Source organism: Suncus etruscus, chromosome X, assembly GCF_024139225.1.
Source record: "Suncus etruscus isolate mSunEtr1 chromosome X, mSunEtr1.pri.cur, whole genome shotgun sequence".
NCBI lineage: Eukaryota > Metazoa > Chordata > Mammalia > Eulipotyphla > Soricidae > Suncus > Suncus etruscus.
The window spans coordinates 1538593-1610681 of NC_064868.1; the positions used below are offsets into that span (position 1 = coordinate 1538593).

General features: G+C 39.3%; 2 protein-coding genes across 2 annotated transcripts in view; both read right to left on the reverse strand.

Moving 5' to 3' along the window:
• Positions 1-7115: 7115 nt before the first annotated feature.
• On the reverse strand, positions 7116-52042 carry LOC125999385 (dual specificity tyrosine-phosphorylation-regulated kinase 3-like). Its single transcript, XM_049767441.1, has 2 exons — positions 51944-52042; positions 7116-8930 (listed from the first exon to the last, which is right to left on the reverse strand). Exons 1-2 carry the CDS (start codon positions 52040-52042, stop codon positions 7116-7118), a joined length of 1914 nt encoding a protein of 637 aa, XP_049623398.1.
• Positions 52043-61950: 9908 nt separating this feature from the next.
• PTCHD1 (patched domain containing 1) overlaps positions 61951-72089 on the reverse strand; it is a 57743-nt gene continuing 47604 nt past the window's right edge. The window contains exon 5 of the mRNA XM_049767421.1: positions 61951-63686. Coding sequence (XP_049623378.1) covers positions 62032-63686 — 1655 coding nt within the window. The 3' untranslated portion in view covers positions 61951-62031. The remainder of the gene's footprint in view (positions 63687-72089) is intronic.

Genomic DNA, 72089 nt, shown 5'->3' on the forward strand with positions numbered 1-72089 from the left:
TCAGAAATCAATTACAAAACCCAAACACCAAATTGTAACAACAACAGCAACAACAACCCTACACAATATAACAGGACAACAACCCTCTGTGTCATAATCTTAAATTTCAGTGGACTAAGCTTCCCCATCAAAAGGCACAGAGTAGAGGGTTGTATCAGAAAACATAAACCAGATATCTGCTGCCTGCAGCATGCACCGAATCAAGTGCAGGTAGTCTCCAGTCATCTTCTGCCATCTGCTGGAGGGGGCAGTGATTCAGCTCGGTCCACAAGTCATGGCTGAGCTGAAGAGGTAGGAGGCTGAACTGAACTGTATGCTAATTAACGATTTAACAACAATATTCAATGGCACATTTAATAAAGTGAAAACCCCACTTAAGGCAGTAAAGTCATGTATGTTTATGAATTCTGAATCCTTATAATCAGGGGTTTTGGAGTATAAGGATTCAGGAATTTTAACCACTTATTTGCAATGCTTTACTGTCTGAAATGGTTTATTCACTTTATTAAAGTTGCCATTGAATACTGTGGGTTAAGGTGGTATGTTAATGGTATACAATATATCAATCACGTATTATAAAAGTAGTCATATATTTATTTATTTACTTATACCTCAATTACTTTAATTGTTTTGGTTATATATTTTTATTTTTGAAATTTAACAGTGGCTGCTGCATTCTCCACCTCAGGTTATACTCGAGACACTAAGTTTTCCCAGTGTTTAGGGTAAAATTAGGGGGTTTGGCTTATACTCGAGTATATATGGAACATCAGATAAAATTGCATTCATCCTCAAAAATATTGCTCAGACAAATATGGACACACCTTATTGATCAGGGAAACATTAGACCAAGAATATTAACTCTAATGAACATTTATGAACCAAATGTTGAACCAGCAAAATATATAAGGCAATTGCTCACACACTTGGAGAAAGAAATGTGATAGTAGTGGGAGATTTTAACATAACAATGCAACAGGGATCAAGATTGATTGTAAAAAAAGATATAAAGAAAATCTAACACCTGGAGACAAAACAACATGTTGCTTAACAGCAGCTGGAGCAGAGAACAAACCAAGGAAGAAATAAAAAGATTCCTTGAGATGAATGACAATGAAGAAACAAATTGCCAAAATCTTATGACACAGCAAAAGTAGTAATTAGGGGAAACACATAGTGATCCAGGCCTGCATTAGGAAAGTAGAAAATGACAAAATCAACAACTTGAAAGAATACCTTAAGTATTTGGAAAACCAGCAGTAACAACAACAACAACAACAACAACAAAAACTGTGGCCAGAGCAGTTGCACCATTAGTAAACCATCTGCCTTGCACACTAGCCAAAATTGGACCGTCGTTCAAGCCCTCATAGTCCCATATGGTCCTCTAAGCCAGGAGCAATTACTGAGCGCACAGCCAGGAGTAACCCCTAAGCATCACTGGGTGTGCCCCCCAAAATAAACAAACTCTAAACACGGGTAAAATAAAAGAAATAATAAAAATCAGAGCAGAAACAAAGAAAACAAGACAAAGAATAAATGACACCAAGAGCTGGTTTTTTTTTAATAATAATTAACAAGATAAACAAACCACTGGTAAGACTCACATCTAAGGAAATTCAAACAATTATTAAGATACTCTCCAAGAAAAAAGTTATATGTCCAGATTATGTAACAGGTGAATTCTATCAAACATTCAAAGAAGAATTATATACATATATATATTCAGGATGTTCAAAAGACATTGAAAAGACAGAAGTCCTCCCCAATTTATTTTATAAGGCTAATCTTACACTCATTTCCAAATCTCACAAAGATAACACCAAGAAAGAAAACTACAGACCAATCTCACTCATGAAAGTGGAAGCAAAAATTCTTAGCAAAATATAAGCAAACAATCCAACAACATATCAAAAAGATTATTCACCATGACCAAGTGGGTTTCATCCCAGAATGCAAAGATGGTTCAACATATGCAAATTAATCAACATCATACACTACATCAACAAAAAGAAATATAATAGCCACATGATCATATCAATTGACACAGAGAAGGCATTTTACAAAATCCAACATTCATGATGAAAACACTCAGCAAAATAGGGTTGAAAAGAACTTTCCTCAAGATTGTTACATCCATAAAAAAGCCCACAGCCAACATTACCCATAACATCAAAAAACTGAAAGCATTTCCACTAAGATCAGGCACTATCTCCACTCTTATTCAACATAGTACTAGAGTCCTAGCAATAGCAATCAGACAAGAAAAGAAAATCAAAAGAATTCAAATCGGGAAAGGGGAAGTCAGATTATCTCTGTTTGCAGATGAAATGATGATATACATCAAAAACCTTAAATAGTCCTCAGAAAGGCTCCTAGAAACAAGAAACCAATACATCAAATTGCTGCTACAAGTGAATACACAAAAATATTAGCATTCCTTTATATAGTTAATGAAGCAGAGGAAAAGGAGATTAAGAAGTCCATCCCATTTAAAATAGTATCTAAAATTTTCTTTATATATATACATATATATATATATATATATTTAAGCAGCTTGATTACAGATATGATTGTAGTTGGGTTTCGGTCATGCAAAGAACATCACCCTTCACCAGTGCAACATTCCCATCACCAATGTCACAGATCTCCCTCTTCCCCACCCCACCCCCACCTGTACTATAGATAGGCTTCTACTTCCCTCCTTCATTCACATTGTTATGATAGTTCTCAATGTACTTATTTATTTAACAACACTCATCACTCTTTGTGGTGAGCTTCATGTAATGAGATGGATCTTCCAGCCCTCTTCTTTTTTGTCTCTGGGAATTACTGCAAAAATGTCTTTTATTTTTCTTCAAACCCATAGCTGAGTGAGACTGTTCTGCTTTTTTCTCTCTCCCTCTGACTTATTTCACTCAGCATAATATATTCCATGTACATCCATGTATAGGGAAATTTCATGACTTTAAATTAACTAGGAATCAACATAAAACAAGAGGTGAAAGACATATGTCATGAAAACTTCAAAATGCTTTGAAAAGAAATTGGACCTACAAAATTGGAAGTAAATCCCATGGTTATGGGTAGGATAAATCAACATTACTAAAATGACCATCTTACCTATACTACTATACAGATTCAATACAATCTCTATCGAAATTCAGACTTCATGTCTTAAGGATTTAGAACAATAAATTATAAAGTTCATGTGGAAACACTAAAGACCTAAGTTAGTCAAATCCATATTAAAACAAAACAAAACAAACAAACAAACAAAACCCAAGAAACTGGGTGGCATCTCTTTACCTAACCTGAAACTCTACTATAAAGCCATAGTGACCAAAACATCAATAGACTATCCAGTAACATGCCCCCCAAATATATTGTCAACTAATATTTGACAAAGCAGCCAAGAATTTGAAATGGAACAAAAACAGTCTTTTCAACAAAGTGTTGTAACAACTTTAGAATCACCTGTAAGATATTAAAGATTGATCCATAACTCACACCTTATAGAAAGTTCAACTCAAAATGGATTAAAAACCTTAAAATCAGACACAAAGCTATAAATTCCATTAGGGTAAACATGGCAGAAGACTCCAAAACTTATACCTTTAAAAAGTCTTTGATGAAAAAATAACAATACAAAAATAATCAAATGGAAAAAAAAACGAAAAGTGCCACAGCACTAAAGACAACAACCAAACAATAACCATGGTCCCAAGATAAAAACAAAACAAAGAAACAAAAAGCAACAATAATAAAAGCATTAAGTTGTGCTTTTTGCATAGGCACAGTAAAATTGGGGAGATTAGAAAGGGAATTCCATTGCCCTAAGAGATACAGGATTTCTCCACCCTTGAAATATACTGTCATGGGAATAACTACAGTCTCCGTACATGCTCTTATTCTTTCCCCTAGGTTCCTTTGTGATATCTGGAAACTTTTCGCTCAGTCCTAGATGATAAAATCAGGCCTCTGTAAATAGAGATCATTTTTAATCTTTATTTAAGCACCATGGTTACAAGCATGATTATAGTTGAGTTTCAGTCATAAAAAGAAAACTCCCCCTTCACCAGTGCAACATTCCCACCACCAATGCCCCCGTCCCTCCTTCCCGACCCTTGCCTGTATTTGAAATAGGAATTCTACTTCTCTCACTCATTAAGATTGTCATGACAGTTGTAGTGTAATTATTTCCCTCACTGCACCACTACTCTTTGTGGTGAGCTTCATATTGTGAGCCGGTCCTTCTGGCTCTCATCTCTGTTGTTTCTGGGCATTATTACAATACTGTTCTTAATTTTTATTAAAAACGATAGATGAGACTATTCTGTGTTTACCTCTAACCCACTGACTTATTTCAGTCAGCATAATACACCATGTACATTCACATATAGGAAAATTTCATGACTTCATCTCTCTTGATGGCTGCATAATATTCCATTGTGTATACGTACTACAGTTTCTTTAGCCATTCATCTGTTGAAGGGCATCTTGGTTGTTCCCAGAGTCTGGGTATTGTAAACTGAGCTCCCATATGATCCAGTTATACCACTCCTAGGGATATACCTAGGAGTATATGACGAACCTATGGCACACATGCCAGTGGTGGCAAGTGAAGGCCTTGCAGCTGGCACACAGGAAAGTCCGCAATTAAGATATGCGGCACAGTGGGAGGCGATGTCTGATGTGTGCTGATGTCTGCTTTGCAGCTCACCTGGCAACAGGGCCAAACTGGCCATTGGGAGGACCGGGCATTGTGCAGCAGTTTGGGCACTTGGGCTCAAAAAGGTTAGCCATCACTACCCTAAGGACACAAAAATACAATTCAAAAATCCTTTCCTCACACCTATATTCATTGCAGCACCACTTACAAAAGCCACACTCTATAATAAAAAATATTAAGTAAATATTTTATACATGACATAGGGACATGCATGGAGGAAGGTGCAAAACTAGGGACAATGGTTGAGGGACTGTTACACAGGTGCTGGGAAATATATTGGAACATTTAATGACAGAAATAAGTGTATTATGAGCAACTTTGTAAACCATGGTGTTTAAAGAAACTGAACAATAAAAAGGAAAGGCATTGGCTTAATATGAAAGAAGGGGTGCCAGCAAGGTGGCGCTAGAGGTAAGGTGTCTGCCTTGCAAGCACTATCTAAGGAAGGACCACGGTTCGATCCCCCGGCATCCCATATGGTCCCCAAGCCAGGGAAATTTCTGAGCGCTTAGCCAGGAGTAACCCCTGAGTATCAAAAGGGTGTGTCCCCCCCAAAAAACCCAAAAAATATGAAAGAAGGGAAAATATGACACATTAACATGGTAAGCAGTTGAAGGAAAAATACAGACTTTGGTTAATAGCAATCACTGTTACAAGAATCCATGAAAATGTGGCAAGTAGAATTAGGGACCTGGATGCAACCCCCGGCCGACACTACATGACTATCTAAGGAAGGACCGCGGTTCGATCCCCCGGCATCCCATATGGTCCCCAAGCCAGGGAAATTTCTGAGCGCTTAGCCAGGAGTAACTCCTGAGTATCAAAAGGGTGTGTCCCCCCCCAAAAAAACCCAAAAAATATGAAAGAAGGGAAAATATGACACATTAACATGGTAAGCAGCTGAAGGAAAAATACAGACTTTGGTTAATAGCAATCACTGTTACAAGAATCCATGAAAATGTGGCAAGTAGAATTAGGGACCTGGATGCAACCCCCGGCCGGCACTACATGATCATTGCTAGATATGACACTGGAGGCCTTAGCACCACTAAGGTTTCCCTGGTGATCCCTGAGCAGCACATTTTGAGCCCTAGCATTTAACCAATGTCCTAGTTGACCAAGTATTGCCAAGAGTAGCCCATTAAGAATATGGAAAGAGGAAGAAAGTCAATAAATGTCACAAGTGGACTCGTTTTCAGATTCCAAGAAATCAAGAAATTTACAGTTTGGATTTTATTTGCACCTTTAACATTATGGTTCATCTGGTGCAACTCCTCTTGGTAAAGGGAAGAAGAGTGGGATAGGAAAAAAAATGCTGACTAAATTTTAAAATCACTACTTGGTAAGGTAAGATGATGTCTGTAAAAGGCTGTTTTTCAAAGAAACAAACCAGAGACAAACTTAAAAATAAAAACACGTATCATAAAACTGAAAGGAAATGAGTCACTGAAAAGTAGTGACATCATTTTATCAAGTGAGCATCAGCTAGAGTGTCCTTAACTCTATATTCTCCTCTAAGCCGTTCACTTAGAACAAGCCCTCAGCATGGCCTTCAGAGACAAGAACACTAATCTCATCTATAATAGCCAAGCATGAAATTATTTCTCTGGAGCAGATGCCAAAGAACATTGAAAATGAGAAAAGATAATGTTATATTTTTTGTTTATTTCTGGGACATACCCAGTCGTGCTCAAGGGTTACTCCTAGCCCTGTACTCAGGAATTTCTTCTGGAAGCTCTGGGGGTCCTTATCAGATGTCAAGGATTGAACCTGGGTCAACAGCATGTAAAGGCAAACACCCTACCTGATGTACTATATACATGTATATAAATTGTTTGTTTTTTGGGGGGTCACACCAGGGAGCGCTCGGGTTACTCCTGGCTCTGCACTCAGAAATCACCCCTGGCAGGCTCATGGGACCACATGGGATACCAGGATTCAAACCACCATCTGTCTGTGTGTAAGGCAAACGCCCTACTGCTGTGCTCTCAGGCCCCCATAATATATTTTTTAACTTGAGAGAAAGAATGGGTTTATACCAATAGAATACATAGGCTTACATACATTATTATATATAATAATGTTATATTATTATATATATTATAATATTATATATAATATAATAATAATAATAAAAATAGAATGACCTGTAAAATGGTATTTAATATATATTCCAGGATGGTCAAACAGCCTGGTTAGGTAATTAGCCCTTAAAAGAGTTCTTTTACAGTCAGATAAAAATGTCTTTCCTAGTTAAAAAAGAAGTTTACGATAAAAAAAAAATATCCACCAACGGGCTTATTTTTTTCTCCATTTGCAAAAAATCAAAAGTTTTCAAGATAATTAAAATATGAATATGCATCTCTGGACACATTGCTGTCCATTAGTTAATCAGTTTTGGCAGTACATTGCACAGAAGTAGCCCACTCGGGCTTTCTGATATTAAGTTAGCTTTAAACTTATTGGTTATTCCAACAACTAGAGGCAACCTAGAACCCAAACCCTGAAAAGCATTAGGAGAATTTACCACTCTTTTCCTTGATGTTTTTTCAATGGTGAGAGGTTTAGGAACTGACTTGCTAATCCAAGGATGTCTTAATGCTTGAGCTGGGGTCAGGCGGGCAGAGGGGTCCCAACGAAGACACCTTTCCAAAAACTCTATAAACAAGTTGTCATCGCAGCCTTTCAGTGCTGTGGCCCAGTCTTTGCTGCCTGGGGGACCCCGCTGTTTACCCCTAAAGGAGCAACTTCCCAAAAGCACAGTTGTTCCATCTGCCTGAGTAGTCATGGTACAGTAGCGAGGTAGGCCTTTGGAGTTAATAAAGTACTTGGTGCGTTTGGATTGTTCCAGGAGTTTTGATGGTGGCATCCCTAGAAGTTCCATTATACAGGCCAACTGGTCTCCTTCGTCCTCTCCTGAGAAGAGAGGCTGTCCTGTTAAAAGTTCTGCAAGGATGCAGCCAAAGCTCCAAATGTCAATTGATGTGCTGTAACTATTTCCTAAGATGATCTCTGGGGCTCTGTAGAATCTAGACTGGATATATGTATAAAGCTTCTGGTACTCAAAACAGCTAGACCCAAAGTCAATGACCTTGATTGCACTGCTGCCATGGTGTTTCAGGAGAATGTTTTCTGGCTTCAGATCGCAGTGGATGATCTTATTTTTATGGAGAGCATCCAAAGACTGCAAGATGGATTGAGCAAAGTTATGTACTAATTGCATGCTGAAGCCCTGAAATTTATTTTTTTTAATTAGCTCATAAAGGTCCAGGCTCAGCAATTCAAAGGCCATGCAGACATGGTTCCGGAATGTGAAACTTTCCAGCATGTGGATAACATTCATGCTACCAGTTTTATCTTGTTTTTTAAGATGTTCCAAAATCCGGATCTCCACAGTTGCTTGATGATGTAAACATTCTTTATTACGCACCATCTTTACAGCCACATATTGTTGGAGTTTGTGATCATACACCTGGGCTACCTGCCCAAAACTCCCCTTGCCAATTATTTTCAGCACCTCATATCGATAAGCTAGGTGGTCTCGAGGTACATGAATATAAGCCCCATCTGCATCATCATACCCCGCATTATTGGGACCACCAACAACTCCATGCCTTTTTTTGGCACATGGGCCCACAAAATAAATTTCTGGATAATTGAAAATTTCAAGTTTCTCATAAGCAGTGAGAAGGTGCTTATATTGCTTCAGTGTTTTTTCTGGAGTAAGAGGAACCACTTTGGATGCTTCGGATGAGCTGCTGGATTTTACTGTATTCAGACTATCTGAACTTTTGGTGGGAGAACATTTTTCAGAGTCATTTATTCCCTCTGACTGTAAAGTATCAGCTCTTGTGTTTTCAAATTCTTGAAACAGCTGCTCTATTTTCACCTCACCTCCATTAGGACAGTCCTGAGTAGGCGCTCCTGTTAACATTTCAGTAGTGATCTCCGCTGCTGCTGTGGAGGTGCGGCCCCCGGTGGCTCCGCATTCTTCAGCCAGGTTTGTGAGCTGTGCCCCCGTTGTTTGGCTTGAGGGCTGCGGTGGGCGCCTGCCTTCCTCCCACTGGAGCGAGAATGAAGGGATGACCCACGACCAGGCGCCCCTTGGAGCCACTGGGTCTGGCTGATCTTGCGGCTCTGGCCTGGCCCGCCTCAGAGACCCAGAGTGGCTACAGGGCGGGCCTAGCAACGAGGTCGCCTGGCAACCACAGTACTTCCCAGTAACTAGAGTTCTTGATATTTGCACAGGACATAATATGGAGCCTAGGATGGAGTCTTTCTTTACAGTTCCATCACTGTTTTTTAAATCAGTCTTCTGTAGTTGATGGTCTTGGATTTTGCACAGATCCTAGGGTGAAGCCTAGAATAGAGTCTTTCATTATGTTTCCAGAAGTTCTACTCAGTTGCAGTTGTCTCAGTCAGACCTCTGGAGTTAGAGATCTTGGTTGTTGTACAGGTTGTAGACCAAAGCCTAGGCTAGGGTCTTTTTTATTGGTACTGGGATAGGTTCTGCCCAGTCATGGTTGTCAAGTCACTCTTCTGTAGTTAGCAATCTTGATTTTTGCACAGATCAAAGGATGACATGTCTTCTGATTTCATCTTGTCGTTAGGTGGTGAGGTAAGACAACATGCTCTTAGATCAAGTTGTTGTCATTTCCTCATTGTCAGGTCAGGATGTCATATCAAAACTGGGACTTGTTGGTGTCAGAGCAGTATTAAGAATATCCCAGAGGGAGTTTGGTTCCTAGAGCTACTGTGGAGAACTCTGTCAGTTCTATGTCTGAGATCTAGGGTTCTGGGTTGGACAGTCACTGTCTAATCACATGGAGTCTAAGTTGCAACCACATGACATATGTTCAAGGTGGGAGGTGCCCCTGCATTGTAAAATGTATGAGTTCTTATCCTTAGTGGATAAGAGCTTGTTTCTATACATAAAATTTCCCCTTTCTCACTATGCCTGTGCAAAAAGAAATTGTGCTATATTATATTGCTGGTGCATTTGGGGGTGAGAGTGTCAGGCTCCATCATCACTGTGCCCTGGTTTTGACCTGAGCTTTAATCCCAGGCAAGACTTTTTCTTATATTTTTTGTACCAAGCAGAACCAAAAAAAATGAAGTTAAGGAGGAGATTTTTGTTTTATTTTTATTGTATTCTTGTTATATTTTTCTTTTTCCCATTCTTCTTTTAAATTGATATTTATAGCCTCTATAAGAACTCCTCTAGTTTGTTTGCTTGTTTAATTTTTCCCTCCCTTTTTTATTTCCTTATAACAGAACCACATAACTTGAACCATCTTGTTCTTCCTCACAAATTGAGGGAGAAATAATGGAGAGTACCAAGACCAAACAGTCGTATGAACATCTAGTAGAAATAAAAAAAATGATTAGACTTAAACAGCAAATCCAAAGCCAACGAGAACAGATTCGATACCCAATCTACAATAAACTAGACACAGAGGGGACCACTTATACTAGCAGCCTGGGGGGGAGCAAAGGAGAGGGATATGGGATGCATGCTTGGAACAGGGGTGGAAGGAGGACAATATTGGTGGTGTGAATTCCCCTGATTCAATGTCACTATGTACCTAAAATATTACTGTAAAAAATTTGTAATCCACTGTGGTCAATATGAAAATTAGTTTTAGAAAAGGTCTTTGATGATAGAATACCAAGGTCAAGAGCTATATCATCAAACCGAAATCAATGGGACTAGATCAAACTAAAAAGTTTCTGTATGGCAAAAGTAACATGGGCTAAAACTAGAAGACAGCTAACAGAATGGGAAATTTTTTTCACTCAATACATTAGATAAAGGTTTGTTATCTAGGATATACAAAGCAATCCAAATGTTAGCTTCACAAAACCTAAAGAAAATAATCGAAAATGGGGAAATGAACAGATTGGGGCCAGAACAGTAGCACAGTGGTAGGGTGTTTGCCTTGCACGGGGCTGACCCTGGACCACAGGTTTGATCCCTGGCATCCCATATGGTCCCCCTAGCCAGGACCAATTTCTGAATGCAAAGCTCGGAGTAACTTCTGAGTACTGCCGGGTGTGGCCAAAAAAAAAAAGATAATAGAAAAAGAAAGAAATGAACAGATATTTCCCTAAAGACCAACAGATGGCCAACAGACACATGAAAACATGTTCGTTATCACTTATCTTTAGGGAAATTCAAATCACGACTACAATGAGGAACAATTTTACACCAGTGAAGATGGCACATATCAAAAAGAATGGGAACAATTTCTGTAAACTCAAAATTGAGCTCCCATATGTTCCAGCAATCCTGCTCCTGTGTATCTATCCCCAAGATAGAAAGACATTTATCTAAATGTGTGCACACCACTATTCATTGCACTACCCAGTACAAAAGGTAAGAATTAGAATCAACCTAGATGTCAAAAACAGATTATTGGATCATTAAGATATGGTACATATACACAATGGAATACCACATAGCAGTAAGAATTTATACAATCATGCAATATTCAGCAACATGAATGGAACTAGAAAATATTTTGTTAAATGAAGTAATCCAGAAGAAGAATAAATACAGAGTATCACTTATATGTGACATTTAGTATAACTGCATGAAGAAACACAATGGTCTAATTGGTAGATACTTCTAACATCGAAGACACCAGGGAATAGCAAGGAAATGTGACCAAATAAAGCCAAAGAGGAGAAATGCAGAGTCTGTACTCTTATACTACAAAGAAACCTGCAACAGCTGTTTAGTTAGAACAGGTGTTAAATCAACCACTCACTATAAAGGCCTATAAATGATGTTATATTGTTTTTATCCACAGTGCTGAATATGATTGGAAGCCAGAAACTCTCACTGCAGTGCTCACTGTCAGTATGTTTTATTGCCTTAATTGTACTATGTATAAAATAACTCTTCAACTTCTTTGTCCATAGAGGTTCTTGGAGATATAGGTTGAACACCCTAATTTTGCATTTCTGTGCTCTATCATATAAGACTCCATATACAGTATTCATTATGACAATATCTTGACAAAATACTTCGATTTACCCATTTTCTTTTGATTATTACTGCTACTATGACCTAAAGCTCATGTCCATAGAAACCACAGAAATAGGCAACTGCTCACCATAGACAAACTACAGGTCCCACTCATTGAGTATGATTTGAAAATTAATATTATCCCTTTTCTTTATTTTCTTTTTTCCTTTTTTTCTTCTTTTTCGATTCAAGTTATGTGATTATTATATCACAATGCCCATACTGTCAGTTTCCTTTCAGAAAAGGAACCTTGATGCACAAGACATGGTGGATGATACTACATAGGGTAGAATCCTCTTATAGTGCTCTCCATGATATTCCAAAGTACTCTAGACTTGAAAATTATGTTTATCCTAAAATTCTCCATGAACAATCTAATCCTGGATGTTTCATTTAGTAAAGTTTACTCCTGCCACTGAAGTGCCTAAAATTCGAAAACCTTTTTCATCTGCGATGCCAGCCAATTTGTTTTTTATTCTTATTTTTCATTTTTTAATCTTTTTTTTAAATTTTATTAATTCAATAATTTTAAGCACTCTGGCCCACATCATAAGGGTAAAACCTCCAACTTCAACCTATAACTAACCAGATTTCCAATGTTTGTCTATAAGTGAGCATGAGTTTGTATGCAATGAACTACTTTATGTTTGCCTAATCTATATTGTAAATAAATCTATGCCTATAATGTGTATGGCCCCTGTTGTATATTATCCCTCCTCCGCCTCCCCTTTCAGAACTCCTTCTATCCTCCCATCACTCATCGTAATCTGTTATCTCTCCCTATTTTTTCTTCCATTTTTTATTTATTATTCTTTTTTTAAATATCTTTATTTAAACACCTTGATTACAAACAAGATTTTGGTTGGGTTTCAGTCATGTAAAGAACACCTCCCTTCCTCAGTGCAACATTCCCATCAGCAATGTCCCAAATCTCCCTCCTCCCTTCCCAACCCCCGCATTTGCTCTAGACAGGATTTCTACTTCTTTCATTAATTCACATTGTTATGATAGTTCTCAATGTAGTTATTTCTCTAACTGCACTCACCACTTTTTGTGGTGAGCTTCATGTAGTGGGCTAGAACTTCTAGCCCTCCTCTCTTTTGTCTCTGAAAATTATTGCAAGAATATCTTTTATTTAAAAAAAAAACTCATAGATGAGTGAGACTATTCTGCCTCTATCTCTCTTCCTCCGACTTATTACACTCAGCAAAAGAGATTCCATGTACATCCATGTATAGGAAAATTTCATGACTTCATCTCTCCTGACACCTGCATAATATTCCATTGTGCATATGTACCACATTTTCTTTAGCCATTCATCTGTTGAAGGGCATCTTGGTTGTTTCCAGAGTCTGGCTATTGTAAATAGTGCTGCAATGAATACAGGAATGAGAAAGGGATTTTTGATTTGTATTTTTGTGTTCCTAGGGTATATCCCTAGGAGAGGGATAGCTGGATCGTATGGGAGCTCAATTTTCAGTTTTTGGAAGAATCTCCATATTGCTTTCCATAAAGGTTGAACTAGATGGCATTCCCACCAACAGTAGATAAGAGTTTCTTTCTCTCTACACCATGCCAGCACTGCTTGTTCTCATTCTGTTGCATGAGATGGTACCTCATAGTTGTTTTAATTTGCATCTTCCTAATGATTAGTGATGTGGAGCATTTTTTCATGTGCATTTTGGCCATTTATATTTCTTTTTTGTCAAAGTGTCTGTTCATTTCTTCTCCCCATATTTTGATGGGATTAAATGTTATTTTTCTTGTAAAGTTCTGTCAGTGCCTTGCATATTTTGGATATTAGCCCCTTATCTGATGGGTATTGGGTGAACAACTTCTTCCAATCAGTGGGTGTCTCTTGTATCCTTGGCACTATTTCCTTTGAGGTGCAAAAGCTTGTGAGCTTGATACATTCCCATCTTTTTATCACTGCTTCTACTTGATTGTAGAGTGCAGTTTCCTCCTTGAAGATGCCTTTAGTCTCAATGTCATGGAGTGCATAGAGTTTTTAGAGTTTTCTAAGTAGAGTATCATGTAATCTGCAAACAGTAAGAGCTTGATTTCTTACTTTCTTATCTGGATTCCTTTGATATCTTTTTCCTGCCTAATCGCTATAGCAAGTACTTCCAGTACTATGTTGAAGAGTAGTGGTGAGAGTTTACAGCCTTGTCTTGTACCAGAATTTAGAGGGAAAGATTTTAGTTTTTTCCATTGAGGATAATATTTGCCATTGGCTTGTGGTAGATGGCTTTAACTATATTGAGAAAGGTTACTTTCATTTTCATCTTGCTGAGAGTTTTTGCCAAGAATGGGTGTTGGACCTTATCAAATGCTTTCTCTGCGTCTACTGATATGTCCATGTGCTTTTTATTTTTCTTATTGTTGGTGTCGTGTATTATGTTGATAGATTTACAGATGTTAAGCCATCCTTGCATTTCTGGAATAAACCTGCTTGAGCATAGTGAATGATCTTCTTGATGAGGCATTGGATCCTATTTGCCAGGATTTTGTTGAGGATCTTTGCATCTATGTTCATCAGGTATTTTTGGTCTGTAATTTTATTTTTGGCAGCATCTCTGTCTGGTTTTGATATCAAGGTGATGATGGCTTCATAAAACCTGTTTGAAAGTGTTCCTGCTTTTTAAATTTCATGAAAGAGCCTGACCAGAATTGGTAGTAGTTCCTCTTGAAAGGTTTGAAAGAATTCATTAGTAAACCCATCTGGGCTGGGGCTTTTCTTTTTTAGACAGACATTTGATTACCGTTTTAATTTCCTCAATAGTGATGGGGGTGTTTAGATATGCTACATCCTCCTTACTCAACCATGAAAGGTTATAAGGGTCCAAAACTTTATCCATTTCTTCCAGGTTCACATACTAAGTGGCATAGAGTTCCTCAAGGTAGTCTCTGATTACCCTTTGAATCTCTGCAGTATCTGTAGTGATCTCCCCCTTTTGATTTCTAATACAGGTTATCAATTTTCTCTCTTTTTCTTTGTGAGTTTTGCTAATGGTCTATCAATCTTGTTTATTTTTTTCAAAAAACCAACTTCTACTTTCATTGATCTTTCAGATTGTTTTTTGGGTTTCTACTTCATTGATTTCTGCTCTAAGCTTTGTTATTTCTTTCTGTCTCCCTATTTTTTGGTTCCTTTTGTTGATCATTTTCTAATTTAAAAGCTGTGTCATTAAGCTGCACAGATATGCCCCTTCTTCCTTCTTGATGTGTGCTTGCAAAGCTATAAATTTTCCTCTCAGTACCACTTTTGCTGTGTCCCAAAGATTCTGATTGTGTCTTCATTGGCATTTGTTTCCCAAAAAGTTTGGTTTCCTCTTTGATTTCATCTTGAACCCACTGGTTGTTCAGTAGCAGGCTGTTTTATTTTCAGTTGTTATATTATTTCTTCTGTGTCCCTTTGTAGTTCACATCTAATTTCAGAGCCTTGTGGTTAGCAAAGGTGGCCTGCAAAATTTCTATCCTCTTGATTTTATTAAGGTATGTTTTATGTGCCAGCATGTGGTCTATCCTGGAGAATGACCCACATACATTGGAGAAGAATGTATATCTAGTTGTCTGGGGATGGAGTGTCCTATATATCTACTAGTCCTCTTTCTTTCATTTCTCTTTCCAGGGCTAGTATATTTTTGTTGGTTTTCAGTCTGGTTCACCTCTCAAGTGTTGACAGGGACATGTTGAGGTCTCCCAAAATTATTGTGTTATTATTGCTGTCCTCTTTCAAATTGGTCAATAATTGTATTAGATAATTTGATGGTCTCTCATTAAGTGTGTATATGTTTAGTAGTCTGATTTCTTCCTGTTGCACATATGCCTTGATTAGTATGAAGTGTCCATATTTGTCCCTTACAACTTTTCTGAGTCTAAAGTTGGTGTCATTAGATATGGCCACCCCATCTTTTTTAAGTTTGTTGTTTGCTTGGCTGGTTTTCTTCCAGCCTTTGATTTTGAGTCTATGTTTTTCTAACTATTCATGTTTGTTTTTTGTGGACAGCAGAAAGTTGGGTTCATCTTTTTGATCCATTTAGCCACTCTGTGTTGCATTTAGTGTTGCATTTATTCCATTGACATTGATGGAGACGATTGTCATAGGATTTAATGTCATCTTTGTGTATAAGTTTGGTGTGTTTTTTGGTTTCTCTTGTCTTAGAGTAGACGTTTCAGTTTTTCCATTAAGGCTGGTTTTGCATCTGTGAAGTTTCTGAGCTGTTGCTTATCCACGAACCTATGTATCCTTCCTTCAGACCTGAACGTGATTTGGGCTGGGTGCAGTATTTTAGGTGAAGCCTCCATTTTGTTCAGTCTTATCACAATATCTTACCACGGTTTTTTGGCCTTGAGAGTTTCTTGTGACATGTCTGCTGTAAGTCTTAAGGATGCTACTTTGTAATTTCACTTTTTGATCTTGCTGCTTTCAGTATTCTATATCTACCTGTGGGATTCGTCATTGTAGCAAGGATGTATCTTGGGGTGTTTTTCTTTGTGTTTCTTCTAGCTGGTACTCTTCAGGCATGCAGGATTTGATTGCATTCAGTCTTTAGCTCTGGAAGTTTCTCTGTGATGATGTCTTTGACTGTTGATTCTTCCTGGAGATCTCCTTCCTGGGCCTCTGGGACTCCAATGATTCTTATGTTGTTTCTGTTGAGTTTATCAGAGACTTTTATTTTCATCTGTTCACATTCCTTGAGTACTTTTCCCATTGTCTGATCGTTTGCCTTAAGGTTTTTTCCCAATCTCTTCTGCTGTATGGAGTTGCTTTGCATTTGATCTTCCAGTTCACCGATTCTGTCCTTAGCTGCTGTTACCCTGCTGTAGAGGCTGTCCACTGAGTTTTTCAATTGTGCTACCGTGTTTCTCAAATCTGTTATTGTAATATGGAGTTTTCTGATTTCTGTCTTTGTGTTCTGTTCAGCTAGAGCTATGTTTTCTTTTATTTCCATGAGGATCTTCCATATTTCTATTCTAAACTCCTAATCTGAGAGGTTACTCAGATAGTTGGTATTTTTTTGGGTCATCAGAGCTATCATTTTCATGTTCTGAGCATGGTATTTGCCTACAAGTTTTCCCCATTGTCAAGCTTGTAGTGTGATTTTTCCTGCGTGTTGTGGTGAGGTTCATTAATTAGAAAGAGCGTGCTGCTATGAAGCAGAGCGGGGCTGCTCTTCTGGGGCCCCCAGGAGAGATTTTCTGGCCCTTTCTAGCCCTCTGAGGAGAGCTTCAGGAGATCAGAGAAGAGAAACACACAAAGCCAACAGGTCCCCTTAGGTTCTCCTAGTCAGCAATCACATAGCAGGGCAGACTTCTCCAAAGACAAAGGAGTGCAGTCCCTGCCTGCATACCTGATCACTGGTTTTCACTCTGTCTTTCTTGGCCTTTAGGCCTTAATGGCTCCAGGAGACAGATTTTTTTGGCCCTTTCTAGCCCTCTTAGGAGAGCTTCAGGAGATCAGAGAAGAGAAACACACAAAGCCAACAGGGCCCCTCAGCTTCTCCCAGTCAGCAATCACACAGCAGGGCAGACTTCTCCCTGTCTCTCCCTATTTAATTCTCTTTACCCTCAGTTCTTAACTCCTAAGGAATCGAAACCATCCCTTGTCCTGTAAGCTGCCATCTGGCTCCTAAACTAAAAGGACACCTTCTCAGACTACATCTCTTGCCCCTGCAAGAAGCTGCAACCACCACTCCTGCTGAATCATTCTATGGGGCCCTTTTTCTCCCAACACCCAATGTAGACTGTTGAATGCTACCAGATTCAGATTCAGAGGGACGCCCAGCTCTAAGACACTGCCTGATCCCTTACTGCAGCAAAGCATTTCTCAGACTCAATAAAACAGTGTGGGACAAAAAAAAATGCCCTGGATTTCATCCCCCAAGACTATCTCAAAAGACTTATTGGGGATATCTATGTTTTTCATATGTTTAATTCCTTAATAGCTATTCTTCTTAGTGTACTTATTTCCAAATGTAAAGGTAGCCTCCTCCACCACCCCTCTTTTTTTTTGCTTGATTTGGTTCTTCTTAGTACAAAATTCTAGTAGAAAGTTCTTGCTCAGTATAAAAGCTCTTGTCAAAACCAGGGCACAAATATTTTATAGCTTGTCATTTTTACCCACTCAAAGCACTAATAATATAATATGGAAATTTTTCTTTTTTCATTGGCACACTAAAATGGGGAAATATTCATTATATATACAAGCTCTTATCTACTAGGGATAAGAACCCATAAAATTTATAATACAGGTGTGCCTTCCACACTGAACATTTGTTATGGGGACATGACTTAGTACTCATGTGATGAAACATCGATCACCCAACCTGAACCCTGGATCCCAACCTTAGAACTGGCATAGTTCCCTGAAGCAGCACTAGAAATCAAACTCCCCCAGGGGAGTCACTAATACCTCTCTGGCACCAACTTATACCAGTGTAGTTCAAATGGCATGCCGAAGAGGATAAAACAACAACAACTTGATATAAGAGCAGGTTGCCTTACCTCCTCACCTAACAGTGAGCTGGAATCAGCAGACACTCCATCCTTTGATCTGTGCAGAAACCAAGATCACTATTTACAGACAACTTACTACAACCACCATGACTGAGTAGAACTTCTGGAAGCACAAATAAAAACTCTATCCTAGACTTCGTCCTAGGATCTGTGAAAAACCTAAGATCTATAATTACAGAGGACTGACTAATGAGCTAATTAGTTTCATGGCATCATAATGGAAGACCTTGGGATTTGACAATGAACATGTCCAGAGGCTGTAGATGGTCTCATGACAGTATGCTTCAAGGTTGGAGAAACCCTGTATCTCTCTCTCTCTCTCTCTCTCTCTCTCTCTCTCTCTCTCTCTCTCTCTCTCTCTCTCTCTCTCTCTCTCTCTCTCTCTCTCTCTCTCTTTTGGTTTTTGGGTCACACCCAGCAGCGGTCAGGTATCACACCCAGCAGCTCTCAGGGGTTACTCCTGGCTCTATGCTCAGAAATTGCTCCTGGCAGGCTCGGGGGACTATATGGGATGTTGGGATTTGAACACTGACCTTCTGCATGGGAGGCAAATGCCTTACCTCCATGCTATCTTTCCGGCCCCAACCCTGTATCTCTTAAGCCAAGGGAATTTCCTTTCTAATTTCCCCCAATACTTACCATGCCTATACAAAAACTCCTTACTACACCAGCCCCCCCTTTTTCATTTTCTTTCATTTTCTTTTTTCCTTATTTTAAATTTATATTTATAGCTTCTAGAGAGGGGATCCTGCCTGGCTTTCTTTTATGTTAGCATAAAAGAACCATAGAACATGAATCATCTTGTTCTGCTTCATATTTCTATGTCTATGAGAAAAAGTAGATGATACCAGGGGCAAAGCACTCTCATGAACATTGAATGGAAATAGAAATGATCAGATCTAAATACCCAACCCAAAGTCAATGACAATAGAGTCAAGAGACCCAAACCACAACAAGCTATATACAAAAGGGACCTGTTACACTAGCAGTCTAAAGAGCTAAGAGTGGATGTATGAGATGCAAGCTGGGAACAGTGGCAGAAGGAGGTCAACATTGGTAGTGGAGAATTTCCCTAATTCACTGTCACGATATACCTGAAATATAACTGTAAGACTTGTAATTCAAGTTGGTCTCAATACAAATTTTATATAAAAATATGAGTATTTCTGTATTTTGACCTACATGTGCCATGTCCTTATATGTTTGCCTTTCAAATTCAAACATCTAGTTAGTGTTCTCTTCATATTCAATGAGCTGAGCAATGAGGAAAAATGGAATGTAGATGCTAAGAAAGTATGTCTCTATGTTCTTATTTCTCCAGCCTAATAATTACAGTATATTTTCCATAGCTTTTCCTCAAAATTGAGATTTTTTAATCTTGTTTTCCCAGTTGTTTTTGGGCAAACTAAGCATAACCTGGGATATTTCAGTGAGATCTGTCATTTTAGGCTGAGAGCCTCCGAAAAGTCCCTTTTTTGATGACAAATATTGGTTTAGGAGTGGAATTGTGACATAGTATTTGGGTATTCTGAAATAAGAATATTTTAAGACTCTTTAGAACTACATTGATTTTATTCTGATCTTGAACAAAATATAACTCTTAACATCACTAGAGCTATCTATCTTGACATTGAAATGGGGGAAAAGTATGAGGATAAGGTCACATGGAAGAAAGACCTGAGACATTCTATTCATTGTTGATCAGCCCTGCAACCTGCATGTTGAACACTGTACTTTTTAACTGACTCTTCATTTACTTCTAACCCAAAACCACCCTAATACAATGAGTGGAAGAGTGATTTGAGTGATGTGATTAAATTAAGACAGCATTCCACTATTGCTTCCTTATTAACAAGAGGAGTCGTCTTCAATGTAATATTCAGAGGTGGATAGAAGATACTGCAGACATAATGATTTTCTTGAATCCTAATATTCTGATGTGCCTATCTATTTTCTGTTAAAGTATTTTTTGGGGGGTGCCACACGTTGTGATGCTCAGCAGTTACTCCTGGCTATGCACTCAGAAATCACTCCTGGCACAGGGGACCCTATGGGACAGTGGGAATTGAACCAAGGTCCATCCCGGATCAGACACATGCAAGGCAAACACCGTACCACTGTGCTATCGCTCCAACCCCTGTTATAGTATCTGTAGGTTGACTTCTCTATAGTTGCCTGTTATTTTAGTAAGACACTTAATGTCCTTTGTATATAATTAAGTGAAACCATTGAGAAATCATACATTCTTCCTCCCAATTATTTCTTGATTAGTTTAATAGTAACAAGAGGCCATATTTCCAATATTTGTTAGTTTATGAGCCTGTGTGTGTGTGTGTGTGTGTGTTTTTGTAAATGGTTGATTCTTGGAGCAATGCGTTTTGACTCATCATAGGACTTTGGAAAAAGTGTCATATAGCAGGACAGATGGCACAAATTAAGTCTTCATTTCTTTTTTAAATGTTTGGGCCACACCACATGGTGTTCAGTATTTATTTATTTCTGTGTCTGCTCGGGGATCACTTTTGCCAAGGTTTGGGGACTTTATGTGATGCTGGTCATTGAACCTGGTCAGCTGGATGCAAAGCTAGCTCCCTACCCACTGTATTACTACTCTGACTCAAAATCTTCATTCTTGATGAAGTTACATTCAAAATGTTTATTGGTACTTTGACCTCTTTAGTTCATTTCTAAGCTATATTGGGTTCTGTATCATCACTGTCACTTGTACCATAAGCTCATAATTCTTGAATGACTTTTTGATGTACACTTTTTTAAAAACAAATAAATAATAAGCAAAACAATAATCAGTTTTTTAAACTTCATTATTATTATTATTATTTTGGGAGATTTTGGGTCACACCCGGCAGCACTCAGAAGTTACTTGGCTCTACATTCAGAAATCGTTCCTGACAGGCTCAGGGGACCATATGGGATGCTGGAATTCAAACCACCATCTTTCTGCATGCAAGGCAAATGCCCTACCTTCATGCTATCTCTCCAGCCCCCTACACTAATCAGTTTTATAGAATGCTGAAAATACATACTTACTGAAGTAAGATAACTGATGCATTTTGTTGGAGAAGGGATATCTGAATAGGTTTTTCTTTTATTTTAACTTTTTGGTTTTTGGATCACACATGATAATATTCAGGATTTTACTCCTGACTCTTAACTCAAGGATCATTCCTGGCAAGCCCCAGGGGTCCAGGTGAAGTGCTGGGGATCAAACCAGACATCGCAGTGTGCAAAGAGCAGACATGTGCTCTTTGCCCATTATATATCTCTTTGGCCCCTGGACTTGGTTTTTCAAATTTAAAATCATCCTCTTAGTATGTATTGTTTGAAAAATATGCTATAGTAGGCCTACAAGTTAATTCTGCAATGAATATTATCTATTTTATAGAATCATCATGTAAGTGAAAGTATCTAAGATATAAAATACCCAAGAAATCTCTGTGTGGGTTGAAGTTTGAATATTTACTACTTTGTAAACAATTTACAAAACACAACAAAGTATTTTACAATAGTTACATAAAATTGTTAGATTAATTACTATAACTTTAAAATGTTTATATTATATTCTAGAGCTATATACAAATGTATCAAAATTACACACAAAAGAGCTAAATTACTGCAATTGAATGAGCTAAATATAAAATATTCCAGCCAGCAATGGCAAAAATTTACAAAACTCCTTTTCTGTAAAATAGCAAATTTCCTTTGATTTAAGATAATTTTTATTTTTCACCATCTGAGACAGTTTATTGCTGAGGATCTAGTTCAATAGGAGAGTACTGCTTCATATATAATGCCCTGGACTCAATCTTGATGCTACTCCCTCCAATTACCTTAGTGCATTAGAAGGCAGTATGGGTGGAGAAATATTTCACTCTCATCCAGCATTACACTGCATTTGTACAATCATCTCAGTGATTCTGAGTAGACTCTGTGTGTTTATTTGGTAAATGATGTGAATTAAATTTTCTTAACATTTTTTTCAAGGGAGGAGCTTCCCAAGCAAGCCATCCAGAAGCCATTCCTGGTGATACTTGGTCAATTGGACCAGAGCATAATGTCTGAGGATGCTGTGCTTCTTGGGTCCTATAGTGCTGGTTACTACAAAGGCTACCAGTAGCAGTGCTTGGTGAGGGAATACAATGCCAAGGATCCACCCAAGGTTGGGCTCTGCAGGAATCTCTGACCTCTGTGCTTTCGCCTCAGTCCTTTGGCAACTTTTGTGTAATATTGGAATACTTGCTGGATGTATGGATGCAAGAAACTATAGAGAAAAATGTTCAATAATTATACTAGAAAATTAAAATTTGTGTGCAACAGAAAATAATTAAATTTATTCTTTTATCATAGTTGCCATCCATTTTATATGAATCGAATTAGCATATACAATTGGTAATTAGATCAACCAAGCACTTGAAAAATCTCCTTGTGGTACTGGCCTTGCACATGGCCAACTAGGGTTTAATCCCTGGTACCTGGTATGGTTCCCCAAATTTACCATGAGTAATTTCTGAGTGCAAAGCCAGGAGAAGACCCTTAGTGCTACCAGATGTGGCCCCAAAACAAAACAAAACAAGAAAACAATTCTTTGTCTATTGGGAAAATAACCTTCCTCTATAGAACCCATTTTTATGATGATCTATTCTGCGATTTATTCTCTTTAGCCAAGGGATTCTTTGAAAAGAAGATTCTAAATCACTGAAGAATTTTATTTGCAATCATTAGTCAAAAGGCTCGTGGGCAGAATGTAAAGCCAGGAGTAACTTACTTGAACATTAATTTGAAATTTAGACAAAAATTTTTGAGAATAATTAGATTTTTACAAAAAATTCTTTTTAGTTTATATATACTATATATATTTGTGTGTCCAGTTTAATTATGAACATTTAGTTCAGATGTCTATAATGGTATTAATATTTGAGGTTCAAACAGAATTCCTGCACTTCACCACCACCAAAATGTCAGACTCTCCACTAATGTCCTTAGTTTACTTCTAATCCACCTCATCATCATGCCCCCCTCAATTCTCCACCTTTCTTGGTAATCTAAGTTTTATAATTCAAAGTCATGTGTTTGGCATTCAATTTCCTATTCTTTTTTTTATTTCTCTATCTACCACAGATGAATGAAGCCATCTAGTATTTGCCCTTGTCCCTCTCACTTGTTTCACAACAAAGTTCTTAGATTGTCAGAAATGACAGCTCCAAAGAGTGAAGCACTTCATGAGGAAAAAAGTATTCTGGTAATACTTTTGGGAAATGAAACGGGAATGAAACTTATTTTAGCACATATTAGGTACTCTGTTCCTTCTCTTTCCATTCCTCTTACATTCTCATCTTTTCCTTATCCATCCAGCAGTTACTAATCCTGTTGTCATTCCAAAGTGACAGCCTGTCTTCCTTCCTGAGTGCTGGAACTCAGTTCAGACTTGAGATAAAGGTGAAGATTGCTGATTGCTGAGAAATGTTAAAACTAATGAACTCTTGGGAAGCGGAACCAAGAATGAGTACTTTCAAAAAATCTATGATTCAGTATTCCTAATTATGCAACAGCCTGTTGTTCCTGTTTGATTAATTTCTTCCACTTAAAGAAGTACCACCTGATGCTGTGTAGACAGAGGATGGGAGAAATGTAGTCAAAATGCTTTCATTTGTTGTTGTTTATTCTTTAGTCCATGGTTGGCTGTGCCCAGGGCTGACTACTGGCTTTACACTTAAAGATCACTCCTGGAAGGCTTGGGGGACAATATAGGGTGCCAGGGAAAGAACCCCCAGATCAATCTTATGTAAGACAAGAATATTAGCTTCTGTACTATTTTTCAAACCCCTAAAATAAAATACTGGATAGATCACAATTCTCCTAAGGTAATTATGACAAGTGAGTAGAAAGAAAGCTTCTTTTTTGTTTGGTTTTGGTTTTTGGCTTTTGGGCCACACCCTGTGACGCTCAGGGTTCACTCCTGGATGTGCACTCAGAAATTGCTCCCGGTTTGGTGGACCATATGGGATGCCGGGGGATGGAACCGAGGTCTGCCCTAGCACGTGCAAGGCAAACGCCCTATCGCTGCACCACTGTTCCAGCCCCAGGAAAATGCTTCTATTTGAATATCTCTGAAGGAAAATTGAATTTATGGAAAAGTTCTTATTATTTACATTGTCATTTTCTGTTTCTAGGCTTAATTTTAAGATTAGAGTAGAAACTATGCAATGGTGTATAATGTCATAGCCTTTATCAGAGCTAAGAGGCAACTTCATGGAGAGATGCTCTATAAAGATTGAACTTTTGGATAATTCCCACCTTTCCAAACTTTCCTTTAAATACCTTCTAAACACTTAAGACTTCCAGAGCAGTCATGTACAAATAATTGGAGTCTATTTTCTTTTATTTTGTAACACATTATTAGGAACAATTAAGGCGTTCTTTGTCATAAATAATAGGAACAGAAGGATTCAACTCTATTTTTCCTCCTCAGTAGAGAAGAGTTATGGGGAGAATGTATTAAAAAAAAGCTGAAAAGTACACAAGTATTAGTAACTTTAACCTTATATTGTACCTGTAAAGTCATGAAAAGAGGGAATGCTTTAGTTTAAAAATAGATCTTTGGGGGGCCTGTGAGGTGGCGCTAGAGGAAGGTAAGGTGTCTGCCTTGCAATTGCTAGCCAAGGAAGGACCACGGTTCGATCCTCTGGTGTCCCATATGGTCCCCCCAAGCCAGGGGCAATTTCTGAGCACTTAGCCAGGAGTAACCCCTGAGCATCAAATGGGTGTGGCCGAAAAACCAAAAAAAATAGATCTTTGTTTTTAGAACATAGGAAAATAAAAACAAAAATTTAGAACATAATTTAGTATTAATATATAGTAAACTGATTATTCAACAATGTTTAAAAATTTATTTTTTATTTATTTATTGATTAATTTTTGGGCCACACCCAGTGGCGCTCTGCACTCAGAAATCGCCCCTGGCAGGCAGGGGGACAATATGGGATTCTAGGAATCTAACCGTTTCTCTCCCAGGTCTTCTGCATGCAAGGCAAATGCCCTACCACTTTGCTATTTCTCCAACCCAAAAGTTCACCTGGCCTACCCATCAGGCAATGGAACCCCAGTCTCCCATGTGACAGGCAGGGATATTCACCAATATAGTAACAAGGACGTGGCTATCCAAAAATTTTTAATTTTTATTAATTTTGTTTTGGAGCCTTTTTTGCTTTATTTATTTTGTTATGAATCTGAGCTCAGGGATGACTCTTGGTTGTTTCAAGTGATCAGGTGAGGTGCTAGAGATTGAAACCAGGACCTATCTATACAAGTGTCATAGCCACTGTACTTACTATCTCTCTAGCCTCTGATGGTTTTAAATATGTAGAACTTAATGATGAAAGAACCATGATTTAGGAGATATAAATAAAATTTGAGATAATACTTCCTTAATTATTTAAAAATCTTTAAATATAAAGGTTATGGTGAAGCTCATAACCTTATTTAGATATTATTTATATATTAAAATATTTATTATGGTTAATTTTTAAATATGAAATTTATGATTTATGTAGTGATGTACAAAGGCTTGATCCATTGCCTGAAGAGAAGGGAAACTACTTACAGCTCTGCTTTACAATGACTTTTGGTGTGACGTGAGAGGGAGAGAGAGGGCCCCCTGAATTCTGTGGAGAAGAATCTAAATATTAGTTGAAACCATAGATTCCTGGCTATTGGCTTGTATGCATTTTGTTCTTGGTTCTGGATGGATTAAATATGCATTACCTACAAAATCCATAAGGAGGAGGAATAAAGGATTGCCAAAATCGGACCTTTATGCTAGAATCTTAATTCAAGATGCAGAGTTCCATAGGAGGATTCCAAAAAGGAATCAAAAGGTGCCTAGATGTCAGCACCTACTAAGTACCCAACTCCAAGTCCACATCACTTGAGTTGTCTACCCTAGAAAGTGCTTAGGTAATGTAGTTGCAAATATTAACTTCTGAAAATAGGAACTGGATATATTTTAACAGCTAGTTATCAGACCTTAAAATTTCAAAAAGTGGCTGGATGTTGGAAAAAGAAATAACAGATACTAGTGTATTAGCATTGGTGCATACTAGGTTATAAAGAGACAGTTGTTAAATTTTTAGTTTTGCAAACCAAATATAAAATTACACAGCCTAAAATTGTGTATATTTCAGCTCCCCTAGAAAGTCAGTTATTAAATTTTATCAGTATATTACTGTACATACAGTAATATATATAGAATAGGCACTATTTGTGACCTAAAACTTGACCCTGTTTTTTTGTCACAGTGTTTAAAATTTTCGTTCATAGCTCCAAGTCACTTGTTTTTGTTTTTTTTTTTTTGAGCACTAGATGTTTCTCTATTTATATTCTCTGTTTAGATTTTTGTTTTTAGTTTTCATCTTTTAGTTTCCCTTGTTGGTTTTATTCTTAAACAGACCCCAGTCTTACCTGCCCTACTGCTCTATTATCTATAGTGTCTCAAAGAATCAACGTGTTGACCCAGGGATTTACAACTGGTGGCTCACACTTGAATGTGTTTTAATTAACACATATTGCAGCACTGGCAGCAATGTGTTAGACAAGTCTGTTCATTATCTGTATGTTTTTCATTATAACAGACTCTGCTGATGCTCTGTTCTTATTCTTTGGCACTCTCTGCTTTGGTATGCACCAAAGACATCTAAAGAACAACTGTAGTTGTCTCCCTAAAGGTTGTTCTGGGAAAGCAGATGGGGCAAAAGAAGTGTTGCAAGTTAATGGCTCATGTGAAGCTTTCATGTAATGTCTGTTGGCAGTTAGAAAATTAAAACACACTCACAAACTTCCCCTTCCTCAAGTTGAGTAACTTCTGACTCGTTTTCTACAATGATCTCAAGTGGGATTTGCTCCAATTGTCCAGTCACCCATTAGAGGTGGTATGTTCACGAATACAAGCCCTATCACCTTTCTTCTCATATGGATTCCTTTTCTCTCTCTACTGTAGGTGTTCCTTCCATCTATTATATAATTGCTTAGAAATAAATTTCTTTGTCTCTGGGTCTGATTCTGAGGGGGTGCATATCATCTTCATTGTTTTGCCAGTAAGAGTGGAATGCATTTAGGAACTATATTTTAAAATATCCTTTGTTATCATATCTCAATATGAATATTTTGGTTGGCAGATCATTTATTAATACATGTTTAAATTTGATATCTGAATTATTTTTTGATGTTGCGTGATGGTCTAAAGTTTTTAAGTAGTGCTATTTGTACTTTCCCTTTTCCATCATCAAAATAATGTTTAAAAAGCAGACATATTCCTAGACTGAGGGAACTCTCTGAGCACCAGGACCAGGCCAGGTGAGTCTGTGCCCCACCCCCTACCCAGACCTAGGGAATTCTCTGAGCACCTGGACCAGGCTAGGTGTGTCTGAGCCCCAGTCCCCACCCCCAGACCAAGGGAACAATCTGAGCACTGGGACCAGGCCAGATGAGCTTGCACCCCACCACCTACACCAGGCCATGGGAACTATATGAGCACCAGGACCAGGCAAGTTGAGCCTGTGCCCCACCCACCCCCTACCCTAGACCACAAGAAATCTCAGAGCACTGGGACCATGCCAGGTGTGTCTGCACCCCACTACCTACCCCAGACTGTGGGAACTCTCCTTCAGGCATAAGGACCAACCACAGGCCAGAATAGCAGACCATGTTATTAAATAACCAGAAATTTCAACATTCAAAACCACTAAATAAAAAGAAATATGGGTAAACTAAGGAAGACACTAGCAGCTAGGGAATTAGAGAGAAATCCTAGCAAGTTTCCAAGCCTACCAAAATGTGGGAGCCCAATAATGAAGACATAAAATCGGCAATGAATGTCCTAGCAATAGAAATTAAGAAATAACTGGCCTGCGAAATCAAGAAATGTATAGATGAACAATTCAACAAACTGAAAGAACTTTTATAGAAGATGAGAAAGTCCATACCAATGGAATTAAGGGAAATAAAAAAAACATGGCAGCAAGCCATAATAGATGAATTACAAAATTGGAAGAGCGCATAGAAGAACTTAAAAAAATACAAATCAACAATAACAAGGAAGTCAATAAGAAAACACAAGACAAAATATTGGAAGAAAATGTCAGGTACCTAATGAATAAAGACAAAAGAAATAACTTACAAATTGTAGGAATAACAGAAGGGGAGAAGAAAAGGAAAGGGGAAGAATAAGTAGTGAAGAAAATAATAGCAGAATATTTTCCCACCCTCTGGAAAGAGACACCTGTACACATCCAGGAGACAAGAAGAGTCCCTAATAAAACAGATTATAAAAGGCCAACACCAAGAAACATAGTAATCCAAATGGCAAAGAGAAAGCTGAATTACTTAAAGCAATAAGGGATAAAAAACCCTCAAGTACAAAGGAAGGAACATAATAATCAAACCAGATCTCCCATTTGAAACAATTCAAGCAAGAAGACAGTGGAATGACATATTGAAACTACTGAATGAAAGAAACCTCCAAACTAGAGTCAACTATCCAGCAAAACTCTCATTTATATGGGAAGGAGGACTAAAAAATTCTTAGACAAAAAGAACTCATACTATTTGTGCTAAACAAACCAACTCTAAATGAACTACTCAAAGATGTATTACATAATCCAAACTCCCACTTGTAACAACAACTACTCTACTCAATAAAATAGCACAACAACCTGCTCTGTCAATAATCTCTGTAAATGTCAATAGACTAAATTCCCGCATTAAAAGACAGAGATTAGAGGATTAGATTAGAAAACAAAAATCAGATATCTGCTGCCTTCGAGAAACGCACCTAAAAGATCAGGATAGGCACAAATATAAAATAAAAGATTGGAGTTCAATTATTAAAGTCAATGTAAAACAAAATAAAGCTGGACAGCCATTCTTATATCAGACCAAATTGCATTCAACCTCAAGAAAGTACTCAGAGACAAAGAAGGTCACTACTTACTGATCAGGGGAACATTAGACCAAGATGTATTAACCCTGAGCAACATTTACGCAACAAATGTAGAGCCAGCAAAATATGTAAGGTATTTTCTTACAAACCTAGAGAAACATATGGAAGGAAATACGATATTACTAGGAGATTTCAAAACAACATTATCACCACTAGACAGATCCAATAGACAGAAAACTAGCAAAGATATAAGAGCCCTAAGTGAGAAATTATAAGAACTAGGATTAATGGTCTTAGATAGGGCCCTCCACCGCCAGAAGACAGAATACACATTCTTTTCAAGTGCATATGGAACCTTCTCTAGAATAGACTGTGTCAGCATATAAATATATAAATCTAACTTGAACAAAGTAACAAATATAAGGATTATAAGAAGCACCCTATCAGATCACTATGAAATAGAGATCGGGGCCGGAGATATAGCATGGAGGTAAGCTGCTTGCTTCTCATGCAGTAGATCAGTGGTTCAAACCCCGGCATCCCATATGGTCCCCTGAGCCTGCCAGGAGCTATTTCTGAGTGTAGAGTCAGGAGTAACCCCTGAGCACTGCCGGGTGTGACTGAAAAAAAAAAGAGAGAGAGAGAGAGAAAGAATAAAGAAAAAAAAGAAATAGAGATTAAGATTGACTGTAAAAAGAAGGTCTGGAGAAAATCTAAACCTGGAGACTAACAACAGCTGGACCAAGGAGGAAATCAAAGAAGAAATTAAAAATCTTTAAAAATGAATGATAATGAAGAAACAAATTGTCAATATTTGTGGGCCACAGCAAAAGAAGTAATGAGGGGGAATTCATAACAATACAGGCCTTCATATGGAAAGAGGAGAACAACAAAATTAACAGCCTAAAGGAACACCTTAAGGATCTGGGAAAACAGCAGCAGAAAAATTCAAACCCAGGCAGAAGGAAAGAAATAATAAAAAACCAAAGCAGAAATGAACACCAAAGAATAAAAAAAAACAATACAAAAACTCAATGAGACCATGAGCTGGTTTTTTAAAAAAATAAAAATGATAGACAAACCGCTGGCAAGACTTACCAATAAAGGGCTTGGGAAACACCCAAATAAATAGGATCACAAATGAAAGGGGAGAAATTACAACAGAACCTCAAAAAATCCAAGACATTGTGAGGACTTATTATGAATAACTGTACTAAGTTAAGTTAGAAAACCCAGAAGAAATCGACAGGTTTCTGGAAAAATATCATCTTTCAAGACTTAATAAGGAGGATGTAGAATGCATTATCAGGGCAATCACACCCAAGGAAATTGAAACAGCGATCAAAAACTTCCCAAGAACAAAAGTCCAGGACCAGATTGTTTTATAGGTAAATTCTACCAAATATTAATAGAATTACTACCATTGATCCATAGGCTCTTCCAAACACTTCTCTGAGGAAGACCGAACGAAGGCCAATAGACACATGAAAACATGCTCAGCATCACTCATCATTAGGGAAGTTCAAATCAAGACAATAATGAGATACCACCTTATACAATGAGGATGGCACACATCAAAAATAACGGGACCAATCTCTGTTGGCGGAGATGTGGTAAGAAAGGAACTCTCATCCACTGCTGGTGGGAATGCTGCCTGGTCCAACCACTATGGAAAACAGTATGGAGGGTGCTCAGTAAACTCAGAATTGAGCTGCCATATGACCCAGAAATCGCACTCCTGGATATCTACCCTCAAGATGGAAGGTCATTCATCTCAAAGTATATATGCACTCCACTATTTATTGCAGCACTCAGCACAATAGCCAAGATTTGGAATCAACCTTGATGCCCAGCAACAGTGAGTGGATCATGAAGATGTGGTATTTATACACAATGGAATACTACAAAGCAGTTAAAAATGACACAACAGTTTTGCAGCAACATGGATGAATCTAGAAAATATTATGTTAAATGAATTAAGTCAGAAGAATATGGACAAATATAGGATGATAGAACTTATCTGAGGTATTTGAAACATATAGCATATATACTTATAATATTCCATGAACAAATACAATAGTCTAATAGGGAAGAAACTTCAATCACCACAGGTGTTAGCATATAGCATTAAGCTGAACAGGGGCAACACAAAGCCTGTAGTAGTCATTATACCTTAAAGAAATCAGCAACAAGAGAAACAGAGGTTTAGAGTGAACAGGTATGCAATCAACATCTAATTACAAAGGCCTATAAAAAACCATAAGAAATTTATCCACAGAACCAGGTGCAGAATATTATTGGAAGCCAGGAATTCCCATTGCAGTGATTACTAACAACATGTTTTAATGCCTTAATTCTTTCAGGTATAAAATATCCCAGCTTCTTTGTCTACAGTGGTTCCTGGAAACATCGAATGGACACCCTATTTCTACACCTCAGTGCTCAATCATACTAGATACCATATAAAGTGCTTACTATGACAATATCTTGATAAAATATTTAATTTACTTATGTCCTTTTGTTTATGTCTTCTATTAGAACCTAAGCAACATGATCATTCAGACCAATGAAACAATCAGCAGTGCACCACAGACTTACATTACAGGTACCACTCATCAAATAAGTTTCTGCAAATTAACATCTTTTTACTTTTTCTTCTTTTCTTTTTTCTATCTCTCTATTTTCTTCTTCCTATTTCATTTTTATCCTCCCTCCTCTTCTTCCTCTTACTCTTCTTCCTCTTCTTCTTCTTCTTCTTCTTCATCATCATCATCTTCATCATCATCTTCATCATCATCATCATCATCATCATCTTCTTCTTCTCCTCCTGCTTCTTCTTCTTTTTCTTCTTCTTCTCCTCCTCCTCCTCCTCCTCCTCCTCCTCCTCCTCCTCCTCCTCCTCCTCCTCCTCCTCCTTCTTCTTCTTCTTCTTCTTCTTCTTCTTCTTCTTCTTCTTCTTCTTCTTCTTCTTCTTCTCCTGCTTCTGCTTCAATTAAATCTATGTTAAATAAGCCCACACTGTCAGTTTCTTTTTAAGAAAGAAACCTTGATACACAAGATGCGGCAGATGATACTACATAGGGTAACCAACACTTATAGACCTCACTACCACATTGCTTTGTATTCTATATGTGAAAACTTTGCTTATCCTAAAATTCTCTAGCCACTATCAAACGCTGAAATCTTCACTTAGCAAAGTCCACACCAGTCATTGACAAACGCCTAGATATTGGAAAACCTTCCAACTCTGACACACAGGCCCCATATTCTTTTTATTTTTTAACTTATTTTACTGTATTATCTTTCTTTTCTTTTCTCCCTTGTTTTCCATTTCTTTCTCTCCTAATCTTATCTTAGCTTATTATTTATCTACTTTTAAGGCAATTATATCTTTTTTATTATAATATTTATTTTAATCATAGTGGCTTACATATCGTTCTCAGTAATATTTTAGGTATATTTTAACATTGAGTCAGGGGAATTCCCACCACTAAATTGTCCTCCCTCCACCCCTGTTCCCGTCCTGCCTCCCATAGCCTCCACCCTCACCCCCGGGGCTGCTAGAATGAGTGGTCCCCTCTGTGCCTGGTTTACCTCTTAGTGATCTTACAACTGTTTGGTCATGGTACCTCCATTATATCCCCATCTAATTGGGAGGTCAGACTAGATAGTTAGTTTTGTGTTTTTGTTTGAAGAAGAGAAAAGTAATAAGATGGGGTAAAAATCAAATATGCCGAAAATGGGTAGAGTCCTTCTAGAGCAGGGGTCTCAAACTCAATTTACCTGGGGCCTCAAGAGGCAAGGTCGGGGTGAGGCAGGGCCGCATAACGGATTTCGCTAACCAAATATTTGCAATAAAAAAATCGCACTAGTAAGAAAAAAAAACACAAAAAATCTCATAAAACATTTGCATACCCCATACGGAACTGCTCGGGGTATGCAAATGTTTAATGCGATTTTTTTCTTCCTAATGCGATTTTTATTGCTATTATTTGGTAAGTGGTTAATCGCGAATACTGTGATATTTGAAGGCCAGCCGCGGCACACAAAATGTTGTATGGAGGGCTGCAAAAAGCCTGTGGGCTACGAGTTTGAGACCCCTGTTCTAGAGGCTCTCATCCTCGGTTCGAGAGATGAAGGAGAAAAAGAAGGTGAAACACCACAACAGTATAAAAAGAAGTATTGAATAAAATATTCAGTGAGCACTACAGCAATAAAGATAGGCACCACATGCTTGCCATGGTCTTGAGATAAAAAAACATGACAGAGCACAAAATGTAAGAGAAAAGAAGAAAGAAAAAAATAAATAAATAAAAATGGAGACAACGAGTTCAATATCCACACCAAATCAAAGAAATCGACAAAAACTAGATAGATAAGAAGATTATTTTGTGCTTTTTGTCTCTTTTTTATTTTTCCCCTTCTACACAGGCACAGTAAACATTGGAGTCATTTGAAAAAGAATTCCCTTGGCCTAAGAAATACAGGGTTTCTCTATCCTTGGAGTATATTGTCATGGAAGGCAATTATATCTTAAGAGCTCAAACCCAACCTATGAGGATCAGGCCTCCAACAACTTGAATAGATCTCTAATGTCTGTCTATATGTGGGCATGAGTTTGTATACAGTGATCTTCTCTCTGATTGCCAAACCTAAACTGTAAACAACCCATGTATATAGTGTATATAGACCTCTTATATATGATTCTTCCTCTCTCCCTCAGAAAAACTTCTATCTTCTCATCCCCCAATCCTGTTCCATTATCCCTCCTTATTTAACCCTCTTTACACTCAGCTCTTAAATCTTTAGGCACTGAGACTGACCTCCTGCCCTAGTAAACCATTACCTGCTCCAAAAACGAAAGAACACTCTCTCAGTACCATATTTCATGCCCTAACAAGAAACTACAACCAGCACACCTGCTGACTCATGCTATGTTGCCCTTCTTCTCACCCGCCCCCCCAAATGTGGATTGTTGCATGGTGCAGAATTCAGCTTCAGAAGGACCCCAGTTCAAAGACACTACCTGATCCCTTAATGCTCCAAATCATGTCTCAAACTCAACAAGACCATGTTGTGTGATAAAAATGCCTTGGATTTCATCCCCCACAAAAATATTTCAAAGACTTAATTAGGATGCTTATATTTCCTTTGCATGTTTAATATTTCTATAATAATACCTCTTAGGGTGTTTATTCCAAAACATAAATGTAGCCTCCTCTATCACATTTTTTCTTCAATTACTTTTTTAAAATTCATTTTAATTTATTTCTTTTTTTTATAAATTATCTTTATTTAAACACCGTGATTACAAATATAATTGTAGTTGTATGATTACAGTCATGTAAAGAACACCCCCCTTCACCAGTGCAGGATTCCCACCACCAATTTCTCAGATCTATCTACTCCCCACTCCACTCACACTTGTACTCTAGAAGGCTTTCTTTTTCCCTCATTCATTCACATTATTATGATAGTTTTCAGTGTAGTTATTTCTCTAACTGCACTTATCACTCTATGTGGTGAACTTCATGCCATGAGCTGCACCTACATGGAAAGATGGGGGGAAATAAGGGTTGGGACTGAAGCAGTAAAATATTAGAAATGAGATTTGTAGGGCAGTATCAAGGTCACAATACAAGATGGATGTTATGGATATATAAAATATATGCATACAATACTATCAATAGGAAAACAAAAAGAAAAACATTCCAGTGACTGTCCCAACATAAACCAGTACTAAAACGGCCCGCCCTCCTCCCAAAGCGCATTTCCATTAGTATAGGGAGAGGTAGGGGGGAAGCCTGAGGACCACTAAGAGTCCACCTGAACCCACTTCTGGCCATCTGAGCTGGCACCCAGGAAAGGCCTGGAGTCAGGGGTAACAGACAAGGACGGCTGGGGGCCTACCAAGCCTCCCAGCACTCCCCAGGCCAGGGAAAAGGGCTCTGGTATGGGGCCTCCCCAAAACCCACACCTGGCAAGAGCTGGTCTCCAGAATCAAGAAGAAACCGGAGGCCAGATGTCTGCCCGCCCTCCTCCCCATGCACCTCCCCCTGGAGTATGGAGGGAGGGGGGAAGCCTGAGGACCACTAAGAGTCCACCTGAACCCACTTCTGGCCATCTGAGCTGGCACCCAGGGAAGGCCTGGAGTCAGGGGAAAAAGATAAGGATGGCTGGGGACCTGCCAAGCCTCCCAGCAATCCCCAGGCCAGGGAGAAGGGCTCCGGTATGGGGCCTCCCCAAACCCCATAGATACATATTTTCTTTCATTTTACCTGTTTTGATTCTGCTTGGTATGAAAACTGAGAAGATAAAGTCTTGCCTGGGACAAAAGCTCAGGTTTAAATCTAGGGCACAGAGATTGTTTAGCCTGTCTTTCATACCCACAAATGCACAAGTAATATAATAAGACAGCATATACTTTTGTATAGGCACAATAAAAAGGGGGAAACCTTATGCACTGAAACAAGATCTTAACTTCAAGGGATAAGAATTCATACTTTTTATAATACTGAGGCTCCTCCCACCCTGAACATGTGTCATGTGGACCCAACTTAGACTCCATAAGATTGGACAGTGATCATTCAACCCTGTACCCCAGATAGCAGAAATAGAACCTATATAGTTCCCTGCAACAAAACCAGGAACCAAACTCCCCCATGGGAAATTCCTAATACTGCTCTGCTACCAACTTGCACCAGTTTTGATATGATATCCTGACAATGAGGAAACAGCAGCAACTTGATCTAAGAGCAGTTTGTCCTATCTCATCACCAAACAGTAAGATGAAATCAGAAGACATGTTGTCCTTTGATCTGTGCAAAAACCAAGAGCGCTTACTACAGAAGACGGACTTTGACAACCATGACTGGGAAGAACTTATCCTGGGACCAATAAGAGAGTCACTACCCTAGGTTTTAGCCCAGAACTTGTACAAAAATTAAGATCTCTAAATCCAGAGGTCGACTTTGACAACTGAGACTGAGCAGAATTTCTGGAACCATAATGAAGACTCTATCCTAGGCTTTGCTCTAAGATCTGAGCAAAAACCAAGACCACTTATTACAGAAGACTGATTACAACAACAGTGATGGAAGAGAACTTCTAGAACCATAAAGAAAGACTCTATCCTATACTTTGTCCTGTGACCTGTGCAAGTCCCAAACTCTCTAGCTACAGAAGCCTGATTTTATCAACCACAACTAAGTGGAAAGTTTCCTGGCACCATAAAAAGACCTTGGGATGTGATAATGAGCATGTATGGAGCTAGTAGTTATTCCCATGGCAGTATGCTTCAAGGGTGGAGAAACCCTGTATTTCTTAGGCCAAGGGAATTCCCTTTCTAATTTTCCCAATACTTACTGTGCCTATGCAAAAAAAAAGAAACACAAAACCTTGCCACACCGGCTCTCCTTCCTTTGAATTTTTTCTTTTTATTTCTTTTTTCTTATTTTTCCCCTTTTCCCTATCTTTTCTTTCTTTTTCATTCTTGTGGTTATTATTTGATGATGTTTTTGTTGCTGGGTGCTTTTTCTTTTTTTGGTAGTTACTGTTTATTTTTTCGTCTAGCAGAACCACACAAGTTGAATCATGTTGTTTTGCCTTGTGAATTGACGGGGAAAATAAAAATAAATGCCACCAGGTCCAAACAGCCATATGAACATTGAGTAGAAATAAAGAAATGATCAGACTTAAACACCAAGCCCAAAGTCAACAAAAACAGAATAGATATACCCTATCTAAAACAAGTTATACACAGAGGGGAACAGTTAACAATAGCATTCCAGAGGGCAAGAAGGGAGATAGTAGACACATGCTGGGAAAAGCGGTGGAGAAGGACAACTCTGGTAGTGAAAATGGCCCTGATTTATTATCACTCTGTATCTTAAATATTACTGTGAAAGATTTGTTATTCACTTTTGGTCACAATAAAAGTCATTTTAATAAAGCAAATGTATTTTAGATATATTCTTTATTTTAATTATGTATAAATAAATAGTATATGAAAATTATTTATATATATTAAGCATTTTATTTGGTTGCATGGTATTGGAAATTTTTCCATAATCATTCCATCTGTAATTGTGTCCTTTAGCTATGGAAAATCATATAATTTTGGATTCAATTTTGTGTGAAAGCTGCATCAGCCATCCATGATTGAAACCCCTAAGTGCCTACACCTGAGCCATACTGACTAGGATCTAGGCATATTTTTGAAACATCCAAATAGCAAGAGATTAAGCTGTAGGTTAGATTTTATTTTCAAGCCATAAATGGTATGCTGGGGTACAACTCTAAGAATACCACTACTACTACATTAAACATAGTGTATAAAATTATTCAGCTGTACTGAATCTTTCTATGATTCCTTTTTTTAACGAGGAGAGGTCAATTCCTAAATATTTTAGTACACTTAGAACTACTTAAAGGATGTGCCATTTTTCTTCAATACAAGGTCAAATAAAGCAAAAATTAAGTGATTCCTTTTGCAAACAAATTTATATTTTCTAATTCATACAAAGCAGGTAAATGTAGCCACACATTAAATTTGTTCTCCAGTTAATTGGATTAAAATACCTATAGATTTAATATCTATATTTTCCTTTCAAGATGCAATGATAGATAATACATATTAATATAGGCCTGTCCTTTTATTTTCAGTTTAGTGACTCAGGAGCCCTACCATGGTGGTAGGGCATTTGCCTAGCATGTGGCTCCATTGGGATGAACCCGGGTTTGATCATCCTTGGCATCCCACATGGTCCCCCAAGCCTTCCAGGAGTGATTTCTGAGTGCAGGGCCAGGAGTAACCCCTGAGCGCCACTGGGTGTCGCCCAAAAATAAAAAAAAGTAAATAATTTGGTAACTGAGAATCAATGGGAGAGATAATACAGTGAATAGGGTGCCTGCCTTGCACCACGAACTTGAATACAATCTCTGACACCATATATTGTCCCCCATGGCAAGCTAAGAAAAAACCCTGAGAACTTCTAAGTGTGACCCAAGACCCAAAATAACAGTATTTTTAATACTACTACTCAAGAAACTTTTAGAATATAGTTTTGTAATATAGTGATTAGTTCTGCAGATATGTAAATTTTCTTGTAAACAATGAAATGCGATTTCAGTGTAATACCCTGGAGAAGATAGCACTTCTCAGAGGTGGTGCCTTATATTTTAATCTTGTGCCATAATGATGAGAAATTTTGGTTTTTCATCCCTCACTCTTGATTATTCTTTTCAGTCCTAATAATTACTTTTTTTGTTAAAAATCAAAATAATTGTCCTCTCCCACAGTGATTTTGAACACACTTACTCTTTGTCAATTTTATAACAAAAGAATATTTCTAGTTTATAACATGGAACTTTATTCTCCCACCAATCCCTGCATTTTGAATAACAGACTAGTAGTATACTTTTCCACTTAGAACACTATACTCAGGTATTAAATACAAATGATAATATGCTACAATGAGGTTTAAACCAAAATCCTTATGTTTAAAATAAAACATGAGTTTGTCTTGTGCTTTGTTGATTATGATATATGAAACACAGATCTTTCTCTTACATTTTCAATTTCATTGAAAACTATATATTTATGAATTGTAGAACTCACCAACTTTGTTGAGGGATGCGGTAAGAGAAAATGATTTAAGGTCCAAAATCATGTTGTTAATCCATTTTAAAGTAAAATTTTTATTAAAGAAATTTCAGGGCCCAGAGATATAGCACAGTGGTGTTTGCCTTGCAAGCAGCCGATCCAGGACCAAAGGTGGTTGGTTCGAATCCCGGTGTCCCATATGGTCCCCCGTGCCTGCCAGGAGCTATTTCTGAGCAGACAGCCAGGAGTAACCCCTGAGCACCGCCGGGTGTGACCCAAATACCAAAAAAAAAAAAAGTAATTCCATTTCCCCTAAATGCACCAGCAATATAATATGGCACCATTCCCTTTTGCATAGGCACCCCAAAACAGGTGAAATGTTATGCATAGAAACAAGCTCTTATCTACTAGGGATAAGAACCCATACATTTTATAATACAGGAGCACCTCCCATACTGAACAAGTGTCATGTGGACCCAACATAGACTCCATATGACCGAACAGCAACTGTCCAACCCAAAATCCCAGATCGCAGATGTATAACAGACACAGTTCTCTGCAATAGCACCAGGAACCAAACTCCCCCATGGGAAATTTCTAATACCACTCTGCCACCAACTTGCACCGTTTTTTTTTAAATAAATTTTTATTGTGACCAAAGTGCATTACAAATCTTTCACAGAATTATTTATGATACATAGTGACAATGAATGAGGGGCATTCCCACCAACAGTGTTGCCCTCCCTCCACCCCTGTTCCCAGCATGTATCCCATATCTCCCTCCTAAATCCCCCAGAATACTAGTGTAACTGGTCTCCACTTTACAGCTTGTTGTAGATTGGGTGTCTATTCTGTTGTCATTGACTTTGGGTTTGGTGTTCAAGTCTGATCATTTTTTATTTTCACTACATGTTCATATGACTGGTCCTAGTATCATCCTTTCCCCCTCTCAATTCATGAGGCTGAATAATTCAAGTTATGTGATTCTGTTGGAGATAAAAAGGATAAGAAAAAGAGAAGAAAAAAATTGGTAGCAACTACCAAAAAGAAAAAGAAAAAAGAAAGAAAAAGAGAAAAAAATCACCAAATAATAACCACAAGAGTGAAAAAGATAGAAAAAAGTGGAAGAAAAAAGAGAAGGAAAATAATATAAAAAACTAACAGGTCAAAACAAAACAAGAAAAAGAAAGGAAGGGTGCTGGAGTGGCAGGATCTGGTGTTCCCCCCACTTTTTTTTTGCATAGGCACAGTAAGTATTGGGGAAGAAAGGGAATTCCCGTGGCCTAAGAGATTCAGGGTTTTTCCATCCTTGAAGCATACCATCATGGAATCAACCACTGGCTCCATATATACTCATTACTACATCCCAACGGCTTTTTTTGTGGTGCCAGGAAACTTTTCTCTCAGTTGTGGGTGAGAAAATCAGGCCACTGTAGCTAGCGATTTATTTGTGCAGGACATAGGGCAAGGTTTAGGATAGAGTCTTCATGGTTCTAGAGGTTTTGTTCCATCATTGTTGTTGTGTTCAGTCTTCTGTAACAAGTGCTCCCTGTTTTTGTTCAGTCCTTAAGCCGAAGCCCAGGATATTATGGTTCCAAAGGTTCTGCTCAGTCTCTGTTGTCAAAGTCGGGTCTCTGTAATAAGAAATATTAATTTTTGCAAGAGTCCTGAGCTACAGCCTAGGATAGGGTTTTCTTTATTGGTCCCAAGGTAAGTTCTGCCCAGTCACGGTTGTTAAAGTCAGTTTTCTGTACTTAGTGCTCTTATTTTTCACAGTTCAAGGGATGATACATCTTCTGATTTCCATTTAGTGTTAGGTGATCTGATAGGACAACCTGGTTTTAGGTCAAGTTGTCATTTCCTTGTTGTCCTCATTGTCATATCAAAACTGGCACAAGTTGGTGCCAGAGTGATGTTATAAATCTCCCAACGGAGCTTAGTTCCTGATGTTGTTAAAAGGAGCTGTATCAGTTCTACGTCTGGGCTCTGGGGTGTGGGATTGAACTAACGCTGTCCAGTCTCATGGAGACTGAGTTGTATCCACATGACACATATTCAGGATGGGAGGCACCCTTGTGTTATAAAAAGTGTGAGTTCTTATTCCTAGAAGATAAGATCTTGTTTCTGTGTCTATGGTTTCCCCGTTAATACTGTGCCTATACAAAAACGCATGGTGTCATATTGTATTGCTGGTGCTATTCTGGGTAAGGATGACAGGCTACACACATAGTCTCTGTGGTTGGTTTTGATCTGAGCTTTTATCCCAGGTAAGATGTTTTCTTGGTTTTTGTACCAAGCAGTACCAAAACTGGTGAGGATAGAGAAAATATGTATATATAAAAATAGAACAAATAAATAAAACTGAGTTTAAAAAAGGTATTTGAAGAAAACAAGTGATGGAGGAGGCTACCTGTATATTTAGGAATACACATTTTAAACTGCATTGTTATAAAGGTATTAAGCTTACATAGGCAATATAGGCCTCCTAATTAGGTCTTTTGAGATATTTTGAGATATTCTTGTGGAGAGTAAAAGCCAAGGCACATTTTTTGTAACACAGGTCCTTGGTCTTGAGTTTGAGACAAGATTTGTGGCATTACAGAACCATGTGGTGTCCTTCAACTGGGGGTTTTGCTGAAACTGATTTCGGTATCATGCAACAGTCCACAATTTGATGGGGGTGAGAGAGGCCACAAAGCATGAGTCAGCAAGTGTGTTGGTTGTAGTTTCTTACTGAGGTATGAGACACCAAGAGGTGTCTTTCACTGAGGAGCTGGATGGTAGTCTGTTGGAGCAGGAGGTCAGTCTTGCTGCCTACCGAATTAAGAACTGAGGATAAAGAGGGTTAAATAAGGGGGAGATAACTGATTCGGGTTGGGAGATGAGGGAGTAGAAGGGATGTTGGGGTGGGGAGGGGCAATATATGAGAGGGGCTATATACATTATATAGATGAATTGTTTATGGTTTATACTTAGAGTCAGAGAGCACCACTGTACGGAAAGTCACGTCCACATAAAGACTGACTTTAGAGATCTATTTGAGTGTTATCGTCCAAATCTTGGGCATTCCATTTCCTTTCCTAGGAACAGTCTAGAATTAAGAAAATTTTTAGATAATGGTTAAAAAGTATATTTGTCACGTGGGCTTTTGAAAATGAGTACTAGTAAAAACAAGACACCCCTGCATAGTATGCATAGGGGAGAAGTTTTTCTCCTACCCCTCCCCCAAGGGCCCGAGTTACCGGGCCTGGCCCTAAAGGCAAGTCTGGCATGGGGGGATTTCAGTCCCTGCACTAAGTAGTCAGGCCAGGGGACCTTTGGCTAGCTGTCCTGCCCAGAGCCCCTGACATACCAGTGAAAGATGAACAGAAGTCCTCCTTGCACCAGTTTTGATATGACATCCTGACAATGAGGAAACAGCAGCAACTTGATCTAAGAGCAGGTTGTCCTATCTCATCACCAAACAGTAAGATGAAATCAGAAGACATGTTGTCCTTTGATCTGTGCAAAAACCAAGAGCGCTTGCTAAAGAAGACTGATTTTGACAACCATGACTGGGAAGAACTTATCCTGGAATCAATAAGAGAGTCACTACCCTAGGTTTTAGCCTAGAACTTGTACAAAAATCAAGATTTCTAATTCCAGAGGTCGACTTTGACAACTGAGACTGAGCAGAATTTCTGGAATCATAATGAAGACTCTATCCTAGGCTTTGCTCTAAGATCTGAGCAAAACCCAAGACCACTTATTATAGAAGACTGATTACAACAACAGTGATGGAAGAGAACTTCTAGAACCATAAAGAAGGACTCTATCCTAGCCTTGTCCTATGACCTGCGCAAATACCAAAATCTCTAGCCACAGAGGCCTAATTTTATCATTCACAACTGAGTGGAAAGTTTCCTGGCACCATACAAAAATCATGGAGTATGAAAATGAGTGAGTATGGAGCCTGTAGTTTTTCCCATAGCATTATGCTTCAAGGGTGGAGAAACCCTGTATCTCTTAGGCCCAGGGAATTCCCTTTCTAGTTTTCCTAATACTTACTGTGCCTATGCAAAAGAAAAAAAAGGAAGAAAGAAAATAAGTACAAAAACCTTGCCACATCAGCCTTCTTTCCTTCGTTTTCCTGTTTCTTTTTCTTCTTTTTCATTTTTTCTTTTTCTCATCTTTTCTATTTCTTCTTCTTTTTTTTTTTTTTTTTTTTTTTTTGGTTTTTGGGCCACACCCGTTTGACGCTCAGGGGTTACTCCTGGCTATGTGCTCAGAAATTGCCCCTGGCTTGGGGGGACCATATGGGACGCCGGGGGATTGAACCGTGGTCCGTTCCTTGGCTAGCGCTTGCAAGGCAGACACCTTACCTCTAGTGCCACCTTCCCGGCCCCTATTTCTTCTTTTTTAATTACTTTTATTTTTATTGTCTTTCCCTCTTATGGTTATTGTATGATGGTGGTTGTTTCTAGAAGCTGGATGCTTTTCTTCTTTCTTCTTTTAAATTGATATTTGTAACCTCTAGAATTTTTTTCCCATCAGAGCCACATCATTTGAATGATCTTGTTCTACCTCATGGATTGAGGGGAAAAATGGAGGGTACCAGGGCCAAACAGTAGTATGAGCATCGAAATAAAAAATGAACAGACTCAAACACCAAATCCAAAGTCAACGACAATAGAGTTGATACCCTTTGATACAAGCTATACACAGAGGAGAGCAGTCTGGGGGGTAAATGAGGGAGATATGGGATGCATGCTGAAAAAAGGGCTGGAGGGAGGATAGCACTGGTGGTGGAAATGGCCCTGATTCATTGTTACTATGTACCTTAAATATTACTGTGAAAGATTCACAATTCATTTGGTCACAAAAAAAATTATTTAAAAAAAAAAACCATTTGACTCGCATGCCAGGATTTCTGGGTCTTTGCCTGGTATGTTGGGGGGCTTTGGGCAGGACAGCTAGCCACAGGCCCCCTGGGCTGAACTCCTAGTCCAGGGGACCAAGATCCCCCCAAACCTGGTGGGTCTTCAGGGCCACGCCTGGTTAATCGGGCCCTGGGGAGGAGGGGGGAGAAATCCCTTCCTATGCATCCAAAAACTACAGGGGCAGGGCTGGGCTCAGAGCACTCGCATGCCAGGATTTCTGGGTCTTTGCCTGGTATGTAGGGGGCTCTGGGCAGGACAGCTAGCCACAGGCCCCCTGGGCTGAACTAGTCCAGGGGAACAAGATCCCCCCAAACCTGGTGGGTCTTCAGGGCCACGCCTGGTTAATCGGGCCCTGGGGGGGAGTGGGGAGAAATCCCTTCCTATGCATCCAAAAACTACAGGGGCAGGGCTGGGCTCAGAGCACTCGCATGCCAGGATTTCTGGGTCTTTGCCTGGTATGTTGGGGGGCTCTGGGCAGGACAGCTAGCCACAGGCCCCCTGGGCTGAACTAGTCCAGGGGACCAAGATCCCCCCAAACCTGGTGGGTCTTCAGGGCCACGCCTGATTAATCGGGCCCTGGGGGGGAGTGGGGAGAAATCCCTTCCTATGCATCCAAAAACTACAGGGGCAGGGCTGGGCTCAGAGCACTCGCATGCCAGGATTTCTGGGTCTTTGCCTGGTATGTTGGGGGGCTCTGGGCAGGACAGCTAGCCACAGGCCCCCTGGGCTGAACTCCTGGTCCAGGGGACCAAGATCCCCCCGAACCTGGTGGGTCTTCAGGGCCACGCCTGGTTAATCGGGCCCTGGGGGGGAGTGGGGAGAAATCCCTTCCTATGCATCCAAAAACTACAGGGGCAGGGCTGGGCTCAGAGCACTCGCATGCCAGGATTTCTGGGTCTTTGCCTGGTATGTTGGGGGGCTCTGGGCAGGACAGCTAGCCACAGGCCCCCTGGGCTGAACTCCTAGTCCAGGGGACCAAGATCCCCCCGAACCTGGTGGGTCTTCAGGGCCACGCCTGGTTAATCGGGCCCTGGGGGGGAGTGGGGAGAAATCCCTTCCTATGCATCCAAAAAACTACAGGGGCAGGGCTGGGCTCAGAGCACTCGCATGCCAGGATTTCTGGGTCTTTGCCTGGTATGTTGGGGGGCTCTGGGCAGGACAGCTAGCCACAGGCCCCCTGGGCTGAACTCCTAGTCCAGGGGACCAAGATCCCCCCGAACCTGGTGGGTCTTCAGGGCCACGCCTGGTTAATCGGGCCCTGGGGGGGAGTGGGGAGAAATCCCTTCCTATGCATCCAAAAACTACAGGGGCAGGGCTGGGCTCAGAGCACTTGCATGCCAGGATTTCTGGGTCTTTGCCTGGTATGTTGGGGGGCTCTGGGCAGGACAGCTAGCCACAGGCCCCCTGGGCTGAACTCCTAGTCCAGGGGACCAAGATCCCCCCGAACCTGGTGGGTCTTCAGGGCCACGCCTGGTTAATCGGGCCCTGGGGGGGAGTGGGGAGAAATCCCTTCCTATGCATCCAAAAACTACAGGGGCAGGGCTGGGCTCAGAGCACTCGCATGCCAGGATTTCTGGGTCTTTGCCTGGTATGTTGGGGGGCTCTGGGCAGGACAGCTAGCCACAGGCCCCCTGGGCTGAACTCCTAGTCCAGGGGACCAAGATCCCCCCGAACCTGGTGGGTCTTCAGGGCCACGCCTGGTTAATCGGGCCCTGGGGGGGAGTGGGGAGAAATCCCTTCCTATGCATCCAAAAACTACAGGGGCAGGGCTGGGCTCAGAGCACTCACATGCCAGGATTTCTGGGTCTTTGCCTGGTATTTTGGGGGGCTCTGGGCAGGACAGCTAGCCACAGGCCCCCTGGGCTGAACTCCTAGTCCAGGGGACCAAGATCCCCCCGAACCTGGTGGGTCTTCAGGGCCACGCCTGGTTAATCGGGCCCTGGGGGGGAGGGGGGAGAAATCCCTTCCTATGCATCCAAAAACTACAGGGGCAGGGCTGGGCTCAGAGCACTCGCATGCCAGGATTTCTGGGTCTTTGCCTGGTATGTAGGGGGCTCTGGGCAGGACAGCTAGCCACAGGCCCCCTGGGCTGAACTAGTCCAGGGGAACAAGATCCCCCCAAACCTGGTGGGTCTTCAGGGCCACGCCTGGTTAATCGGGCCCTGGGGGGGAGTGGGGAGAAATCCCTTCCTATGCATCCAAAAACTACAGGGGCAGGGCTGGGCTCAGAGCACTCGCATGCCAGGATTTCTGGGTCTTTGCCTGGTATGTTGGGGGGCTCTGGGCAGGACAGCTAGCCACAGGCCCCCTGGGCTGAACTAGTCCAGGGGACCAAGATCCCCCCAAACCTGGTGGGTCTTCAGGGCCACGCCTGATTAATCGGGCCCTGGGGGGGAGTGGGGAGAAATCCCTTCCTATGCATCCAAAACCTACAGGGGCAGGGCTGGGCTCAGAGCACTCGCATGCCAGGATTTCTGGGTCTTTGCCTGGTATGTTGGGGGGCTCTGGGCAGGACAGCTAGCCACAGGCCCCCTGGGCTGAACTCCTGGTCCAGGGGACCAAGATCCCCCCGAACCTGTTGGGTCTTCAGGGCCACGCCTGGTTAATCGGGCCCTGGGGGGGAGTGGGGAGAAATCCCTTCCTATGCATCCAAAAACTACAGGGGCAGGGCTGGGCTCAGAGCACTCACATGCCAGGATTTCTGGGTCTTTGCCTGGTATGTTGGGGGGCTCTGGGCAGGACAGCTAGCCACAGGCCCCCTGGGCTGAACTCCTAGTCCAGGGGACCAAGATCCCCCCGAACCTGGTGGGTCTTCAGGGCCACGCCTGGTTAATCGGGCCCTGGCGGGGAGTGGGGAGAAATCCCTTCCTATGCATCCAAAAACTACAGGGGCAGGGCTGGGCTCAGAGCACTCGCATGCCAGGATTTCTGGGTCTTTGCCTGGTATGTTGGGGGGCTCTGGGCAGGACAGCTAGCCACAGGCCCCCTGGGCTGAACTCCTAGTCCAGGGGACCAAGATCCCCCCGAACCTGGTGGGTCTTCAGGGCCACGCCTGGTTAATCGGGCCCTGGGGGGGAGTGGGGAGAAATCCCTTCCTATGCATCCAAAAACTACAGGGGCAGGGCTGGGCTCAGAGCACTCGCATGCCAGGATTTCTGGGTCTTTGCCTGGTATGTTGGGGGGCTCTGGGCAGGACAGCTAGCCACAGGCCCCCTGGGCTGAACTCCTAGTCCAGGGGACCAAGATCCCCCCGAACCTGGTGGGTCTTCAGGGCCACGCCTGGTTAATCGGGCCCTGGGGGGGAGTGGGGAGAAATCCCTTCCTATGCATCCAAAAACTACAGGGGCAGGGCTGGGCTCAGAGCACTTGCATGCCAGGATTTCTGGGTCTTTGCCTGGTATGTTGGGGGGCTCTGGGCAGGACAGCTAGCCACAGGCCCCCTGGGCTGAACTCCTAGTCCAGGGGACCAAGATCCCCCCGAACCTGGTGGGTCTTCAGGGCCACGCCTGGTTAATCGGGCCCTGGGGGGGAGTGGGGAGAAATCCCTTCCTATGCATCCAAAAACTACAGGGGCAGGGCTGGGCTCAGAGCACTCGCATGCCAGGATTTCTGGGTCTTTGCCTGGTATGTTGGGGGGCTCTGGGCAGGACAGCTAGCCACAGCCCCCCTGGGCTGAACTCCTAGTCCAGGGGACCAAGATCCCCCCGAACCTGGTGGGTCTTCAGGGCCACGCCTGGTTAATCGGGCCCTGGGGGGGAGTGGGGAGAAATCCCTTCCTATGCATCCAAAAACTACAGGGGCAGGGCTGGGCTCAGAGCACTCGCATGCCAGGATTTCTGGGTCTTTGCCTGGTATGTTGGGGGGCTCTGGGCAGGACAGCTAGCCACAGGCCCCCTGGGCTGAACTCCTAATCCAGGGGACCAAGATCCCCCCGAACCTGGTGGGTCTTCAGGGCCACGCCTGGTTAATCGGGCCCTGGGGGGGAGTGGGGAGAAATCCCTTCCTATGCATCCAAAAACTACAGGGGCAGGGCTGGGCTCAGAGCACTCACATGCCAGGATTTCTGGGTCTTTGCCTGGTATGTTGGGGGGCTCTGGGCAGGACAGCTAGCCACAGGCCCCCTGGGCTGAACTCCTAGTCCAGGGGACCAAGATCCCCCCGAACCTGGTGGGTCTTCAGGGCCACGCCTGGTTAATCGGGCCCTGGTGGGGAGTGGGGAGTAATCCCTTCCTATGCATCCAAAAACTACAGAATCGCGCGGGGGTAGCGCCCCCGCGCGTACTTCATATATTAAGAGTATTCCTTACTGTTATGTTACGTTTTACATATCCAGAATCTTTATTTTGTATTGTGCCCTTTCCACATCCCTACAAAGCTCTTTTTTATTCCTTTACTCTCTATCCCCCCCAAACATCTCTAATCTACATTACTCTTTTTAATCAGTGGTGTACAAGCCTTATCACAGACCAAAGCCTGTATTGTGTGTAACAACCCCAAACTGTTTCAAGATACATAAAATGGACACGTATTTCTTTAGAATATTTTATGTTTTTTCTCTGACAGCTATAATTCTTACTAAATGTTGTCTTATATAGTGACGATTCTAACCACTTTTCATCTTCTCTTTTTGAGCTGTTTAACAAGGAATCTTAGAGAAAGAGTCCTCCAGATTAATGCTTATGATTGAACCATAATTGTTCTTATCACTCCCATATGCTCCAAGAACACCACGTGGCGTTGCTCCTTTTTTGCATAGGCACATTAAAATGGGCAAATAGTATACATATAAATAAGATCCTATCTAATAGAGATTGGTACAGACAAATCTTATAGTGCAAAGGGACCTAACACCCTGAACATCGACATAACGACCTGGCACAGACCTCAGAAGAAAGGGCATTTCCCTGAACCAGGGAAGCCATCCACAAAACATCCAGCCTGGTCTATAGCATCACCTGGAAGCAATCCTCTACCAAGGAAGACTCTACACTGCTCAGACATTGTCCTGCTCAAAAGAGACTTCCATTAACACTGAGAAGACTTAACAACAACAACGACTTGCTTACAGGACAGGGCTCCCTGCATTGCCCTTTGATTGTGAGGTGAAACCGGAGGACGCTCCACATCCTGACTTCAATGTTGGATATACAGATACCAGGATCTCTAATACAGAAGCTTGATACCAACAACAGAGACTGTGTGAAAAATATAAGTGTGCTGGCACTACAGACAATGTCTTGGATTGATGTTGGATATACAGATTCCAGGATCGTTAATACAGAAGCTTGATACCAACAACAGAGACTGTGTGAAAAATATAAGTGTGTTGGCACTACAGACAATGTCTTGGATTGGACGATCTAGCGTGCCTGGAGCCTAGAGTTGGTCTTGTGCCAGGAAACTTCAGGGGTCGGGTCTTTTTGTATTTAGGCCAAGGTTATTTCTTTCCATGTCCCTCATATTTTGGTGGGCCTATGCAAAGAACAATCGCCACTCTAACACCATTTTTACTGTGCTCCTTTGACTCTAATCCTTAAAAAGAACCCAGTTAAGATTTGAGGATAACTTAAGCTAATATGCATGAATATGGAAATGTAAAAAAATGCTATGCCTGTAATGTTTAAGGAGTTATGTAAGTTTTATGGCTTTAGATTGCCTTGTGTGCTGTTAAGAAATATTATAGTGTGTTACAATCTTAATGTTCTTTGGATGAAATTTCAAAGTTGGGATATCAGCAAGGGGACTTCTGAGAATTATGTTATGTATTGTCCTTCCACTGTAACTTTACCTTGTCCTCCTTCTTTGCATCCTTGTTCTCATAATTAAAAATAAAAATTAAAAAAAAAAAAACAAAAAAAAAACCATTTACCTTTCATCATGAAGAGTTTCTAGAAATGTAAAGTATGTTATTTCTCTTTATCAACAATTGTGCTTATATAAAATGTATCTAGACTGTTTAATGACATCATTGGGGGACTATGAAAAGGGGTAATAGTCATTCTTGTGATCTTACTGTAGGCTTCAAAAGTGCCAGAAATGAATTAATATGGAGTCACATAGTCAATTATCTCTGTAACTGTGGACTATGCACATATTATTTCACCACTAAAATGGAAAATTAACCAAGTATATATTGAAATAATAAACTCATTTTCTCTTTTCCCTTGGTCCTTATTTTCTGGACTATTTAGGAAAATGTCAATTCTTAAGAGTAAAGCAAAGTGGGCATCAATCCAAAGGGATTAAATTTAGTTCCTGTGGATCTCTTCCTACCATAAAGTGTCCTCAGGTTAGTTAACTAAATTAATTGACCATACAGTTATGAAAAACAATTCTCGAAGGAACTAGTAGTGAACAGCTGGTGTGCTATGCTTACTTGTCTCACCTAGGCTTATTATTTGCATTATAGGTAGGCTTATGAATAAGAAACCAGTCTGTCCATCAGTTACTGGCATTTCTTTCATTTATTGAAACATTTCACTTATTGTGAACAATAAGAGTTCAATAAGAGTGTTCACACAGAAAGTAAGCTGTGGATACTTACACAAACACACATATACCCTAAACTCGACATAGTTATTTTTCTCTCTGCATGTGTGTGTGTTTGTGTGTATGTGTGTGTGTGTGTGTATGCACACAGAGAAAAGGGGGTTGGTTGGGAGATAGTTTCAGTTTCCATGGAAATGGGCTAAATAAGGACTTTAGCAGAGAAGAGTATAAGTGTAACGTCTTTGCTAATCTCAAATGAAAACTATTGAGACTGAATCTGAAATAATTTCAGCCCTTTATATTATGAGATCAGTATTGCAGTTTGATACCTGTAACAAAATAAAATTGGATTCAAACTTACTTTGACTTGATAATCATGCTTAGTTCAATTAGTTCTGTGAAAGAAACTAAAATCAAAACCTACCTACATCTCTCTGCATTTGATTTGATGTGCATGTTTAGATAGATATATAAATACGTAACTTTCCATTTTCCTCTCAGAATTTACTCCTCTTTCCAAAAAGGTGTTGGCCTGCAACTAATAAATGGAACATTTCCTCTCTCCTCTACTTAAAGTGTTCTGTGGAGTACAATATAATTTTAGAAGACAACAGCCAAATGCATTTTTCTTAAGTAAGGCATGTAGGTACATAAAGTGCTTTCTACTTCCTACAATTTTTTTGTGATAGTATATTAAACTGAACCAGGATATAGGTTTTTCTTTTCTTCTTACAGAGATGAAACATTTCCCCATTGAGTTGAAGGATGCATTATATGCCACATATTTTTTAAAGATTTATACGATGCTATACAATCACAAACTCCAAACCTCTGTCTGTATGGCATATAATCATATAAATTATTTGTTTTGTTTTTGTTTTGGGGCCACACCCAGTGAAGCTCAGGGGTACTCCTGGCTATGCACTCAGAAATTGCTCCTGGCTCAGGGGATCATATGGGACTCCAGGGATTGAACCCAGGTCTGTCCTGGGCAACCGCAAACGCCCTACCATTGTGCTATCACTCCAGCCCCATATAAATAATTTTTGATTGCTCTTCTGGAAAAAATGGTTATCAAGGAAAAACACAATAATACTTGCATTTGAAGACATTATTGTATTCTATAACCAATGCTATTTCACTTTATTGTGTTTCTATCAGAGCATTAGACAGTTCTATGGCCAAAAAAGCAAAAGTTTAAAATATCATATCTGGATATAAGATATCAAGATAGAACATGATGTTTCATTGAAAGATGGAGTTTTAATATAAAAGGTAGTCAAGTAAGAAATATTTATCATGAACAATTTTCCAGCATCAATGTGCTAAATGAGTTTGGGGTTTCTACCGTCTATAAATTCTATTTGCTAGTCTGAAATATGGTCCTGGCGAAAGCTGGTCAGATGGAGAGGAACTGTGGAATTGCCAATCATCAGTGGGATGGTTTTCCCTGCTGATTTTGTTTTTGTGTAGGCATGAGATGACGTAAATACATATTTTAGGTGTTAGAGAAGCTCAATGGGTGAAATACAGAGCATGTCTCTTACTGAAGAAGCTGGACACTTTCTAGTAATAAATTTTTATTATAATATTGAAAATGTCTCTTGACTTTAGGCAAAAGATGTCTTTTGTTATACTTCTTGAGAGAAATGTGTTTTAAATTGAAAGGAAATTTTTCTGGGCAGATAGTTTCTTTTACCTGAGCAGGTGCTGCCTGTGTATGACTCATTCGCTGCAGAGCTTGGGGTGAAGCTCTGGTATTTTTCCTCTTTAATGCATCTGTCTTAAAACTCACCATGGTGAGTTAATTGTATCCTGATATTTGGATATTTTTTTCTCATTTAGAAACAATTTTTTCCTCTCAGAAATGCCTACATATTTAGTATAAAGAAACCCAACGAAACTTAAGAAACACCACCACCTGGGGGCTCCTGTGAAGAAACAGATTTTAAAGTTTCTGAGAGCTACATTAGTGTTTAATCTGATTGGCAACATATGATCCCATGACAAGTTGCTATATAGAGAACTTTTACATTTATTATTATTTATATCAAACTTTACAAAATAATAGTATTTTCAGGAACTTTTATTCAGTTGGGAGTTTTTAATTAATATTTTTATCGAATAACTGTTAACTGAGTGCATTTTCAGGAACTTTTGTTGGTGATGCAATATAACAACCAGTTTTATATGGCTAGGAAGATAGCTCAGAGATCACGGGCATGCGTGCCAGAGCCTGAATTCAAATCGTAGCACCGCAGTGTTCCTGGGCACCACTAGAGTGTTCCTAGTGGTCCCAAGCATCATAGGTCCTGAGCAGCTCTGCTTCCTTGGTCTTAGCATTGAGTCACCTGCTCTAGTTTCAATGAGAATGGCCCATGAACCCATTGAGCACTCCTTAGGAGCACTTCCAACACAATCAAAACCAAACTTGTTTATCAAGGATGTAGTTTTTTTGAAAGATTCACTAAATGTTTGATATAGACTCTTCTCCTTTGGTATAGACCCTCCAAAATCAGACTTAGAAAAAAATTTTTATGATTACTTTGTCTTCAATAATTATTATCAGGCATTATCATTGATGTTAAAAAAAAGCAATTGTTGGGTCAGAGAGAAATTTCAGGTTTGTGCAAACAAACCCAATTTGATTCCTAGTATCAACTAAATGGTCTCTGCATTGCTGGATGCAGTCCTGGAAGTACTCTTTTTTGGACCTTTCTATTGACCAAGAACCACCAGGTGGATGGAATCCATGGACCTCCTGAGCACTGAATAGGCGACCCCCTCAACCTCAACAGTAAAAACTAAGTGTGTTGGCAACTTAGACCTATATTTTATAGCTTTGAAATATGTTCACATTTTCTGAAATGAGAGAAATTTTACAAAGGAATTATTAAACTCAAATTGAAATGTTCTTTTTGAGGGCCTACTATTGAACAGTTCTGTCTAAGCTAAAAGGTGGGTGCTTGAATATTAGAGTCCTGGACAAGGTCATGATTAGAGCTTGAGTATGATCTCACTCAGCTACTAAAATGAATTATAGGTTTGGGAATTCCAAAAACCTGGGGCCCTTTAATTTTATATGAAATAGTTTTGATTCCATGTTTATTTTATAAAGTTCCTAAACAACTGCTTTATTTTCAGCCATCCTCCACAAATGTGATTAGTTTCAGCTTCACAATAATTACTTTTTTCTGTCACACTCTTTAAATAATTACTTTTTCTGTCACAGTCTTTAAATTTTAGAGAGTACACTAGTGCATCTCTCATCACTGTTATCTCCCTCAAATACATATTTATGTGAGAGTGAGATAGAGCAGAGATTATTATGCTTTATTTTTTTTTCATTTTTCCCAAACTGATTTTCCTATCACCAGGCTTCTCCAGGTGGTATCTGACCTTGAGTTGGATGCAAGGTATTTGCTTCCCCATCAAACTATTCCTAGGAGTAAAATGGAAAATGTCCACTTTTTCTGAGAGTTGGCATGAACGACTACCTCACATCACTGTCCTCCCTCTTTTCCACTTACTTTTCCAGTATCTGGTTTGAAAAGTAAAATTTAATGTATATATATATATATATATATATATATATGTGTGTGTGTGTGTGTGTGTGTGTGTGTGTGTATTCACTATCTCAAACATCAGTGAGGTTTTAGGTGGTTCATATTCTTTCCTATGACTTTAAAAGTTCCATCTAATGCTCAAACCATGTATGTATGATAACTTGTTTGAATTTTCCCTAAGGATATGCCTTGAATGGGTAATGAAAATGGACCAAGTCTTTGTCATTTGTAGACATTAATTAAAATACTTTGTAGATCTCAATGAACTAAGCTTTTAAACATCAGATCAGATTCTACAAAGTAGTACTACTAATCTCATTAGAAGTCTTCCCTTTTTGGTTTGGTTTGGGGCCATATTTAGCAGTGCTCAGGGTTACACCTGGAGTGCTCAAGGGACTATATGGGATGCTGGGAATTGAACCCAGGTCTCCCACTTGCAATGCAAGGGCCCTACTTGCTGTGCTATCATTCTGGCCCTGTCAATTAGTTCTGACAAACATAAACATTTATGTATTTACCATTCCATTGGAGAAATAGAATTTTGTTTTCCAAAATGTACTCTCATAATTTAGTATTCAGCTCTCCACCCTCCTGGTCCTAGTCAGCCACAAATTTGCTTTCTTTTATTGCAGATTAATTTTGTTTGTTCTTCAATATTTTATCAGGGAATAATGGTGTCTGTACTTCTCTGTTTCATCAACATTTTGAGACAGTCATGTTATTATGCATATCACTAGTTCTTTTTATATTGAAAAAAAAAGAAGTCTTCCCTTGGGGGCCAGAACAGTGGCAAAAGTGGTAGGGCATTTGCCTTGCACATGCTAACACAGGACGGACTGCGGTTCGATCCCCCAGCGTCCCATATGGCCGCCCAAGCCAGTAGCAATTTCTTTTTTTATTTTATTTTATTTATTTATTTTAATTTTTATTGTGGTCTAAGTGAATTACAATTCTTTCACAGTAGTATTTGAGGCATTTAGTGACAATAAGTGAGGGGCATTCCCACCATCAGTGTTGTCCTCCCTCCACCCCTGTTCCCAGCATGCATCCCACATCTCCCTCCTTTAACCCAGTAATGCTAGTGCAACTGTTCCCCTCTTGTACAGCTTGTTGTAGATTGGGTATTGATTTTGTTGTCGTTGACTTCAGATTTGGTATTCATGTCTGATCAGTTTTTATTTCCACCAAATGAGCATTCAACTGTCTGGCCTTAGTACCATCAGGGGGAAAATAAGGAAAAAGAAAAAATGGCAAAAATAAAAGAGAAAAACTAGGAGTTTGTCTAGGTGTTATAAATATACATTTAGCAGAAGGATAGGAAAAAAGAAGAAAAAGGTAGTAAAACAAGACCAACCAGAAACAAAAACAGTAAGGGAGTATCAACAAGATTACAAAAAGAGGGGTCAGAGAGATAGCATGGAGAATAGGTGGTTACCTTGTGTGTAGAAGGTTGTTGGTTCGAATCCTGCCATCCCATATGGCCCCCCGAGCCTGCCAAGAGCTATTTCTGAGCCGGGAGCCAGGAGTGACCCCTGAGCTGTGCTGGGCGTGACCTCCCCAAAAGAAAAAGATCACAAAAGAATAAACACAGAATAAGCCAAAAACCAAAACCATCATCTACAGGAAAAGAAAAAAAAGAAAAGGAAAAAGAGAAAAAAAAAAAAAAACAGACCAGCAAAGTCTAAAAAAAGGGTTGTATTTATTCTTTTTCATTTTTTGTTTGTTTGTTTGTTTTTGCATAGGCTTGCTAAATATAGGGAAAATTACAGTGGGAATTCCCTTGGCCTAAGAAATACAGAGTTTTTCTGCCCTTAAAGCATACTGCCATGGGAACACCTACTGGCTCCATGCTCACTCAATTGCACATCCCAAGGTCTTTTTTATGGTGCCAGGAAACTTTCCACTCAGATGTGTATGGTTATATCCCACCTCTGTAGCTGGAGATCTTGTTATTAGTGTAGGTCATAGGGTGAGCCAGGAGCAATTTCTGAGTGCATATCCAGGAGTAACCCTGAGAGTCACCGGGTGTGGCCCAAAAACAAACAAAAAAAAAAGAAGTCTTCCCTTGTCCTGACTTATGTAAATAGTGCTGATTAACTACTACTGCCTCTTTTGTGCTTCAGGAAAGTACAAGCAGAGATTCACCACTACCAGCCCCCCCCCCCCAAGAAGCTTGCACTTAGGACAACCAGGCTCATTCCATTGTGCCTCATTATACCAGAAGCATGTACCATTACCATTAAGTACAAATGAGTTCACTTATTCTCTATTTCTTCAATGAATACTCTAGCCTATAGGTAGGAATTAAAATAAATGAGCTTCTGTTTGAATATAACTATGTGCAAGATGTATTTCTACTCATTATAATCATGTATATTATCCCTGTGGCCATGATTTTCTATTTACCCACTTTTACCTATAACCATGAGTATTATCGAGATGTATGAGACACCCATTTGATTGTCAGCTGATGCATATATCATCTAAGTATGGGGCTCACCTGGTGTCAGACCTTCCAAAAATCTTGGAATCACCATAGTCTTGTCTAACATGAAAATAGGCTAGTGCCTTGATTCCTGTACAGGGTCCACTAACATAAGATGGCCTTTCTGTCTGCTTGTTCTTTGTGTGGATGTGGGTGAATGACAGGGCAGGTGTGGTAGTAGTGGTTACTGTAATTTAGGCTGTTAATACCTGTTGCAGCACGAAAATATGTTCACAGCCTGACATTCCTCCTCCGAGAACACAATATCAGTGGGTCCTTTCCCAGTCTTGTCCTGGAGATTGTTCAGCTGGTTTTGGAACATAATTTGGTGTTAAAATATATTAGAAGAAATGGACAAATCACAGATACATGAATGAAATTAGGCACTAGGTTGGGAGGAGCAGACTGATGTTTGGAAGAAGTTTTGACTCCTTGGAGAAGAGTTGTTGAGAAATTCTTGAACGCCTCGGCCAAAATGAGGACACCAGGATCACATTCCCAATGAGGTCTTTATTAGGACAGTGGTTCTTTACCCTTTGGGGACACAGACCTCTTTTGGAATTTGATGACAACTATGAAATCTCTTTAGGAAAATGTACATATTGAACATATACACAAATATTTTATTTTAGGTATGTCAGAGTTCCACATTCCCACCAACTAATTCATGCCCCCAGCAGATTAAGATCCCATAATTTAGATACATAGAATTTGGCAGTCAAGTGACAGAATGGAGAAAGAATTGTGTCTGGGAATTAGGAGACTTGAGTTATATAGTCTCTGTTTCCTTTAACTTGCTCTGTGCATGCAATATCACTTCACCCATTTCAGTTTTTTTATGTCAAAAAAGAAGTGAGGTAAGCGTAGTTTTATCCAAAGACTTCATTTGGTGTCAACATTCTGGAGGGGAAAGAGGCTGGTACATTCCACACAAATGTTGATATTTTCACTAAGGTTTATTCTGTGCCTTGTTTGCCTCCTTGGTACACATTACTTTCTCTGTACTTTAAAAAGAACCTCCCTTTCCCCACTCAGTAGACTCCTTTGAACCCTTGATTTGATTTTTTTTACAAAAAAACGTACACAGGCCATAGCTATCTGGTTGCTTCACATTCTTTTCCCTGGCAGTGCCCTCAGAGATATCAAACAGATCACCTGGCACAAGCAGGACAGCTGAGAGGTGGACTAGGGAGGATACCCCAGCACTGCCTCTTCATACAAACATTTTTTTCTGAATAATTAATCTTCCTCTCTGCTTTCTTTTGGACTGGCACAAGACAGAAACAAACAGTTGTAACCACCATAAGAAGAAACTATGCAATGTCCTGGCTGCAGCCATCGTTGGTTCTTTGCCATAATCCAGTAGTACTAATTTAATCCTTCCCTTTGTATTGTAGCCTCCCGTGCTTAAAAAAATAGAAACTTTGTTTTAAATACCTGTAGGTTTTAAGTAGCACAAAGTTAAAAACAAATTACTCAGAGGGAGTGTGTCAAATGTCGTCAGACAAGCTGGACATTATATTTAAATAGTAAGTGGCTTTCCCTCCATGCCCTCATCCCCAAAGTGCCTTTATCTCATTGTTTCAAAAATTACAGTCCAAATCAATATTCAGAGTTTGTGCTTTCTTTACAATTGCCCCACTAAAGAGTGATATAACTGAATTCTGAATGTCATAAAATAACTATCACTGTTCACAGTATCATTATATATATGTATATATATATATATATATATATATATATATATATATCCCTAATCCTGTGCCCAATTGTACAAAGGCCAACTTTGTGGTAGCTCTGCATCCTGAATCCTAGTGCTGCATCCTGAACCCTATATGTGATAGACAAATTACAAATTATAAGAACTTGAGTTACTTTTCTGTATCACTAGTGCTTTCCAGACATCTCACTTAATCCTCATAGCCATATATATGCAACAACACTCAAATGTAAGATCTCTAAGGGAAGATATTTTAAGAGCCCTGATTCACATACTGCTCCCTATCTCCAAACTCAAAACAATATCTGAGTGATATCAGGTATTCATAAGGATTCACCGAATTTACTGATAGCTATAGCATACCCCTGTTTTATGAATGAGAAAATAGGGCCACAGAAATCAAACACTACCACAGGCTGCAAGTGAATATCATCGATATGCAATGTTACCCTTTGTGTCCAAGAGCACCTGCCTTGAACCAGTCAGTTCTAAAGGTGGCTCTTAGCTCACTGCTCTGGAGATAGATGAAGCCATGTTTTGCTGCTTGGGCTAGAAGAAAGTGGTGTTATGGTCCCAGAATGCCACCTAGAACAACTGGATGATGCTTAGTTAAAATACAATGCTTTGTTTTGAGCAGCATACTGCATACATAAAATAGATATAGCCATAGAGGGTGGAATATGATTTCACTTCTGACTGAAAATTGAGGGGTAAACATGGTAGGAAACAAAACAGAAAGAAGATACAGACAAAAAACACCTCAAACTGAGCAAAAGTGAAATAAACTTTCCCCAAGCCCAACCAAAATAAACTACAGTTTATTATCCATCAGACTGGAGAGGCACACCCCCACCCCCAGTGGACAGACGTCTTCCTCCTAGCCTGAGAAGCACTTACGCTTCTTGGGCACTGCTGTAGGACTCACAGTCATCCCACTTTCAAGTATAATTTTCTTTCTTGGAAACAAAAGTTTCTTATGAATTTATATCTTTTGCTGAGTTTCATTTAGTGAGAGAATATTCTCTTAGTCTATGTCTTTGCCGCCCCCCCCCCCCCCGCCACTTTCTGAATGGTCAAGAAAACCCAAGCATCACAGGTATTTTTGTTGTTGTTGTTGACCAGGAAATATTTTTGATTAATAGAATATTTTCTTTGGTAAACGAAAACCAACTCAAAACCAACCAAATACGTTTCTTTGGTAAAGTGAGCATTAATGTCTTGGTTGGAATTAATTGAAAAATAATTTTGCAAGTGTTTTCTAGGATCATTTCTTTCCTCTTTATAGCAATTAAAAAGTGAAACTTCACGAAGTAACATCTTAAGTTTTATGGAGATGTGATTCTGAGTAACTTCTAAAGTATCTTCTCTAGATGGGGTTAAACATCAGAGCAATAATCAATAATCAGAGTTAACAAATAAATAATGATCTAACAATAAATTATAAATTTTAGCATGCAGAGTTCCCCAGTTAAAAAAGTCATTCCATAGGCAGAATTCCATAAATCTTGATTTCAAATGCTGAAAAGAGAAGTTGACAAGGTTGAAAATACCCTTCATTTAAAAATACAATATCCCCAGGAATACAGAGACTCATTCAAGTTGGAAAACTAATATCTGTCATAAAACAAAGTTCCACAATAAAGTCACTCTTGTTGACAAAACTGAACGATTAAAATGTCAACAAAATCCTTTTGATTGGTGTGTGTGTATTTATGTCGTATCAGTTTTGTGGAGTTGCTTTAACCAAAGGCATGCCACGTGACTGACACTAAATGGTTTATTTAGAATGCACTATTTAGAAAATTATTTAATAACATGACTTAAGAATAAAACCAATCTCCTCTTCAGCTGTTTTGTAAATATTAGCCTAGTTGTAGGCCCTTTCAAGAGAGATTTGATCGTAGATCTATTATGCGAACTTGCCCTTTTTCGAGGAATGTACTTGTCCTCATATTAAAGCTCATTATCTTCTAGTTGTGTGCAAAACATGTTGGTGTGATCATTTAGTGTGTCTGCAGGAGAGGCTGAACAAGTGTGGAATGCACTAACTACAATCTCCTGAACATGTGTTTAGAACTGTGTGGACAACAGTACATGAAATAGAAAGCACAGGTTTGAACTTGGTGTGGTTACATCTGAATCATTTACACATTTTTGATGATTGAAAAAAATGGCAAACCTATACCCCAAACATTAAAAAAATCTGCCTTGTGGTCAATAAAGTCTTAGGTTCTTTCCTTGCAAATGTACGTTGAAGGGAATAATAGCCCTCTTAGGAGAAAATCTAAAATTGGCCTGCCCATTCTTAGGCATGCTAAAGAAAGGGCCACTCTCCAGTGGTGTGACCCTGGGCGAGTCGCTTTATTCTCCTAGGTCTTGGTTTCCTCCTCTGTGAGAAGGAAAGTTGCACAGTATGTCCGCTAAAAGTCCAGAAAAGTAAGGTGCTTTTTGGGAAATGCTTACCATTACAGAGGTCTAAAGAAGCTACATCTCTAAAAGGGAAAAACACTGTAGACATTTGTCATAAACGTGACCAGGCCTTAGCTTCATTTTTATAGACCTATTAAAGAAAGGATCTGGGGCAATACACACAGTTTCTTCAGATCAAACCATTTATATTTAGATTCCATAGATACTGCAAGCCAAAAAGTTTAAACATCTAGGTGCATTAATGTATAGAAGGGCCGTGCAGTGATGTAGGCACCCAAAAAGGTGTGTGTGTGTGTGTGTGTGAGTGTGAGTGTGTGTGAGTGTGTGTATGAATACGTGGTGAATCAGGAAGATGAAAGTGCAGCCAGTGTTGCTGGAAAATTTGACTGTCATCATCTATTTGTGTTGGCCATTACATTTTTCAGTCCTTCCCTTCTATCTCATTTCAGCACTTTATCTCTCTGCTAGCACTTCTGTGAACTTTCTGAGTTTCAGGACTTACACTCACCAAAGAACTAATTTTATGCCTTAGAGTAGGCATATCTTTCCATAAAGGTAGACTGACAATATAGGTTGAATGCTATGTCAGGTAACCATTTCTGTATTCATTTCTCCTTTCTCAGCTCTGTATGGGCAGTTGTTCCTGGGCATCCATCCCTACTACACGTAGTAGGGTCACTATTCAAACAACTGCACCCACTGGCCATTTATTTTTTGTTACAATGGAGACTGTCTTTGGGTTCAAGAAGACACCTGCTTTTTTTTCCATCACACCAGGGTATGAGTTTGACTTTGTGGTTTGGAGTACTCAGAGCCTCTTGCTAAAAGCTGTAACTAATAGAACAATTAGTGACAAGTAACAAGACATTCCAAAATAAAATTGCCCCAATTATACAATACTGGAGCTGTCACTGGTTTAAACGTACATTAACCAAACCATATAAATGGTAATAGTATATTGATGGGGGACTATGACAAGTTCATTCTAGACAACAAAACTACCTCAGCTGGGTGAGTGTATGGGGTGACTGAATTTCAGCCCATGTGTGATGGCCACTCCAACATGTGCCTGTTTCTGAGGTTCTGACTTTCTTTCGATGACCAGAACTTCCACAAGCCTTGGATGTTGTGGAGTTAGATAAGGTAGCAAAGTCCTCAACCACAGACACTACCTGGAGCTATTGCTCCACAGAAATTCTAGAAACCTTATAGTGTGAACAATGCTTAAAGCTATTTCTGCCTTGAGAGCTGGCCCTTCAATCAGTAGGTTTTTGTCACAATACCAGCAACATCTACAGTGTGAATTAAATAGAGTTCTGCTTGCTAATATGCTTTCTTCTATTTGATCTTAAGTGTCCTAGGGTTGGTGTGTGTGTGTTTGTGTGTACATGTGTGTTATTTTTTCTGATAACAACCCTTTTATTTTAAAGATTGAAATTTTGCAATGCCCATTTTCCCCCTTGTTCTTTACTTTTTTGGCAATGCTTGCTTCTTGTCCTTAATGAAAAAACAACTTTGAAATTGTTTCATTACCATACTTTCTTCATTCTTGATAAGACCTAGGGTGAAAATATAACAAGCAGCTTTCACACTGTTGTAATTTGGTCAACCACTCTGGTACTATCAATATCCACCATTTCTACACACTCAATTTCTTCCCGATTTTCAGGATTTTTCTTCTCTTTCCTTTTTTTCTTAGATGGTGGCAGGAAAGTCAGTATCACAGGTAAAATGGCAAAGCAGTGAAAGAAGGTGACAAATGCTATTAAAAACAAGCACCTGAACAGTGTACAGGTCAGATTTGAAGGCACAGCTGCGAGAGGAATCAGACCAACAAGATAGCAGAGGTAGCTCTGTAAAATAGCTACCCCATGCACTTCCAGGGAGTTTTTCACCCATTTTGTTCTTGTTAAGTCCTTGCCCAGAACAAATGTGGATAACAGTGGAGCACAATTATCAATTGTGTAGTTAATTCCATAAATTAAGCATAGCACAGAAATGCAGTCCAGTTCTACTTTCCATAATGTCATAAAACCTATCACTCCAAACTCTACGGATACAACAGTGAGTGTGAGCCAAACATTGATCAGAGAATCTGCCACCAGGAATGCTGAGAAGAAGAGCAAGAACAATGTACTGATGCAGGAGTTGTGCAGGGGGGCTCCCAGAGAGGCTGCATATCGATCCATGAACACAAAGGACGGGTTAAAGACAATAAACTTCACTTTGGAGGTGACAGAGAGTCTCCTCAGGGTTTCTAGGAGATTATATAGTTCTTCTTTCTTTGTTTCCATGGTTTTGGCCACCAGAAACATTCTGGATGCCACTACATCAACCTCATCATTGTACTTTTTAGAGAAGATGATGTCCTCTTGAAAATGTGAAAATTGAGGTGTTTTCAGGAAGGAATTTCTCAACATGTCTGTGAAATTTTTCTTAGGCAAGTCAGTGGACACATTGAGTTTCCGAAGGTAATTTAAATAGCTATCAAACCAGGATATCCGGACAAACCCCTTGGTGTATTCCAACACATCTTCTTGGACAGTAGCATTCCAGTACTCTATAGACTCATATATGTAAAACCCAATCACTGGACTATAGTTGCTAAAGTATTTTTGCTGGGCAGTAGTGTAGTCAATGGTTTGCGTTGCGGTTGCTACGATGTTACTAAGGTCTGACCCTTCACTGACCTGCAGATAGCCCATTAAGGCAAAGGAAATATAAATAAGGTAAAAGAGAATTACAAAAGGCTTGACATAGGTGTTGGTTATCCAGTCACAGTAGTAGCGTTTGAGGAAACATACCAATAAGTGACTCTCGTAAGTGTTCGCTTCCTCTCCATCAGTTGTGTCCTCACTAAATCTGGCTGTCAGGAGAAACCTATACCATGCCGGCTTCTCCTGCAGTACATCAGGCTTTGGGACTTTTCTACAGAAGATACTATGCTGGTAATTGTTTTCTATATAGCCAGTGAATACCAGACTGGAACCATAAAACGAGAGTACATAGAGGTAGTTGAAAAAGATTGCAATACAGGAATTGCAGCAGAAAATCCTGGCTGCCTCAATGTTCGTGAAAGGGCTGGCCCCTATGCCAAAGGTGACCAGGTACATGGCAGTGGTGAGAGAAAAGGTGAGCATGGAGTCTGCATAGACTTCTGCAGTTCTCTCTTTAACATGTTGGTCTTCTCTAGTTTTTCTCCAGGAGGATAACATTTCAAAAGTCCCATATAATCCATGACCTGAGAAGGGCAGAAAAAGACCACATCAAATGTTTAAAAGAATTAGTTTTTTAAAGATATGAATTCTAGGGTCAAGGGAACTATCACAATCTTTATTGGCAACAGGTTTGCAAATTCTGATGGAGAGGGGAGATGGAGGAAGAAAGACAGATCAACAGACATATTTTGGTGATAATAAATGTTAAAGGGTAGCAAAAGGCAGGCAGAGGAGACAGTATATTCATGCTCCTTTCTGACCTAAGAAAACTGGATGAATGATCTGCCTATAGAAATTTTGAGAAAACTGTACTAATGTCTCTTATCCACTTACAGAGATAGTTTAAGGTTGCTTTAGTTTGCAAATTATTTTTCTCTTGTTTGAAAGGAACACTCCAGAGGAGGTGCCATTTTACTTGTAATATACCCACAGAGGTAATTGACCTCTTGCTGGAGGTCAGCATAGAGGAAGTTTGTAGGTGTACAGTTCGCAATAACATCCTATGACCTATTTGACTAATTGGAGACCTTTAGGGAGGAATAGTAAGTATATTCAATTAGAGTCTTGACACACAACCTTGCCCCAGTTTCCCTAAGTATCAATATGAAAAGCAATAAATCTGAGAAACAGGGAAGCAAAATAAGTTGGAACAAGTTTGAGTGAACAGATAAGTTAGAAAAAGAGATGAAATTCATATGAACTCTTTTTTTTTTCTTTTTTTTTTTTTGTGGTTTTTGGGTCACACCCGGCAGTGCTCAGGGGTTATTCCTGGCTCCAGGCTCAGAAATTGCTCCTGGCAGGCACGGGGGACCATATGGGACGCCGGGATTCGAACCGATGACTTCCTGCATGAAAAGCAAACACCTTACCTCCATGCTATCTCTCCGGCCCCATGAACTCTTAATTGCAGTTCATTGAAGTTAACATTCAGGTTGAAGTTTTATGGATTCAAGTTGGTCTTCATGGATTTGTTGGAGCAATTGTATCCTTGATTGGTAGCTGCCTAGTGTCTTTGTCTTGATTGGTATTCTAGTGACAGTTATGTAGGGCCCAAATTCTCACCCGTTTCTACTGCCTGAGTCTGGATCTAGTGACTAATCCCATTTCCCCTTTCCCAAGACAATTTCCCAAGAGGCTTCCCTGCTTTTCCAGGCTGCTCTAGCATTGAAAATTCAACCAAAGTGTCCATTGTGATTTTCCATACCACCCATCTTGGTACTAGGATCAGTACCTAATTTTCCGATTTAATTTTCTGCCTCTACGCCTTAGCATACTCAGTCCCATTTTTGAGAATAATAAAATCTTTACCCTGTGGTAAGATCGTCTTGTTTTTCAAAAAGAGTTTAAAATCTCCAGCCAAGCATAATGTTGAGTGAGTCACTGTGTACAATAACTGAGTGTACAGTATTATGTGTACAATAACTAAGTGCATGTTTTTTTTCTTAGAGCTAGGCTGGTATTTATGTCCTCAAACTTTTTTGGGTTGGGCGCCATACACAGCAGTGCTCAGGGATTGCTCCTGTCTCTGCACTCAAGGCTCACTCTTGGCAACGCTCAACAGACCATTTGCAACACCAGAGAATGAACTAAAGTTTGCTGCATGAAAGGAAAGTACACTCTGCATGTTACCATCTCTCCAGCCCAGCTTGTAGTTACATCTTTATTGTGAAGCTTTGGCCTCAAACTGAAATGCACATCCCTGGTTCCTCAAAGGGATGTGGCTTTTATCTTAATTTACTAGGAATCATTTTATAGCTTATTTTTGAGATCAGGTCAAGACCATCAATTTGATAACTACCCTTTATTAAATTGGAGGCAACTAAGCTTTCTAAACATGAAGTTAATAAGTGTATTCACTGACTGAAGGTTAGATACTTAATGTCAAATCTCAGGAGGGAACATTGAGTCTAATACCACTGTGCTATTACAAAGTATCAACCAACCTTTGATTAAAACTAACAAATTCCAGGGCCAAGGAGATGGTTTAAAGGGCTGAGCATGTGTTTGATAGGCAGGATCCCTGAGTTTGATCCCCAATACCACACGGTCCACTGAGCACCATGGGAGTAACCCCTGAGCACTGAACCAGGAGTCATCATTAAACACCACAACTCTGCCCCCAAAAATATAAATATAAATAATAAATGCCAAGATTCCTTGGCATTGAAGGTAAAAAGGAGACATGATAGAGAACTTAGAGGCAGCTGTACACTGGGGAATTAATATTGACTACTTCATCTGGGGCCACATGTAATAAATTCTGGTGGGTCAAAAACTTTTCAGAGTTTTACTGAAAATGCAAATGGAATTAACAATGTATACTTGCTTGAAACAAAAAATGTTTTAAATAGGACCATAATACTGAGTCCTTAAATATTTTAAGAAAATATGGACGTATATAGCAATATTATAATTAGTCATTTAGTAGATTTTTAAATTGATTATGCTTTTCACTTTTTAAAAAGAAAATCAGTGTGATGTCGTATAATATTAGATGACCCTGACTCTAATTAGAAATTACCATAAAATTCATTTTATATTTTGCTGTTGAATTGAAAAAATAATTTGAATTAACAGATATTTGGTGAAAGAGTAAGACTCGAGGGTTTGAAGGGAAATAGTGGAACTAAATAAAGAATTGTTAGCGAGTGTGTCTCTGGTGTTCTGTTGCTGCATTTCAAATGCCTTGTCCTTCGATGAGCTGATCATTTTTATTGTGCCCTGACTCTTTTTAACTATGTTCTGGTTCTGGGGTCAGCTCCAGAGAGAATTCTAATTTTATTCTTAGGAGTTTCTGGAATAATGCTTTCTTTCATTCCTCTTCTACAGCAATCTGCATGCAGACAACTGAAAGATCCAGAGGAATTGCTGAGAATCAGTTTTACCAGATAACTCGGTACTTGTTTTTAGTCACCATTGACCTTGCTTCCAAATCTTTTCTGAAGGGCCAGGTTCTTGTTTCTCTATCCATACTTCTCTGGCTGCCCTCTACATTCTGAACTGGACTTGTGCAGGATCTTTGAAGATCTTCATGGGTTTCAGGGTCAAGTGCTGGCACCATAGTGAGCCTCTTTCCTGAAGCTCAGTAGATCAAGGGAGAGATAAGTGCCAACATAACTATGGATGCCACCCAGATCTTAGCAGCCTGGAATGTCTCGCTGGCACCAGACCTTTTCTACAGCTGGGTGTCTGTATTGAGGATGGGTTTGTAACCCTCAAGCAGTGTTTCCCTGAGTGGGTGAGCCTGCCACCTCAGGGATGCTGCAACGATCCAGATTATAGCAGTAGTCTTAGATGCAATAATGGGACACTGTTCATTTAATGAAGATAGCTTTCCAAGGGGCACTGAGTGATGTGTTTCTTTCTGAAGAGTGGGAAGTAGGCCAAATAACTTTGGGATCCTCTATCCTAAAGGAAAACTGAACCTTGGGACCTCTCTGAATTTTGGCCTAGACTCAAGAGAGGACATATTTTGAGAACCTTTGTATTATGAGGACTGCCCTGTTCCTTGCCTATAATTACTGTCAGATTTCTTTTGTTTTTGACCTTTAAGAAAACAATTCTGTTTTGTTTTAGGTCCACACTTGGTTTTGCTCAGAGCTTATTCCTAACTCTGTGCTAAGGGATCACTACTGGCAGGGTAGGATCATATATGGTGCTGCAGATCTAACCAGGGTTAGTTGTGTGCAAGGGAAATGATCAATCATGTCTCCAGACCCCTTTACGATGTCATTTTAAGCGAAAATTCTTCTAATTAAGCAAGTTACTTTAGGTCTGAGGCATAAGACAAAGAATAGACACAGGGAGGAAGTGAAGTGCAAATCATAAATAATGTCTTCCAAATTTGTCCTCTAGATTAATGTAGGCTTAATTTTTATAAACCACTTCAGATATGGACCAATGGAAATCAGGGAGAAGTAGGGAAGAAAGTAGATAGGTTATTTCCTCTCTACTTTCCTCTTAGCATATGATTTCTTTACTTAACATCACCCTCACCATCACTCTCTTTAAGTTCAGAGGATCTAGTGAGTAGTTCTTTGAGATTCTATCTTACAGATGGTCAGCAAACATACTGCATGTGGACTGAGGGTACTTTTCAGAGGTTTGTTTTTTGTTTCCATGTGTCTAAAATGGATTTTTAAAAGCTTTATTTGAGTTCTGATTTATAGTCATTTATATTTTATAAAATAAAACTTTATTAAATCTAAGTAAGGGGTTTATCTTATTAGTACAGAGCATCACTTCATTAAGGGGCCATTTCCCATTTCAGTGTTAATGCTGAAAGCTACCTAAAAACAACTTTCCAAACAGATTTAGCCCTTGGTGAGTTGAGGGCTAATGCAGTAATGGGAGCCAAGGCACTGGAGGGGCATATCCAAAGATCTGGAAATTAAAGACTATGTCAAGGTGTGGATACTGGGAACACACAAAATGTTCCAAAGTATGACCCTTCTAAGAGTCACAGTAGTTAAGGTTGACAAGTTTTCAAATGGGTCTCATAAACAATACATAACCTAATAACAATTAAAGACAGCGGTGGGGGGTCTTAGGCACTTTGGTGGTGGTAAGGCACAGTAATTCTATACATCAAACCCATAAATGTTAATACTATTGTAATCATGTTAACTAAACAATGAAAAAAATATAAAAGGCTTTTGTAAAGTTGCTACTTGTCTTTTAAAGGTATGTTGAAAATGTCTCTTTTGATTATTTCAGGGCAACTAGAGCTTTTATCCAGATGGTGGGAAAAGCACAATCAAGCTCTTTGCCATGTTCAGACACAGTTCAGACCATGAAAGCAATTTGAATTTGATTACTAGAAGACTTGGGGCTTACCATCTAGTAAAATCAAATACCAAAGGATTTAGGCTAATTTGTTTCTTTCCCCCAAACATGTTATATCTTTGTGTGCATTTAAATGTCAGGCTTTGAGGACACAAAAGAAAAAGCAGCAAAGTGACAAATAACTCTAATGGAGGAAAGCTTCAACAAACGAATCTTTTCGTCACTTAGGATGAATCTCAGGAATACTTTTCAAGCAGACCCTTTTCTGAGGTCTGACCAAAGCCTTCAAAGTTGTTTATAATCTACAGAGGCAAGAAAATAGTACTGAATAATTGGGAGTGTCCTTAGGAAGTATCATTCCAGAAACTCAAATGACTTGTTCACTTATTTTTTGTCAATGAATAATCAATCACAAGCAAATTGCTTTACTTTGTCCAATAGGAATTTTTGTAAGACATATTTCTCTTCAGGCCTAGATTCTCTTACTTTCCCCAGTACACATGATCTAAACCCAAAAGCTGATGCTTTGGGGTGTGCCTCACATGGCTCCTTTATATACCAGCAGAATTTCCTCATCTTAAGTTCTAAACAGTGAACATTGGCTGAGAAAATGAGACAATGAAATGAGGTGGTTTGCTGATGGATGATCGTTCAGCTTCAATGTGAAAATGTTTAGTATCAGGAGACAATGAAGGCACTTAGTCCATGACTGGGTCCTGCCAATTTTACATGAGAAAATTAAAATCCTAGATTCTTCTAGAATATCCATAAATATACTGAATGCATGAGCAAAATATTCTTAAAACAATTTTAGAGGAGTTGTGACTATTCCCAGAAGTACTCAGGACTTATTCTTCATTCTGAATTCAGAGATCACTCCTGGTGATGTTCAGGGAACCACAGTGGGTGCTGGGGATAGAACCCAGGTCAGCCACACCAACCTTACCTATTCTACTGCTCTGGCCCCTAAAATACATTTTATTCTTAAGCAAGCTTTGCGAATAGCTATTGTTTATAAAATGCCTTTCTTTTAATGACATTCACATAAATACATAGATTTTGTTATTTTGAGAATTAAAGTGTATATATGTCTGGGTTGAGTAATATGTATTTTCAAGGAGAAGTTCATTAATTGGATGGCACTCCTACTTTGTCAGTTTTAATCATTTACTTTCTATGTTGAGTTGTTTGGTTTATCACAGCCTGTTCTTTCTCACAGTTAAGAGTGAGAGGAAAAGTGTAGTTTTCTTCCATTTATGACGTATGCTCACATCAAGGTGAATACACACATCTTATTCTTTCTACCAGAGTTGTCACATTTTGCTAATTCTAATTGCAGCATTGGGTTTTAATATGAACAATTCCTTTCTTTCACTGGAGAGCTGCAAATAAAATCTTGTGAAATAAATTTACTCATAGCTCTTTCTTGTTTAAAGATAAGATAAATTTAAATACCATGTATATGTGCATTATAGAAAATCAATATATACAAATATGGCCCATAATATATGCCATGGTCATTATGCAATATTGTTTATGTAGAAGATATAAATATAAAATATGCAAATGGTATATAATAACCAAATATTTTATATATTTACATATAAGATATGTGAATATATACTATATAATATGGAGAGAAAATCGTATTTACATTCAAACATCCATGCAATATATTATAAATGTTATAAACATAAAATATACACAGATAGCTTATCATACAATATATCATTACATCTGGTATATAATAAATGCTGTATATATTTTATGCACATTGATTATACACGCATGTACTCACAGATGGATCACAGGCTGATTTGAAATTTACTGATGAGAAATATAGGTGCTGCTAAACTAATGAATATGAAGAAGGAGCTGGAATCCCTTATTAGGTTAAGTTTCCATTGCAGTTCATGCTGGTCATGTAGCCTAGGGAAATGTGGAGTTTCCTTGACAGCAATTATGAACTTGTTTGCACTGTGCATTCCAGTAGATCCATCCGGTGAACTACTTAGCCTTAGCAGTGACTTTCTGAGATGAAACAACAAACTAGGTGTTTCTCTACATGGTTTATTTTGAACAGTTCAGGATTTGGCTATTTCTTTCTGCTGACTAACCTTTTTGAAACTTGCCACTGCCCTATTTCCTAGCCTAGATCAGATGGGTAGGCCTTGTAGAGGATACCAGCACAAATCTTGCACTCTATATCACTGGCTTCTGACTCCAGTCCTGTTCTTGTCTTTCTCTAGGGTTAAGAAATGAACACTGAAATTTGTTTTGTTCCATTTTCCTAACTCTACTTCTCACCCTCTCCATACAACTTGGAGAAGCATAAGAATAGACAAGTAATATGCACTAAACTTGATTATATATTCTCCTTACAATTTAGTTCTACAGTGACCATAGGTCATTTAAAAATCTGTAGGATACAAACTTTGAAAATATTATATAGAATTACTCTTTTAAAATCAGATGTACACAAACATGATATTAACAAATATCCCTATAAACCAGGGTTTTGGGGTAGAAACTACAGAACCTCTTATGACTTGTATCTAAGTAGAGTACTTGAAGAGTACACTGAAATGTTATTAAAATAATGGACTTCTACAATATATTTATTGTTGGACTATTAAAATTAGTGGGGCTTTATTTCCAGTTCATAAATGGTTTGATATTGGTACTAGTTTGGCAAAATGATTTAATTTTGGTAATTTTACATAGTTTGAACATTCTAACTATAAATAATGTTATCTGGCTGATACTCTCTCATGTTTCTTGTGACTTTAGGAATATGAAAGCATACGCATTAGGCAAAAAAACTTTTAGGTTTGTTTAAAGAAAAAAATAATCATTTCAATTTCTTAGTAGGAATTAAATTTCTTATATAAGAATTTTTACTCTGGTCCAGAGAGATAATACAGCAGGCAGGGCACTTAACTTACAAGCAGCTGATCTGGGTTCAACACCCAGCACTTCATATGGGCCCTCAAGCACAGCAGGAGTGATCCCTGAGTGTAGAGCCTGAGCTCTGAGCACTTCTGGATGCGGCTCATTGCCCCCAAAGGATTTTTGCTCTTTTATATGCATAAGCTTAATATGCTATATCATATTCCAAGTGGCATCAGGTGACAGCAAATATTTAGAGAATTGAATATGATCTTCTGTTTTCTACTAAAAATAGATAATCTTGAAACATACACCTGAGTGTAGCCAAACATGCCTGCTCTTATTCTCCCACAAAGCATTTAATATAGTTTCTTCTTTTTCTGTCCTACAATTAAAGTAGATAGGCTAGGTAATTCAGAAAAGGGCACCTCAATCTGGTATTTGAATCAAAATGCTAAACATTTTAAGGGCAAAAAAGTAATTTTTCTTGGATAATATATTTCATCTCATTTGACCCTCACAACTCATACCTTGATAAAGGCAAAGTAACCCTTGAAAACTTAGGTTATTGGGAGAAATTTTCTTTCACTACAAACTCAATTCTCCCCTTTATCTGTAAAGACTATATGGAGCAACAAAACCTTTCTGATTCATGCTGTATTTTTCACCATTCTATTCTTTTCTGAGTTGTACCTAGTGTTGTGTTGTGAAAACACTAAGGCTATAAAGAGTTTACACATACAAGACAGGTC

Bases quoted from the DNA above. Each gene is read 5' to 3' on its own strand.
- LOC125999385 (XM_049767441.1), bottom strand. From the start codon at position 52,042: ATGGTGAGTTTTAAGACAGATGCATTAAAGAGGAAAAATACCAGAGCT. The intron at 8,931-51,943 runs GTAAAAGAAACT...TGTGGTTGCCAG, and splicing joins CACAGGCAGCACCTGCTCAG to GCGACCTCGTTGCTAGGCCC.